The sequence below is a fragment of the Leucopleurus acutus genome (genome assembly GCF_964270905.1).
Source record: "Leucopleurus acutus genome assembly, chromosome: 14".
Taxonomy (NCBI): domain Eukaryota; kingdom Metazoa; phylum Chordata; class Mammalia; order Artiodactyla; family Delphinidae; genus Leucopleurus; species Leucopleurus acutus.
Genome location: NC_139156.1, coordinates 8,134,823 through 8,206,911, shown reverse-complemented (window position 1 = coordinate 8,206,911; position 72,089 = coordinate 8,134,823). Strand labels below are relative to the sequence as shown.

Sequence of the window (72,089 nt, the reverse complement as noted above, 5' to 3'; positions counted from 1 at the left end):
ATCCCATTGTCACTGCAAACCCCTGACGAGGGAATACCACAGTGCTCAGGGCTCCGGGCTCAGGGCAGGAAGCTTGGCCGCCAGCTCGCTCCTCGCAGACCGCTTCCCAGGTCCCTGAGGTCTGTTCTCTGCGGAGAGGGGGCCAGCTCAGCGCACGGGGTGCTGCTTCATCTTTTCTCCTGGCAAGGACGGTCAAACTGTTTGGGTGCTATTTTTAAATATTTAAATAAATGTCCTCTAATTCCCAGCCTAGGAAGCAGGCTCGGGGCAGAAGGGGAGGGGGTCTTCTGTGCCACCATCCCCCCAGGCCTCCCCGTCTTGCCTCACACTGGAGACACAGTGGTGAGGACAGGGGCCTGAAGATGCTGGGCACCGAGGGATGTGCATGTACCACCATCAGCTGCAACCAGGGAGGTGCCTGCCTTGTCTGAGAACCCCGCCCTTTGCCCTGCTGGTCTGTGTTTATGGAAAGCTTTCCATCAAGTCCTTGTCCCTCCGCATACACTCAGGCCACACAGATTTCCTTCCAGGTGTCGGACGGGAAGTGGCAGCAACGAGAAGAGGGACTCTCTCCCCGTGCTCTTCAGGGACCAGGCTTGTCCCCCAAACGCTGCAGGTGCCCCCAGCCATGGGGGCTGCTAGGAGGCCTTGCCCCTCGAGCCCCAGCCCACAGCCAGCCAGGTGAGCAGGACCCAGCAGAGGGACAGAACAGGAGTCCATGGCTCTCCACTGTCCTGCAATTCCAGCCACCAGGCCAACCGGGTGACCGGACCAAGCGGGTTTCCAGAATGCAGGACTTTCAGTGCTGAATTCAAGAAAGTCCTGGGAAACCGGGACACGTAGGTCAAACGAGGGCCGACCTAGCCTCCAGCCACCCCAAATGTAACTCTCCAGAGATTTTGTTTCTCTTGGTCTCTCTTTGTGTGACTCTTTCTGGATCCCGGCGAACTCTACTGGGGCAAGAATATGCTTTTGATGCTTATAAGCCCAGAGCTGCTTATAAATTCCTAATTTGGGGCCAGCGGTTGCTCCAGTTTAGCTCCTGGCATCAGGCCCGTTCAGCTCCTTGAAGTTCAAGGTTACTGCAGACAGAAGGACGAAGGAGGCCCTGTGCCTTCTGCCTGGGCTTTTGGCAAGCTCTCAGCGCTTCTCCTGAGTGCACCAGGCCTGGGCATCTTCCACGAGGATGGTTGCTGCCTTTGTTTCCAGCCCCTTGCCTGATGCTCTCGGTGAAGTTGACATGCTCGGTTCAGGAGCACACGTTCCCCGTTCAAGTTCAAGTTCAGCTGTTGAACATCCCCCTCTCTGCTCCTCCTAGGAGGTCTGGAAGGGAAGTTCCTGTTGATGAAAGAACATGTTGTTGCGTAAATTTCTGAATTTTTTGTTTATTCCCAGCCAAAGGCTCTTGAAGTTAAAAGCCAGGATTTTGCCACCTGCACACTTTCCTTTGTGACCTGCCCCCGGGCAATGTGGGCCTCCTGACCAGCAGCCCAGTTCAAGGGTTTGGGGGTTAGAAGGAGCCCATCTGTTCATGTATCACAGGTCATCCTGCTGGCATGACACAAGAGGGCTCTGATCTGTCTGCCCCCCGGCTAACTGGATGATTTCTGTGTCTTCTCCTCCCTGAAACAGATGAAATGCAGTGATGTACCCATTCCTCACCTTTCCTGTACCCGACCCTTTGCCATGACACTTTCAGGGCCCCCCATTGTGGGCCTGGCATCCTGCCCCAGAGATTTCAGTCTCTGCCCCGTGACTTGCTTTTACCAATGGGATTTTAGCAAACGTGACAAAAGCAGAAGCTTGAAGAAACACTTGCATCTCTCCCTCACCCCCTTTTGCTCCTCAGCCTTTTCCACAAGAACATGCCCAGGACAGCCTGCCAGAGGGTGGGCCATGTGGGGTAAAGCCAGGGTCACCAGTTGTCCCAGCTGTGTCCACCCTGGGTCTACCAACCTGCAGCCAACTGGCAGACATGTGGGTGAGCCCAGCCACAACCAGAAGAACCGTCTGGCAGAGCCCAGCCTAAGTCACTGACCCCCAGACTCATAACCTGCTAAATCAATGCAAACAGTGTGACACTGAGGTTTGGTGAGGTTTTTGTCATGCAGCATCATCGTGGCAAGTGATGACAGATTCACTCCAACTCCAGCTGCCAGAGGAAGCTTTCAGTTTCTCTGAAGTCTCAGGACCCAGCATGGTGCCGGGTATGGTTTGAGGCTGAAGGTGGAGATGGAAAGAGTCTGGGGTCGGGCAGACCAGAGTGTGGACCTCAGGTATGACTGTAGCAAGTTAGTTAACCCCTCTCTAGACTGGGGGCACTACTGATAGTACTGATCCTAAAATTCTAATAGCTACAATGTATCGTGCAGTTATGCCTCTGGAATAACGGTAAGAGCTTTACCGTTGGATTTTCACCACAACCCTGTCACCATATGTCTCTTTTTCAGAGGAAGAAACTGGGGCTCTATGTGGTGAACTGGTTGGGCCAGGGGCACACAGCACATGCTATACTAAGTTTTGTTTTATGTGTGTTTTGCTTTGAGCAGCATATAGAATTGTCTATATAATATGACTCAACTAATCAAAAGTGTAGAAAAATAAGATTGGAAAAAAATATGACAATAGCAGTTGCCACAGAGTGCAAGGGCTTTTTTCTAAGATTTAGTTTATTCATTCATTTATTAAACAAAAGTGTTTTTTTATTTTTTTAAATTAATTAATTTATTTATGGCTGTGTTGGGTCTTCGTTTCTGTGCGAGGGCTATCTCTAGTTGTGGCAAGCGGGGTCCACTCTTCATCGCCGTGCGCGGGCCTCTCACTATCGCTGCCTCTCTTGTTCTCTGTGGAGCACAGGCTCCAGACACGCAGGCTCAGTAATTGTGGCTCACGGCCCAGTTGCTCCGCGGCATGCGGGATCTTCCCAGACCAGGGCTCGAACCCGTGTCCCCTGCATTCGCAGGCAGATTCTCAACCACTGCGCCACCAGGGAAGCCCAAACAAATGTTTTTTTAAACACCTGTTTCTTCTAGGCATTCTTTCAGGCATTGGGTATGTGGCAATGAACAAATATATATGTGTGTGTGTGTGTGTGTGTGTGTGTGTGTGTGTGTATGCATACATGTGTTTATAATATATGTATAGTGTTATATGTATAGTGCTGGGTGTAAATGCCCTCTAGAAACTCCCATGAGCCAATACTTACAGTGATTTGTTGGATAGATGGCATAACTCCCTGACTCGATGGATGCAAAATGCTGAGCTTTGTGTTCTACGCCAGGGACCAGAGTTTCCAACGTGAGCAAGCTTCATTGGCTTAGGACAAGGTCTTGACGTATTTTTCTTTATTTTTGTAGTAACTTACAATGTTTAATAAATGTGTATTATCTTTTTAATAAGACATATCATTTTTAAACATTTCTCTTCACACGTACTTAACTGTGTATTCTATACCACGTGACCAATGACAGTACGTCCTTCATATTTTCTAATTGTAATCAGTATAAGGTCCTTTGGCTCAACCAACTGGAAGACTAGTTATTATGGATGACTTCCTCCTAAAAATGTATAGAAATGCTGGTAAAATATGTATCAGTTAGGATAGGAAAGTTTGGGGTAACATATAGACCCCAAAATATAAAATGGTTGAAACATAATACAAAGGGACTCCTGTTTCTTGGAGATCTTGCAGAGGACCAATACTGCGGACAACAAGAAGGCTGATGACACACCAAGAAACATTTGTTTGAAGGCATTGGAGAAGCAATCAAGCCTAAAAGGCCAAGGTCCTGCACTGGCACCTTGAACAAGCTTCATTTGCTGAGTATTAGGTCTTGAAATTTTTTTCTTTATTTTTGTATTAAACTTAAAATTTTTAATAAATGTGTACTTTTCTACTCAGGGCACTTGGGAATCCTGGACAGAGCAAGAGGCAAGGGGTCCGGGTTAGAGCTACCAGGGGGATCAAGGAAACTAACAAAGACGCTGGTAGGCTTATGGACCTGGAAAGACAAAAATGAGATTCTTGGGGGTGGCAGTGGGGCAAAGAACTAAGCCCAGCTCTCAGTCAATTTCCCCCTCAAAATATCTGAAGATTTCTGAAGCTGAACAAGATGAAAACTAGAAAGGTAAACACAGAGCCTGAAAAGTAAGTGAAGTTTTTAAATTTTCTCACTGTGCTGAGGACACAAGGACTAGAGTTCAGGACCTATCATGGGGCAAGAGCCCTGATGAACACACCTTAAAACCATGCTGTAGGAGCAGACATGAGCAGAGGTGTTCCAATCCTGCCACCCAGCCCTGAGTAGCAGTACTTGAATAGCATCCACTCAGTTCCTGATTGGATTAAGATGACTAAGCCCCACCCCTACACACACAGTTTATCCACCCATCAGAGAAAAGGACGAATGATGCCCAGAATTCAGTGAAAAATTACTAGGCATGCCAAGGAACAGGACCAAATGGCCAAACACCAGGGGGAAAGGGAAGGGGAGCAGACAACATAAAACAGGTACAACAAATAGAAAGCAAATAGTAAAAGTGTAGCTATAAATCCAAATATATTAATTGTTACATTAAATGTAAATGGACTAAATACTCCAAATAAGACTAAAACTTCACATCAGATTTTTAAAACTTGTTTATATTTTGGTTACAAGAGATCTACCTCAAAAACAAGCAAAAAATGGTGAAAGCAAAGGTTGGGGGAAAAAACTATGCCAGATAAGCACTAAACCAAAAGGAGAAAGAGACAAATCTATAATAATGTTAGAAGACATTAGCACATGCCTCTCAATAAAAATAGGAAAGCAATAAGGATATAAGTGTGAACAGCACAATTAGCTTGAACTATATTACATCCAACAATGACAGAATACGCTTTAAATGCACAAATATTTAAGAAAATGAACCATATGCTGGGTCACAAAGCCAACCTCACAAATTTTAAAGGATTTACATCATTCAGAGATGTCTTCTGACCACTGCAAAATTAATCTAGGAATTAATAACAAAAGTTGACTAGAAAATTCCCATCTCTGCCCTGCTAGCCATCTCGGCACCCCCAAAACATGTCAATTTCTTTCTAATTCATAGGCAAGTTTGAAAGAAGGAAGGAGGGCACTTCTTGAGCCAGAAATAAAGTAGGAACCACAAGCCAGAAGGATCATTCATGAGCCAACACCACAGAAGCCCAGGGAGGGGTCAAATATAAATACGTGTCCTAAGGGCTAGGGGCTGGGTTTTAACACTCAGGGAAGAGAGGAAATACATCCCTGACATAGAAGAGGCAGAGGTGAACTGGGTACTCTGAATAAAGTCAGGTCCCTGGAAGACTGGCCCTTCCTTATAAGAAAGATTCAGAAACTACAAGCGCAATCTCAGGAGCAAAGCTTGACTCTGCTCAGAAAAGATGAGGGTGCATAAAAGTTCCCATTAAAATTGGAAGCTCCAAAATATTGGCTCTCAACTGAAAGTAGATATGAGGACCAATGCTATTTTAGTTAATTAAATGTTAGACCACCACACTGTAGGAAACAAATAAGTATCAGATAATAACCATACCCTCACTGGGCTTTTCAGGGATTTTACACATTATGGACAAATGGAAAATGGGATAAATTGTGCCAGATTTTTTCCAGAATAAAACATTTTTTGGAGAATAAAACAAAGAGAAACAAAACACAATGGAAGCTCCAAACCCACCCCACCCAACCAGATGGACAGTTTTAATTTATACTTCCCATAAAGCAAGGACATCCCAAACCAAAAAGTTATTGCAAAATTTGTTTTTAGAGAAATGATCCCTTGGATCCAGACCAAAGCAAAGATAAAATCCTTTCCTGGAAATACCTCCCATTCCAGGGCATGTGGGCCTCCCCTAGAAAACAAATGGTAATACACCCCAAGAAAAACTCAAAATAATTTTTTAAAATCACAAAATACACAAGGAAACAATTCACAAGGGAAAGTCAGCAGATTAAAAAATAAACAGAATGATTAATCCCCCAAGCACTTATAATAACAGATCAAATGAAATAATAAATCATGTTTAAAATGATTAAAGACATAAAGAAGGAATTAAAAAACATATTTAAGGGACTTCCCTGGTGGTCTAGTGGTTAAGACTTTGCCTTCCAATGCAGGGGGTGCGGGCTCGATCCCTGATTGGGGAGCTAAGATCCCACATGCCTCATGGCCAAAACCCAGAAAAGCATAAAACAGAAGCAATATTGTAACAAATTCAATAAAGACTTTAAAGACAATATTGTAACAAATTCAATAAAGACGTTAAAAAAATAAAAAAGACATCAAAAAAATCTTTAAAAAAATCTAAAAAGCAAGGTTCTATGAAAAAATAACAGATGGACTTGAAAATGAACCAAATTGACATTCTACAATTGAAAATCACCCCCCAAAAAAGTCACTTAAAAACTAAAAAATTAATAGTTTAGAGAGCAGAATTGGTGACGTAGAGAAATAGAAAGATTTGGTGAACTGAGACATAACTGGAAGGAAGTTTCACAGAATGCAGTGCGGGTATAGAGGTTAAACATCCGAAAGAGACTGACAGGTGGGAGAATGGGTGAGAAGGGCCAGGGTAGAATCCAGTGGGGGCTCTGAGGGAGCTGGGGGACACGGAACATGCCCCGCCCGACATCGATTCTCCATCCAGCTCATAGCAGCCTGCCCATCCCGTGGCTGGAGGGGGGCACGTGACAAGTCCTGGCCACTGAAACATGAGCAGCCTAGACAGGGTCACCTCACAGCTGAGGCAGGGGCTGAGAAAGTCACATGTTCCAGAATGGGCAGCCCCCAGCTGGGGAGGAAGAAGCCCCCCCTGGAGCTTCTGGGATGGAGGAGCCCGAGGAAGAGAGCTGTGAAGAAGCAGAGTGAGGGCTACAACTGCGGCCGGTGCTAATAAAGTGGGCTGGTTCTCTTTGCTTGTTACCCAGTCCTGAACATCCTGGCCCGGCAAGCACAGCGATGTATCCGGGTTACGCTAAGCATGGCTTGTCATCGAGACCCTGGACCTTCCCAGAGCTGCACCGTGGCAGCAGCTCCAGACCTGCCTGTTGGAACCACAGCCCCAGCCCAGCACAGCCTCACCCCGTCCGGCACGCACCTCACTGCTGGTGGAAGAGCAAGCCGGGAGGAAGGAGGAGAAGGGACGGAGAGAGGAGAGAGCAGAAACAGCTGGAAGGCAAATGGGACAGGGGAGAGGTCAGGTCTGCCTGGTAGACTAGGTCAAGAAGAGGAGGACCGGGCTTCCCTGGTGGCGCAGTGGTTGAGAGTCCGCCTGCCAATGCAGGGGACATGGGTTCGAGTCCTGGTCTGGGAGGATCCCACATGCCGCAGAGCAACTGGGCCCATGAGCCACAACTACTGAGCCTGCGCGTCCGGAGCCTGTGCTCCGCAACAAGAGAGGCCGCGATAGTGAGAGGCCCGCGCACCGCAATGAAGAATGGCCCCTGCTCGCCGCAACTAGAGAAAGCTCTCACACAGAAACGAAGACCCGACACAGCCAAAAATAAATAAATTTAATTAATTTAAAAAAATAAAAAAGAAGAGGAGGACCCACTGCCACGTGGAGGTCCCAGACCTCAGCTCGTCTACACTAAGGCAGGACGGGGGTCAGCACAGGACACCCCGGGAGAGGGGGTCCCCTAGGACCCCTGAGCTCCTCCCCCACATCTGGGAAGGACAAGGGTAACAGAGGAGCCTGCCTGCGTAGGGCTGAGAGGCCACAGAGCACTGCTTATGGAGGTGGAGCCTGGAGCCGGGAGCCAGGAGGGCCATCTTGCAGGCAGGAGAGAGGAGAGCCCAGGAAGGAGGTGATGCTGGGAGGAGTGGAGAAGGCAGAACAGGGACTGGTGAGGGTGGAGCTCTGCAGGTCTGCAGGCAGAAGCTTCAAGCCCAGCCCCTTCCCGTCACCAATACTCCCGCGTCTGAGGTCCCCCTGGGGCGGGTGAGGGCTCCCCCAGGGCCCTCTTGAGCCATGCACAGTCCTAGGAGGGTGCCCGAGACCCAGGTTCAGGTCAGCTCAGGACAGGGTATTAGGAAGGGTGGCATAGAGGACGAGGGTTGAGAAGGGGATGCCTACGCGTGGGAAGGATCGAAATGGGGAGAGTCTGGGGAGGTGCCTGACCACTACCAGTCCTAAAGGGGCAGAAGGGTCCCAGCTCAGCCCACTAGGAGCTGTGCTCTGGCCGCGCCAGACAGAGCGGCGGGAGCACCTGACGGAGAGCCAGGCTGGCCCTCTCCCGGCCGTCCTTTCCCTGCAGGCGCTGTGGGTGTGATCCGACACGGCCTGCAGGCCACTCGGCGGAGGTCGGGGCGGGGGGAGAGACTGGAGACCAAGAAGCACATGTGAACACCTCCGGGGGCTCCTACGACCATCCTTCTCGCCACATAATGGCACCTCCAGAACAAGGCTCCTGGTTGGCTGATCTGAGACCACAGTCCTTCCACCCTTGGACGCCCTCTTATTAGGGTTACTGCTAGTCCCCAGGAGCTCCCTGGCCCAGGTGAGCGCTGAGCAAGAAGACAGCGCAGGGCCAAGCGGGCCGTGCAGATTGGTGATGTACATCTGCCAGGGTAGCCCTTGGAAAGGCTGGCTGAGACAGGCCCCCTGGGTGCAGTGCCTAGAGAGGACACACGGGGGCAGCACAGGGCTGTGTTTCGGTGCCTTCTGCTCCCAGGGCAGCCATCCTGGAATCCCAGAAGAGTGGGGGGGGGGGGGGGGCGCTTGCCACTCGCGGCCCAACCCCTTCTCCAGACACTTCCTCTGCAAAACACCTTGGGCTCGTAAGCAGCTTGGGGAAAGTGTCAAGTCTTCAAAAGGCGACAAAGAGAAGGGCAGATCTGAAAGGGCCCCTTGAAATCCTCCAGGCCCCCACCCTGCTCAGTAGCTGGGCAAACAGGCTCAGAGAAGTTAAGTCACTGGCTCAGTGTCATCCAGATCCCTAGCTCCCAGGTCAGTTCTCTCTCTAGGCACTCACTGCCTCCCTCTTGGGGACATCACTCCACGGCTGGGGTATCTGAGGGTGGGGGAAGGAACAGCCTGGATTTGCTGTCTGGGTGCGAGATGAAAACACACAAATGACTGCAGAGTCACGTAGAAAGTAATCAACACCACACAAGATGGGAGAGAGACTAGGAAGACTAGGAAGGGGAAGAGGCCTCAAGCAGGTCAGGAGGTGGGAGGCAGGAGGCAAGGTGGAATCCAGGAGGCCAGCATGGAGGAGGAGGTAACACTTGCCCTTGGCCCTGGGGTGGGATAAGAAGCTGGCTCAGTTGAACAGTGGGGAGGGTGGGCCCTCCTGGTGGTGCATTGGCTTGAGCAAAGGCACGGAGGCAGAAAACGTGGAGCAGAGGAGAAGCATGTGCTCTCTTAGGGGAAGTAGGAGATTAGAGGCCAGAGAAGTTCGCCTGTATCCTGAGGTCTTGTGCAGGCTGCCTGGGTTGCTGCCTTTAAAACTGGAGGCTGGCCTGGCCGTGGAATTTTCCTGAATTCCACTGTGTTGAAAGTGTAGAAAACGGCAGTTCTGCAGATTATCTCACGCGGAGGCGGAAGTAAACAAAAGATCTCCATGGTGACCGTGGCCCCTCATTTGGGATGTCCAGCTGCCCCTCGGAGATGTGGAGGGCAGCTGCCACTCCCCATTCCTCAACCACGGCTCCAACCCACAGCAGCAGCAGCAGCGGCTGGCCACGGGGGGCCACAGGGGGCCCCTGAACAACCTCAGAACTGGCAGGATGGGACCAGCCCAGGATTCCCGGGCTCTGAGAAAGCCTCAGACGGTGAGACGGAAGGGCCCCTGGAGCAGCTGGCCCCACCTGTTCAACCTCCCAAAAAGTCAGGGGCTCCTCCTGCGGGTCAGCACACACGCAGCTCAGCTTCCTCCCATCCAGGTGGACACAGGACACAGAAGGGATGCAGTAAGAGGGCGGCAGAGGCCAGGATCGAGTCCCTGTCCAAGGGCTCCTGCAAGGCTGGGCACCGATGGGGTGCCGGGAGGTGGGGTGGGGTGCTGTCTGGGTCAGTTCTGCTGCTTCCACAAGAAAATGACCTTGAAGAGGCCATCTGGCCCTGACCTCGTCCCCAGTGCGTGTGTCGGCCTCCCAGCCCAGACTGTCCCGAAGGTACCAGCAGCCCCCTGATTTCACCTGAGGCTCTGCCTCCTTAGAAACTCAGAGACTTCAGGGACTCAGAGGTGAGAAGTGTGGGTGAAGACTCGGGCCCTGGAGATCAATAGCCCTGAGATCAAGGACTAACTCTGCTCCTTAGGGGCTGCGGGCCTGGGGCTCGTTGTTTGGCCCCTCTGAGCCTCAGTTCCCCCACCTGTGCAATGACAGAACCAGAAGAAAGATAGGACCTCTCTCCTAGGGTGGTGGTGAGGATCTAAGGCAACACGTGGAGCTGCACTGAGGCCGGGGCCTGGCGCTCAGCCTGTGCTCAGTAAACAGCTGGCACCCGTGTCACTGCTGTCACCACTTACACCGTAGATACCTCTTATCCGGCCTCCCCGCTGACAGATGCCTGCCTCCTCGCCCCCTAGGCACCCTTGCTGATGTTCCGAGCATGCTCAGTGCTCTCGGCCATTCTGCAAAATGCCCTCCAGTCAATTCTGAGTTTATTACAAGTCAGTTATGTTTGTTCCCAAGTCTTTCTTATGCCAGTTGTGCTTGATATCAGAAATATGTGATTTAATAAATATAGAAACCAGCAGTTCTCAAACTGTTAAGAATGAAGACTCCTTTACACTCTCAAAAATTACTGAAGATTCCCAAAGAGCTTTTGTTTAGGTGGTTCACATCTATCAGTATTTACTACATTAGAAATTAAAGCTGAAAGAATTTCAAAGCCCAAGCACGGTCCACCAGGCATCAGAGTGGGCCTCAGCCTCTGGAAATGATCACTTGTACATCATGAGGAAATGAGGGGATAAAGGGCGAATGACGTCTTGGTATGGGCATGCAGAGTCTTAGTTTTGACTGGTGGATCTCCCCAAAGGGCCTCGAGGGTCACCCTCATCCTTGGACCACACTTTGAGAACCACTGATGGAAACAAATGAAATACAGGTACAAAACATGAGCCAATCTCTAGACACCAGGTCAGAAGCTTCGGAAAGTCCCAGCACACGAGGGGAATAACCACATATACGACGCAAGACTGTTTTCAGAGGCTTCGCAAGGGCCTTCCTGTTCTCAGCCCCCTTTAGAGAACCGAAACCGGAAACCAGCGCTGATGCGTCGTGATGCAGTTTCAGCCATAAAGACGACCCCAAACTCCAATCTGCAGACTTATGTTTGGGCAAAAGGCTTTGGCCCTTTTATCAAAAGACAGACAAATTAGTGTACTTTAAATATTTTAAGTAAAAATAAAAGGTTTAAGAAATGTATGCGTGGTTAAGTAGGATTTACAGATGCTCTGAGAAGTCTGACCCAACCCAGCCCGTCCTCCCCAGCGTGGACACCAGCTGCACGCCTCAGCCTGGCCTCTGACCATGTGGCCTTTGGCCTTCCTGCCTCCTGCTTCACGCAGACTGGGCTCCACGGATACGTGGTGAAAGAACCAGTGAAAGGATCACTGAATGAGCAGATGACCAGCCCCCACCCACCCTAATGCCTGGCCCAGCGCCTTGTGCAAAGGAGACGTTCAGAAAACCCTTGCTAAAAAAATTAAAGTTTGACTCTTTGCAGACTTTCTAGCTGAGTGTGTTCCCTGGTGCCTTTGAGGCCCACAGGAGGGGCTGAGCCCAGGGTCAGACCATCCACTTCTGATGTGACTCTGAAGTCCCCCGCTACAGCCAGCCCGAGGTCCTGTGAGGTCAGCCTGGTCCTGGGAGTGGAAGGCTTAGCCGGCCAGGGCAGGGAGGACGCCTCTGGCAGCAGGACTCTCAGCTGCGAGACCTTTTCGGCAAAACAAAGCCATGTTTATTTCCCTTTGTTTTCCCTAGAAGCCCCAGTCACCACCTAGACCCCTGGATGGGCAGGTCTGCAGAAACCTCTGCCCCAGAAGACCCAGGAACTGCTGCCCCATCCTTAAGGGCATCTGAGATGAGAGCTGACAGGTGAAATGCAGACAGGCTGCTGGGGATGGGAGCCTGATGGGGGAGTGGGGGGGTGTACGCTGTAGCACCATGGTTAAAATCATTGACTATGAAGTTAAAAAGTGAAAAATCTGAGTTGACATTCTGCTCTTTCTGGAGATCGGAGCTGTGTGACCTCAGGCAGGTGTGTAGCCTCTCTGATCGTCACTTTATACTTTCATGTACCATTGCCTCGTTAACTCCCAACACCCACTCATGAGGCCCATAGACCTGCAGATGTGGAAGGGACCCGCAGTGTCCCCAAGGTTATGGGGTGGACACAACCCAGGCCTTGAACCCAGCTCATCTGGCTCAAGGCCCAAGGCTCACCCCTTCCCCACACTGTCCTGGGGGAGCCAAGTTTGATGGGTGCAAGTCAGACTGTCCCTTTTAGGAGAAGACTGGTGAAGAAAGATGGCTCATGACTCCAGGAGAAGATGCTGGAAGCCTCCCCATCTCGATTCCCTAGACCCAGCCTTTCTCTGCTCTGTGAGAAGGGACTTGTTCAGGGAGCTGAAGTGCTGGGTCCCCACTACCACCTCAACGTGAGGCCTTGGGAAAGTCGTGAGACTCAGAGAGGCCCAGGCTTTGGACACACCTACTTCGAGATCTGACCGGGGCCTGATCTCAAAGGGGCTGCTCAGAGCACACAGAGCCGGGGGTGCACCAGAAAGCCCCAGGAGCCCCAGCGGCCTCCGTGCTCCCTGTGCCGCTGTACCCATGGGGTCCTCCACCGTGGGAAGGGAAGACCCCTTCCTACTCTCCTCTGTGCCCCAGACTCGGAGCTGGGCACCCACAGAGCAGGGCGGTCACACGGGATGGACCACCCTACTCCTTGCTTCGCCCCAAGCGTGCGGGTAATGAGCACAGGTGCAGTTTGGGCGGGTCCTGGGCCCCCGGCAGGAAGACTCGGACACTCCCAGGTGGCGGCCGAGGAGAAACTGTTCTTCCTCGGGGGCCTGCTGCAGTCACTGAGATGCCACCACTTCCGCCTCTGTGGCGTCCTCGTCACCTGCAGGCTTTCAGGACAGCAACCTGCAGGCCTAAGAGACCCAGGACTGCCCAGCCTCCGCCCTGCCACTCGGAACCTGAGCAGGGGCAGTTCTGCAAAGGATGGGAGCCCCGAGGGGGAGGGACGGGAGGGCTAGGGACAAGGGCCAGGCTGACGGCACGGGGCTTCGGGAGCAGGGACACGGTCGAGGTCGCGGAGTCAAGGCCAGCTCGGGGGCCATCAGGCACGAGCACTGAAAGTGAGGTTGGAGGTTGCCTTCCAAAGGCATCCCTGGAGCAGGGGGCCACGAGGCCACTGGCCCCCGAGACTCTCTCAGGGGCCAGCAAACATTCTAACCATATTTGTAGCTTTCACAAGCTGCTCCCTTGGGAGCATAACTCACTCAGAAACAGCTGAACTGGAGAAACTCCAAACTGCCCATGTGGCTTCTGTGGGTCTCCTGAGGGAGAAAGAACCCTATCCGGGCCTGGGGCCGCCACTTGGCTCACTCGGGAGAAGCATACAAAATGACAACTTGCCGTTCACCCCGTCCCCCGCACTCCAGTCACAGGGTCCTGCCTGGACAGGAAGATTCGCCATCTCAGAACAGACGTGTCGGGAAGCTCAGCCCTCTGCTAGGCACTCAGACCTGCGTGGGCCCCTCAGGGCACAGCCAAAAGGGACAGACCAGTGGGCACCCACTCCATCCTCTGACTGCCGACCAGCCTACTGGACCCACCTCCCTATTGCTGGCTGAATAACGGCTCCCAAAGGTGTCTGCGTTCTAATTACTGGAACCTATAAATGTTACGTTATCTGGCAAAAGGGGCTTTGCAGATGTGACCTTGATGACCCTGCGTTAGCATCCTGTGGACCCAGAGTCATGGCAAGGGTCCTTGCAAGAGGCCAGAGGGGGAGAAGCAGAGAAGGTGACAAGACGAGGGAAACAGTGTCAGAGAGAGTCTCAAGGTGGAGGAAGGGGCCACATGCCAAGGAATGCAGGTGGCCTCTAGCAGCTGGAAAAGGTAAGGAAATGGATTCTCCCCAGAGCCTCCAGGAAGCGCCAGTCCTGCCCACCGACATCTTGACTTGAGCCCCGTGAGACTGAGCTTGGATCTCTGAGCCCCAGACCTGTGAGGTAATGGCCTTGTGGTGTTTGGTTCAAGCCACGCGGTCTGGTGTAACCTGCTGCAGCTAACATAGCTCTGCAGGCAGCCCTGCCAGGAGCAGCTCTGGGAAAGTGAGGTCTTTAGCCTAGAGTCTCAACAGGATCTGCCCACAGGGAGAGGATTCTGGAGCAACAGAAAAATACCCGCCCACACACAAGGCCTCTCACGGCTGGACGAGGCCCAGCTTCCTCCAGCAGCACGTGGCCTTTGCTTCAATTCCCAAACGGAGTCATCTGGGGAGAGGTCATTCTGAGGGGAGGTTTACACGAAGACGGAGGTTATCCTCGTCAGGACGTTCCCTGAGAGCTAGTTCCCGAGTCAGGGCGGGAGGTGGTCCCACAGCAGAGAGGGTTTTGGACAGGCCCCGGGGGAGGGAGTCGTGCCATCAGCCCTCCACTCACCCGTCTGTCCCGACCCCCGTCTCCCACCGGCCGCTTCTCCTCCCAGGCACAGCATCTTCCCTGCTGAGTGAAGCCGTCCCTGGTTTTGCCATCAAGAGCTGGGGTCCTCCTCATTTCCAGGCCTGGACTCGCCAGCCCCTCTTCCCCCAGCACACAACCATGGGGGGCAGTGCTGGGGAGACACTCGCCCAGGGTGAGTCTCCCCAGAATTCGGGGACCAACCCAGGCTCCCCGCTGCCCCCAGGATGGCCCCGGCTTCCAGAGCCCCGAACTTGAGAGGACCTCATCTCTCAGGCTTGCCCTGGCTGCACTGGGGGCCTTGAGCGTCCAGTGACAGTGCCGTGCACCCAGTGACACCAGGGGTCTCAAGCTCGCAGCCCCCAGGGGCCAGGCAGGCCCCGGGAACGAGGGCAGCAGCCTGCTGGGAGCAGCAGGTCCTGCGGTCACCCAACCATCAAATCTAAATGTCTGAAGATGATGTTAGGCCCGTCTGTGGGTAGGGCTGAACCTCGCCGCCCTGACTCACGCCCCTGGCTGGCCTCACCAGGGCGTCCGTGGTAACGTCCGACCTCTCCCGCCCGCTCTACTCTCTCGCACCGTCACCACGTGCGGCGGGTCCCCTGCGTGCCGGGTGCACATCACACGCAGGTGAGACACAGAACTGCTCCCGTGGTTCATTCACGCACAGCGGACGCGGCGGAAAACCTCCCACAAGTGCTCTGACGGCTTATGAGGAAGGGCCTGCACCCCGGGTCCCAGTCACAGGGGTCCACATTTAATTATGTTCAATATTAATAAACGTACAGCACAACAGTGGTTCATTAGCATACCTTGCGCGACTAAGGGAGTACAATTTGATACAACCCGATGCACAGCTTTGGGGACACAAAGGAACTTCCAGACCGGGTCGTGAGAAATCCTCCATTTCGCTTTCGTTCGGGATGACAGGCTCGAGGACCACGGCTCGGAAGGGCAGCTGTGCTGTCACCAAGAGTGGGGCCTCGAGTGAGAGAGAACAGAGGAAAGCAAAGGAACAGACAGACAGCCCTTTGGAGAAAGGCCCCTGGAGAAACCGGGTCTGCACGGCGCTGATCGGCACCAAGGGATTGTCTATAAAAAGATTTGTATAGAAAACCAAATAATATTGGAAATAAGACTTTCAGTAGTACTTCTGTAAGAAGCAGAATGACGTTACATGTTGTTCACATGCACAGGGGTGCGTAAGAAAAGTCCTCGTAATTACAGTCGGGGCCGAAGAGCAAGAATCTGGGCTGAAAGTGACAAGCGAACTGCAAGAGAAATCAATCCATGAAGGGGTGTGTCCAGAGCGGAGAGAGCTGACCAGCAACAGAACGGAAGGGAGCCCGCTCAGAAACGCACACACACCCCCACGCACACCGCGCCTGCACTGCAAATAAATACACACGCACATGCAAGTGACGTCCCCTACGGCACCTTGTGCTCAGGCCAGGTTTGCCTGCTGGCTGCTGCTCCGAGGGTCACCGGGAGAGAAATGGGGGCCTGTCCCTGAAAGCGGGTGTTCAGGCCCATGGCTCCTTCACAGCAGAAACAGCCCGGCCGTGCCATTCAGAGCCCTCCATACGCCTTCAAGTGGGCCGAGCATCCCATCTCCAACGGCACTGGGGCTGGACAGCTCAGCAAATCCTCACTCCCACGACTGGCAGCTGGGCGTGTGGGCATTTGCATTCTCTGACTGGTGTGCATCCGGGACCTCGACTTGGGGAGCTCTGATTCGCAGAAGCTTCCCTTGACGACCATGTGCAAAGCTTGGTTGGGGTCCCGCCTGGGGCTGCGTGCAAGGACTGTGTTCAATCTTTCCCATCACCTCCAAGTAACAGCAAGACCTTCAGCCCATCCAACAGTAAACCAGGATGCCAAGTGGTCCAGGAAGTTCTGTCAAGGACACAGCTCCCGGCATTCTCGTTCCAAATCCCAGCACAGCATGTCTGGCCCAGGCATAGCTCACGTGCTGTGCTTCCGAATCAGAAAAAAGCATCCTGCCGTTCGTTGAGTGAGGAAGGACCTCTGTCCACACACGGCGGAGAATGTGCTAACAAGTTCACTTGGGAGGAAAGGCAGAGCAGCGGAGCCTGTCGCACCTGCAACTCAAACCTCAAACGGCTGCGGTTCTCTGAGGACCTCAGATGCACGGCGACGGCCAAGATGCCCAGATTTTCCATCAGTTCCTTTGAGGTGCTCAGTCTGGCATTAACAGCAAAACTTTCCCTTCCGATTTTAAACTGAAGTTATATTCCAATTAGAAACTGAAAAAAACCTTGAGAAAACATCTAAAGGGCCAGAAAAGAAAACTCCAGCCAGTGAAACGTAGAAAGTGGTTTGTTTTAAATGCGTTCGTTTTCTGTTAAACATAAATGAAGTCCACAAGGCCAGAAGGGGAGGAGGTCCCAGACACGAATGTGCTACCAAAAATCGACTTTTGTCTTTTTTCTCGTCAACAGTGAAGTTAACAGGGTTTAAACCTGAAGAGACGGAAGGGCTGACATTGGGGTAAAAGGGAAAAAAAAAAAGAGAGCCTCCATTCTCCGCCAAAATGAGGTTAGTGATCCAGACAGAGGGTTTCGAAGCTGAATGTATAGTGTACGTCTGGCCAGCCCCGGGGCGGGACCTCCACCCAGAATTGTCAAAGCCCAGACTCCACGCTTCCCTCCCGGCACCCAGCCCAGCATCCGCCGGCCTCATCCCGGACCCAGCCACTCTCGGAGCGGAAGGGGACCCTTTCCCAAGTGGAATTTCCAACAGCCTCCATCCGAGGCTCAGTGAAGGGTCCATCGCCGGGCTGTTTAACATCACAAAGGAAATTCTGAACTGGTTTCCATAAACGTGGGCCAGGGAGGGGTTTTCTCCAGGCTCTGAGTGAAAGGGTTCCCCACCAAGAGAGATTTTCAAAGCATGGAAATCATGGTGGCAGCGGGAACCCGGCGTCACGTCTTCTTCCACAGGAAGGCCTCGTCGGCGAGGACCTGCGCCAGCCGGGCGTTAAAAGGCCCGTAGAAGTCCCGCAGGAGCCTCTGTGTGACCGGCCACATGGGCCCCAGGTTCCGGTCCTCGGGACGCCGCGCGTTGGATGCGGGGCTCTTGGTCATCAAGGCCTCTTGTTTCTCACTTAAGGGCCCTGGAACACAAAGCAAAGAGCCTATGAGGCAGGAGGCAAAAGAAACTTTGAGAAAATCCCAGCCGTGCTTCCTGTTGAGACAGGAGTTTCCCGTAAGAATGTGTTTGGAGGTTCAAATTCTTTGGCTGGATCCATTTCTGAGTGGCTGAGGGTGGAAGGTGGAAATTCCAGTGTGAAAGAGCAGAGATTCTGTGGTCCGGTGTGTTACCCCACCCTTGGAAGCAAGGCTGGGGCTCTGGGGCGCAGTTTCATTTCCAACTGCCCGTCAACGGGACCCAGCCTGTCCTTGGGTAACTGGGCGACCTGCCACACACAGTCCCTGCACGCAGCCTCTCCTGCTCACCAGCCACTGGAAGTCTGCCCCCACTGCTTCTACTTCAGGCCGATGCAAAGGGCCTCCTGATGGGGCCATATTTCAGCCTGTGTGTCGTGCTGTGAAGTGGCCATGGGGGAAGGGGAGAGGCCACCTGTGCCCAGAGACCCCCACTGGCTGAACCTCCACCTGCAGCAGGCATATCCGTGGGGAGAGGCCGGGAACCAGCCAGCTCGTGCTGCCCCGAGGCTGCCACTTCCACCCTCAGCCCTCGGGACCGCAAGCCTCTCACTGGCTTAACCCCCGGGACCACTGCTCAGGCCTCTGTGCCCCGGGCCCTCGCGATCAGTCTCAAGTCCTGAGCCCATGCACAGAAAAACTACATCCCAGTGTCCTCGGGCTATGTGACAGGGAAGGAACAGAACTGGCCTTACTGTCCATCTTAGGGATTAAAGACAAGTTCATGAATGTGACAGAGTCTACAGGTGGCCAAATCAAAGAAAAACGGTTCTAGGCCTTACAAGGAAAAAGTAATCACACTCCATCACGTTACAAGCTCTCCAAGAAAAGGAAAAAGAAACTCAAATGACAAAAGGGTCCCGAGTCCCAGTGGTGGGCAAACAGATTTCAGGAAAAGTTCAATTAACAAAATTTCCAGGCAAGCTCATGAGACAGGGCCGCAGGGGCTTCTGGGGAGGAATGTGCAGGGTGCTCCAGCCTCTCCAGCGGTCCTGGGTGCCGCCTACGGGGGAGCACCCTGCACCCACGTACACTCCTCTACCAGCCGTCACCGTGGCCAGCGACTTGGCCTGCTGCCACAAAGTGCCCCTTGGGACTCAGGGGGATGGCCTCCTCTGGCTGGGGGCAGGCTCCCCTCCCTAGAGGCCCAGGAGCCCAAACCCAGCAACATGGCTGTGCCTCCGGGGGTTCCCAGCAAAGCTGAGACAAGCATGGACCTGTCCATCCGCCCCGACGGTCCCAGGAGCCCAGACACCCTGTCCATCCTTAAGGCGCAGCTCACACCCTCCCTTCCAGGATCGCTTCAGCAGCTGGGCCCCCAAGTCACGTGTACGGACCCACCGTGAGATCGCTAACCTCCCCCACGTCACTCTACCAGTTACTCGGTTATTCGAGCCTCGGCTTCCTCCTCTCCCTCCAGTGAGGGAGCTCCCAGACGAGAGGCCATCTCCTCCTCCCCAGAGACGGCTCCCCACACCACGCGCGAGGCCCCGTATGCACGTGGTGCTTGACAAACAGGTACTAACTGGCCTCCCGGCTCAGCCCCGCCCTGCTCGGCTCAGGGGTCTGCGTGGGACGCGGGGAGCGCCTCACAGAGCCGGTGTCCTCGGAGCTCGCGCCCTGCTCCGTGGGCCTCCAGTGCGACATTCATACCGAGGCTGAGAAACTGGAAGACCCTGTGCATGGTGTGCTTGACGTTAGAGGCGTGGTCTTCCAGGCGGAGAATGAGGAACTGTTCTTTATTAAAGACCGTGAGCCAGTCCAGAAGGTACACGGCGTACAGCCCGACCTGCAGCCTCACCTAGGACCGAAGAAGGCAGGCGTTAGTTCAGGGGTAATTCCTCCGACACCGAAGGCGCTTTTCCAAACGTATTACACACGTCATTATAAACCAATAGTGAAGCGTTGTCCCAGCGAACAACTGCCTTCAGAAGTTGGATTTTTTTTTTTTTTTTTTGCGGTACGCGGGCCTCTCACTGCTGTGGCCTCTCCCGTTGCGGAGCACAGGCTCCGGACGCTCAGGCTCAGCGGCCACGGCTCACGGGCCCAGCCGCTCCGCGGCATGTGGGATCTTCCCGGACCGGGGCACGAACCCGCGTCCCCCGCATCGGCAGGCGGACTCAACCACTGTGCCACCAGGGAAGTCCCAGAGGTTGGATTTTAAACGCCACGTGTTCTTGCTTCTCCATGCTGGGTTTGGTGCCCCCCGCACAAAGGCTTCCCACCCTCAGGGTCCCATGCCATCCTCAGGTCAACCCTGCAGGTAGCTCCACACCACTTCATAGTGAGGAGTGGGGAGAACGGAGAGGCCAAGGTCACACCCACCGATGGCGCGAACGTTCTTTGCACATATCCCAGCTGCCTCAGCTCCTATGCCCAGCGCAGCACCGCCGTGAGAAACAGCGGCAAATGCTCCAGCAACAAGCCCCGAGAGGGAACAGCCAGACGCCTGGCGCCACGCGGATGTCCCTGACCTTGAGTGTGTGAGCACACCCCAATATAAGCAGAGCTGTACGAAGCCATCCCTTTCCGCCTACGCGTCGGGGTCCGTCCTCCTCCTGTGCCTTGTCTCGTGCCAAGCTGCAAGCATGCGTGGTGAAGCACGAACCTGACCACAGAGAGGTCTGGCCCTTGTCCTCGGCTCCTGGAAGGTGATCTCTAGGCCACCTGGAATGTCCTGCCTGGTAAGGGTATCTTGCTTGCCTTGGGGGGTCTGGCCACTGGACAGTCTAACAGTGTGAGTTATGATGCGGGCTCTGGGCCACGCAGTACTGGCCTGACCTCCAGGAGGGACTGGACAGTAAAGGTCGGTCAGGCAGGTACTACGTGAGGGAGCCTCAAGAAGTGCTTGGGACACCAGAGGCTTGGGTGGGCTTCCCTGGACGGCAACACTCTGCGTGTATCATCGCATACTTACGAGGCTGAGTTCAGTCTGTGACCCTTCCCTGCTGTAAACCGCAGCCTCGAGTGTGACAGCCATCAGCGTGTCTTGTGATTCCTTCTAGTGAATTACTGAACCCGACAGTGGTTTGGGGGACTGCACCCAGCTTGCACATGGTGTCAGAAGGAAGAGCGTCTCGGGGACTGCCCCCTCTAACTTCAAAGTGGGCTCTAAACTCTTGGCAAGCTCCAAAAAGGAACAGGCCCTTCCCTTTCTGTGCTGAGGCCCCCCTTCTCCGGCACTCCCACCCCTGCCCCTACCTACCACGTCCTCTGGGACCCGGCTCCGTGTCCCGCCTCTGGCTCTGCCTCGCTGTGGTCTTCCCAATTGCTTCTCATTTGCCCCCGTCTCATCTCTGTTCAGGCTGCATCAGCGCCTGTCTGGCACTGTCACAGCCCCCTGACTGGCGCTCCCACCTCTAGTCTCTGAGCGTGAGCTTCCCACGCCAATGCCTGGCCTCGCCTGGCTCTCCACGTGGGGCAAGTCCCTGGTCTGACTGGACTCCTGGCCCACCCCCTCCCAGCGCCCAGTCTCAGTTCCTGCAGCCGACACTTTCACATCCTACTTCCTCTCCTTTCCAGCTCGACCTTGAGCTCCTCCAGGGCGGGGACCAGGCTCTTCCATCATCCCAGCCGCAAGTGGCCTGCGCCCAGCCACTCACACTGAACGCGGTGGCAACAATAAGACGGTGAAACGCTTGACAAAATAGGTACAGACACTAGTTTCATCTCTCCTAGTCTCACTCTGTTTCATTGTTTATCTAATTGTGTGGGAGGTGGTGGAGGAAGAAAAACAATTAGAGGGGAGAAGCTGTCTCCAAATTTCATTAGCTGCCTACAGCCCTCAGGTTGTCACTACCTTGGACACCAGCTCAGGAAAAGACGTCAAGCTGGGCCAGAGCTAAAGAGAAAGTGAGCACGTGCCAGCCCCGGAAATAAATACCCACGTCGCCTCCAACACAGACAGACTGCTGCGAGGACACCTCCTTGTTAAGCCCTCGAGAGCTTTTTGGTTCGTCGTCAGCCTCCCAGCCCGGCCCCTCCCGGGGAGGACCAGCCCGATGAGCTTTATATCTTCCGGGGAACCCGCCTTTGCTGCTCAGAACCTTCTAGAAGGAAAGGAGCTGGGAGTTTGCGGCAGGATGAGGGTGTTTTAAAGTAGCTGCCGAGGTCCCTGCACCTGTCCACGGGTGACAGTATCTCCCTGAAAGCGTGTCTGTGTCTTCGTGGGGAGAGCCCCCTGCACTGGCCCAGGCCTCCAGTAGCTGAGTCTTCTTTGCCAGGAGGGCTGGTCCGGCAGCGGAGGGGCCATTGGGGGCAGGCCGGGAACAAACCTGGGGGCTCTTCAAGGGAAGAGAGGTGGGGAAGCCTACCCTGGCCCCCTGAACACTCCATCCTCTGGCTCACTCCGACCCCCAGCCCCCTTACCAGTTAAGGGAAGCGCTGCTCACCTCGAGTGACAGTGTACAGCGTGAGCAGCGTAACTACTAACAAACCTAGGACAGGCCCACTCAACACTTCTTCCGCACCCTTCCCCAGTATCGGCCAGAGAATCAAAATGGAATGAACATAAAAAGGTTATTTAGGGGAAGTGCCCGATACATTTAAAATTTTAAAACACCAGAGTGGAGAGAAGCCTTTGAGGTTACCTGCTTCAGCCGCCTCTTGATGGAAAAATCAGCCAAGGCCTAGGGAGTGCGGGGTCCTGCCTGCCCAGGGTCAGCGGAGAAGACCCTCCAGAGCCTAGTCCTGAAGCCAGGTACTTGCGCTTGGGGCCTGTCCCCCCCGTGCTGGGAAACAGCTGAGGAGCCAGTGCAGGGTCTCCCCTGACAGGCACATGCCAAACCTCTCTGGTCCCCATTAGGGATTTGGTTGGAACTCTCTACTCAGCCTCTCCACTAGTTTCACAAACTCCCCATTCATTCATTCTGCAAATAATCTAGTGCATCCTGCACGCCAGGTACCCTGCTAAGCAATAGAGAGACGTTGCTATGTAACAGATGTGGCCCCTGGCCACGTGGCGCTTGTAATCTAGTGGAGACAGAGCTAAAATGGTGAAGAAACAATTATCTATAATCGCCAGTTGTGACACATGCTGTGGGGAAATGAATAGTGTGGAGAGAGAGAGAACAGAAGGTCAGATTGAAGCCAGACCTGAAAGGTGAGGAGTCCTGCAAAAACCAGGAGAAGCACGTGCCGGGGAGGGGAGTGTGGAAGGCTCTGGAACCAGGCTTCTCCAGGTCAAGCACAAAACACACCCACCTGGAGGGCTGTTCAACAGACTGGACTGATGGGCCCACCCCCAAAGTTCCTGATTCTGGGGTCTGAGGCTCAACCTGAGAGTTTGCATTTCTGGCAAGTTCCCGGGGGGACTGATTTTCTTGGTCCAGGGAGCACACCTTGCAAAGCCCTGCTCTGAGGCACGAGGACCTAGCAGGAGAGAGCGTGGCTGGAGAGCAGCAGTGGACAGGGAGGCAGGGGAGGTGGCCTGGAGGAGGTGGACAGGTGGGCGGGGTCCCACATACATCTGCCTTCCCACAATTTGCCACCCTAGGAAGTCAAAGTCCTTTTCCTTTGTCTTGTCACTTCTCTACATATTTATGGTTCTCTTGTTAAGACGCTATATAAGCCCGAGTTCTAACCACCCGCCCGAGTTCTAACCACCCATCCGAGTTACTCATCACCGGGGCTCCCGTGGATATGTGCACGTGTGCATACGCATGTGTTAATAAACTTCTGTTTGCTTTTCTCTTGTTTATCTTCCGTCAGTCTAATTTACAGGGCCCCGGTCAACGAACCTGAGATGGGTAGAGGAAAAGGATTATCTTCTCGCCCCCTACACGCGAATGAACTACCGCTCTCTAACCCTTACCACAGCCTAGTAAAGCAGTGCTATTACCCCATCTTATGATGAAGCAACTGAGTCTCAGAGAAGCTAAGACAACTGCCCAGAGTCAGCTGCCCGAGTGGGAACTGACGCCACACCACTCTGGCTCCAAAGGCCACTCCCTCTACCCCACACCCCCAGCCAGATTCTGTGTCAATCCTCTGTGTGCATCCTCCCTGCCAAACTATAAATTCCAGCGGGACAGCCTGGAATCCTACCTACGGCCTCTGTGCATCCTGCCAGATAAGATGGCCTAGATAATGAGGAAGAGGGGGTGAACCCTCTTGACTTTGAACCCCACCGCACCTGGGGGTTCCCAAGCCTCCACCTCAAGCAGATCTCACCACATGGCACGCTCAGCAGAGCAAGGCTGTGGACCACGCTCCGGGGCAGGTGACATATTAGCTTCGCTGAAGAAGGCTTACCCACTGCGGCAAACCTGCTGAAAAGGCACTTGGGACAACCCCGGGTGCTGTGCAGCAGAAAACCATCCCTTAGCTAAACCGTGCTGAATTCACCATTAACAGCTTCTTGTGCTTTAAAAAAAAAAAAAGAAACGGGCAAGAAACGTACAGCTATATTCCTGAAGGCAAACAAGAACAAAGAAAGAAGGGATCAATGGAAAATATGTTTCCATTAAGACCCTGTCGGAGACACTGAAAGTCACTGGTGGGTAATTTTTTAAACCAACAAAACAATGCAGCATTGGAGAGAACGCTCTTAAGACAATCAGAGAGTTGGTCTGCCAATCCTAATTGCAGGGTGTGCTTCCGCAGCCTCACTAAATAGTAATCTTCCTAAATGCGCCCTCATTCTTTCGCAGAGGGAGGAGAGAGCATTGTAGCTGGGAGATCGGCGCGGGAGAAAGCAGGGAGCCAGCTGAAAGGGTCCATCAGCTTCTACAGTTTTTACAGCCATGAATATTTGTTTTGTATTAGCCACCGCTCAAAGGCACAGGGAGAGGCATTTGCACATTAAAATGCTTCTCTGTTTATCTGCTAAAATCCCGACGCACAATGCCCTCGCATGATAACCGCCGCGCAGCCCCTCCGCGTACGCACAGGCATGGCGTTGTTAAGAGTGTTGTTGTAGACACAGGCGCGCAGTGAATAACCCAGCACGCAAGTTTCAAACAGCTGCAGCGCTTCTGTCACTTTCTCATGGAAGTCATCTGCAGATTTATTCGAACTTGCAAAGTAGAGATAGTCTGAGTACAACCTGTGAATAAAACAGATGGGTATCTTTTACCACCGGGAATGTGAAATCTCGACATCTGAGTGACAATGGAAATCTACAAGCAATTATATGACCTCATTTGGTTCATTCAAACACAACCATTCCTCTCGCCACACACCCCCCCCTGCCCCACCGCCCCGGCAGAGAGCCACTTCCTACCACCCTGGACACCCTCACCCTTCCCAGGGCCACCCGCTCTCCTGGCCCCAGACAAGCCACCCATAGTCTCTGTGGTTTCTTTTTTTTTTTTTTTGGTTCTTTCTAGGCGCCTCAGGCCATGACTGTTTTCACAGTAACAGTGAACTTCGAAACACCAGATTACAAAGACCGGACAACAGCAGAGAGAGGCCGTGAAAATTTTATGTCCCCTCCGGTTCCTCTCTCCTCTGCCGGTGGCAGTAATAACGGAACAGCTGTCGCTCTCCCCGAATTACAATTCCGCGTGAAATTCCCAGCCCTTACCACAGACTCTGAACGTTAAAACAAAAATTATGAAACGTATCTTTCTAGGTTGATAGGGACCTATTTTTTAACACAGTGTAAAAATACCCCCATGTACGCATGCAGAGGCCTGTAGGCCTACGTGTGTGTCCACACACATGGATCTGTTCACACAAACCCCACCGCACGTATGTAACAGTGTTTTCACACAGGAGCAGACAGCGTCTCTCTTTGACCAAACTGTTCTCAGGTTCCTCTGAACCTTCTTCCCAACATGGCCTTGAGTTTTAGACTTCCTTGTGGGTCTCTGTATCGCCAAATTTCAACAAGAATCCTGCTAGGTCCGTTTAGCCAACCCCGCCCCCCCTTACCGCTGCTGTTTCTTCTTAGTAACTTCCCATCCACCAACCCACATCCTCCTTGGCTATAATTTCCCACTCTTCCTTGTATTTGGCATTGGCCACAATCTCGTTCCCCTACTGCAAGACCCGACCACAGTGGTCACTACACCTATTGCTACAGCCCTGAATAAACTCTGCCTTTTACCATTCTTTAACACGAGTCAGAATAATTTTCTTTCTTTCTTTCTTTTCCGCAAATCTTCTGAAAATATACTTTACTGGACTTTCAACATTACAGATAGATACTTTTACCATGGGATAATTCTTTTCTTATATCAAATAAACAATAAGTAAAACAAAACAAGTTACAGCACTGTAACGAGCACAGCTTTGTTTTAACGTTTTTGGCCCCAGTTTCCCCTGTGGTCTAACTTCTGACGCCCAGGCCCGCTCTCTCTCCCGTACTCCAAGTCATAGCGGGGAGGCGGTGTCTAGCATTAAATTCGTCTGTAAAACAGGAGGACTAATTGTGCTTTCCTCGTGGCGTATAAACAAGATAATCCATAGAAATCCCAGGGGTGACCCTCGTTATCAGCTTCTTATATAACCTTCCAGAAGTTTTCCGTGCACAACATAGATCTGCATATTTTGTATTTTTTTAAAACATAGATGTATCAGGTCATATTGGATGGGATCAGTTAATGTATCTATTATTACAGCACTCCCCTATTTATTTAATTTGGGGGAATTTTGAACATCCGTAAAAGTAGATAAGATAGTACATACACAGCAGCCCAATATAAACCTTATTCCATTGTCACCCAGTAATTTTTTCTTTCTTTTTTTCCGGAAGGGGGGCCACGCCACGTGGACTGCGGGATGTCAGTTCCCTGACCAGAGATTGAACCCGGGCCACAGCAGTGAAAGCACCGAATCCTAACCACTAGACCACCAGGGAACTCCCCAGTCTTCTTTTTGTGGTACGCGGGCCTCTCACTGTTGTGGCCTCTCCCGTTGCGGAGCACAGGCTCCGGACGCGCAGGCTCAGCGGCCATGGCTCACGGGCCCAGCCGCTCCGCGGCATGTGGGATCTTCCCGGATCGGGGCACGAACCCGTGTCCCCTGCATCGGCAGGCGGACTCTCAACCACTGCGCCACCAGGGAAGCCCCCCACCCAGTCATTTTTTACATTAACAGAACTTCTGAGTTCTGTTGTGAGTTTCCTATGCCTTTTTCTCCTGTTTCTGCAGGCAGAGAGGGTAAGTCTTTATCTTTTTTTGCCTTTCAAAAGTCACCCCTTTGTTTCTGTCTTATGCCTTTTTCAATGTACACCCTCTAGGGCCCCCCACTGCTCTGCCCGACACCCTGTACTCACACTCAACCCCCAGCTGCCCAGAAACCAGGCTGATTCAGACTGGCTCCCTGCTCTGTGGTGTCACGTTTCTCTCTTTCTCAGCTCCATACTTTCTATTCTGCCAACTTCTCCAACCTATAGCTTCCCTCTTTCCAGGGAAGGAAATTCAGCAAATCGTATTAGGTACCCACAGGTCTGGGGATTGTAGATGTGCACCGCTGACTGCACCCAGGGCTTCCGTCGTGGCACTCAGCCAACCTCACCCCTGCAGAGACGGCAGTGCTTTTGGTGCACGGGTCAGCTGCAAACACTCCTTCTCCAGCACGCCTCACCTCTCGCTACAGCTGTAGGCGTTTCCAAAGATTTCCTAAAAAGAGCAGAGCTTCTCAGGGACCAGACTGTCTTCCCCTCTGGCGTTTGGCACAGTGCCTTCCACACGGCCCTTTAGAAATCATCCGCTGCCAGTGTCCACAGAGGACACCTCTGAGAAGTCTTGAGATGTTTGGGATCTGCTCACAGATTGCCTAGAATCCGAACACACACTGGAAAGTGTTCGTACATCTCAGCCTGGTCAGCCAAACCTCCAAAATGACTTGCTTCAAGACGAGTCGTTAGAGATGCTCAGGTGAGCAGATCCTCCCCCAGATCCACGTTCACCCAAATACAGGACCCAGATGACACTACATTTGTCCCCCCATTACAAGTGTCCCCCCACATTGGCTGTGCTGTTTTCCCCCTTCAAAAACAGGACCTCCATCAAGACAAACATGGCACCTGTCACTGCAGGGTCGGTCGTAGTATAATCTAAAAGCTGATGGATAAACGCCAAAACCAGATTTGCACGGACCTCAAAGTGCAGCTGAGCTGTACGCAACTGGGCACCTTGTGGCAATGGGTCTGATGGAGGTCCCTTCTGGCTCACACATTTCCTATGAGTGCCGTCGATATTACGACTTTGCCCAAGAAAGACGCCTCTGAAACTGTCATCAAAATCTGTGCCTAATTGGAAGTCCAAGTCCAGAGTTCTTACCAAGGACTCCCACACTGCTATCCAAATTCGTTGGCAGAATTGGAATTCTATCACGTAAACTGCCACTTAAAAACCCACCCCTCGGCTCAAGCTTTCCATGCTGAGTTTATTTTGTGGTAATAACATTTCTTGTAGGCGTGTGGCTCATAAATAAAACAAGAGCCTCTCAACCTGGCTGAATTTTAAACACACAGTAACTTCATGAAGAATATTAGCTTCATGAAGAATCTCTCCATACAATTCTTTAGAGATCAAGAAGTAGTTCTAGGGGACAAACTGGGACGTGTTCAATGGTCCAACCAGGCCAGCCCAGGCCCACCAGGGTGAGAATACTGATCGTCATCTGTTTGGGGTACAGTGAAATGAACTCAGGACCCCACCTTCTGTGAATCAGGTTCATGGCCAGGCCCACCTCCTCGGGAGGGTGAGGGGAGATTTCTCCTGCCCCTCAGTCCCCCAGGGACACTGGATCTACCCACAGGGTGGGTGGTGGGCTTCCTAGAGCCCACACACATGCTGGGATACATGTCTGTAACAAGTCCTTCATGCCCTGTTTGAGCAGGGACCTCTCCCCTCCCCCTCTCCCACTTGGATTCTATAGATTTCCCAAAAGATATGCCCAAGTCCTAACCTCCAGTACCTGCAAATGGGATCTTATTTGGAAATAGGGTCTCTGCACACCTAATTATGTTGAAGACCTCCGGATGAGATCATCCTGGATTTACGGTGGGCCCTAAATCCAAGCACTGGTGTCCCTATAAGAAGAGGCTTGGACAGGGACACATGGGGCGAAGGCATGTGAAGACGGCGGCAGAGACTGAAGTGTTATCTACAAGCCAAGGGATGCCAGGATTGCAGAAGCCACAGGAAGCTGGGGACCCATGGAATGGATTCTCCCTCAGAGCTTCCAGGAGGGACTAACCTTGCCAGTACCTTGATTTTGACCTCTTCCCTCCAGAACCATGAGACAATAAGTTTCTGTTGTTTTAAGCCACTACATTTGTGATAATTTGTTACAAGAGCCCCTAAGAAACTAGTCCAGATTCTCAACCCTGATTCCTGAGGAGTCATTTTTGCCAGCCCTCTCTCCCACCCTGAGACCCTAGAAGAGTGACCTGTGTGTACAGGAGGACGATGGCCATGTGGCCAGCTCTTCTGCAGAGAAATATGAAGGAGGAAAAGCAAAGCAGGACCCTTACTTTCCCGGAGGGCACTATTGGGTCCTCCCGAAGAATCAGGCTGGTGCTTCATGAGAATGTCTTCAATGAACAATACTATGATTTCCCCACAACTACTCTCTAGAGAAAAAGAGTCAGATAATGACCTTGGATTAGTGCAAGCCACTTGGATGGGCTAAAACCATTCAGAAAACGTTGAGAAGGACAGCAAATATATCATGAATAAGTATCCAAACGGACCTCGAAACGCTAGAGTAGGCATGAAACGGAGGAGCACCCTAGGGTCCTCGCCCCCCGTGTCCTCGCCCCCCGTGTCCTCCGCCTGCCTTTTGTCTGTAGCCGAAGAATAAGTTTAATCAGAGAAGTGAGAAAATGCAGAAACAAAGGAAAACAGTCCAACAGACTAAGTAATACCAGTTTAGTCATAAAGCAAAGCCAAGGACCTTTAGTTCCTCCTCAAGGGCTACAGATCATATTCTGAGCCACATCCTGCGAGCTGTCTTATAGATACTGGAACCCCCGCCAGGTGGAGGAATGATGACCAGACTGTACATGATGACCAGACTGTAGCCACGACATAAGCTGCCACAATTCCGAGAACTGGCCTCAGGAAAATGGGAACAAACCGACCCTAGAACTGAAGATTAACTGTACTTAAAACAATCAAGATGATGCTGGTCAGACCACCGATGACCAATGTCAAGATGACTGTCAGAGGTGGCTGTGCTGTTCCTGCACGCAGCCCCCTCCTTCTGCATATACAAGCTCTTGCCCCCTGATTGTTGGGGGAGGGGGAGTCGGCCTTTGGACAGGCGTCCGCCCTCCCCCACCCCGCTGGTTGCCGGCATCCAAAGTAAAGCAAACTTTCCCTTCCACCAACCTGGCCTCTTCATTGGCTTTCGAGCAGCGAGCAGCCAGACCCCCACTTTCGGTTACAGGCGCACTCATGTAACAGTGGATACGTAAAGAAATCAGCCTAGATGTCCACATTTGAGTCTTTAAAACCAACGGTACAATGATGAAGTAGGGGAAAGAGGCCAACCTGGAAAATGCACAAGGGGTTTAGTTGACATAAGTATATAACGCATCCTCACAGAACTGCAGGGACACTGACGCGACTCCGGGATGCATTAATAAAGGTACGGCATTGAGCATGTGGGAGGGTGTTGCTTCCTCCACCCTGGCAGGTCCCAGCCCCAAAGGACACTTGCCTTCAGTGCTGGCTGACAGACAGTAAGGGGGAAGGGGCCGTTCCATCTGGAGAAGCAGGACTCAGCAAGAGGGATGCCAGCTTCAACAGCTAAAAGGGTATTCGGAGCTGGGAGAAGACATGTCCCAGACTCCTGAAGGACTGACCCTAGGTAGAAGGGTCAGGAAGAAAGGCTGGTTTGATCCCGTCCAGCACGGCGGGATCGGCCCCAGCAGCAAAGGTCAAGGCTGGAGGGGCTGAGAGCTCCCTGGCTGGGTGAGGGCCAGCTGACCCGATCCCCGCCCCCAGCCCTGAGTTTTCGTGCTGCCAACCCCCCTCCTGCGGGACCACCTCATCTTCTGACTCTCAAACCCTCCCAAACAGATGGGTGTTATATGTGGCCAGAACTGTTTCCAACAGCAATTCCAAATATAAGTCCAAAGACATTCCAGGCCTCTGTGCTGCGGTTATTTTGAAGGCCACTGGGGTGGCCCTGGGACGGCAGGCCTGCTCACGGGGGTGAGGTGCCTCTTCTGTGCGGGGCAGAGGTCCCGGGACCCCAGCACTGCTGCGAAGGGGAGTGGATGTGGCAGAGGTTCCCTCCACCTGGTGCCTCTGGAAGGGATCGCGTCTCTTCCCAAGGGAACAGAGGAGTGGCCATCAGTGAGCTTGCAGGTCTCAACATGTAAAATCTTGGTGGTTACCCAAGGTCACAGCTGAACGCACCCAACAGTGACAGGGCACTGCTCTGAGCCCAGGTGAGCAGAGATGGGTGTATTGATCATCCGGAAAACAGGGGCAACCACTACTCCGTGGGCCCCTCCTCCAGCCAGGCTCACTCGAGTGCTGTACAGGTTCAGCTCCCAGAATCCTCTTGGTGTCCACCCGCCGCGTGCCTGCTCGTAGCTACTGAGGGCTGCCCTCCCCCCGCCCTGTGCTCGGCACTGCACGTGTATCCTCCTTCCCTGTTCATAACCAGCCTTTGAGATGTGCACAGTCGTTACCAGTCTTACAGAGCTTCCTAAGGTCATGCGGCCCAGGAAGCCTCAGGGCTGGCCCCAAACCCACCCAGGCCTGCCTGACCCCAAAGCCCACTGACCCAGCAGGACCTGGCCCAGCCTCACAGTCTAGGGATGTAGCCAATCAGCAGCTGACTTGAGTGGGGCACTAGCCAGCTGATGCTCTGGGGGTTTTGTTTGTTCTTAAGATTTTATTGTTTTAGGTGCAGAGTGATTTGGAAGCAAGAGTCAGTTCTGTTACAGAACTACTCAGTAAGTTACAGGAGACTGAAGAGCAGTCGCACGTGTAATAGAGCAGCAAACATTCAGGACGAACAGGAGTGGCACTGGCGTGACCAGGAAAAGCAGATGCGTTTACGGAGCACCGCACGGGCATCTAGAAATCACAGCAACAACAAACAGAGGTTCAGGTACCTGTCACAGTTTCCGTCCTCACTTCCCGACCTTTCATCACTTGCATAAGCTACCATTCATTGGTCACTGCAAAGAGCTCATTCAATTTTACCCGTCTGGCTCTGAGAGGACAAGGTACACGTTGATCGGCCTTCCCTCAAGGCGGGGCCCCTGCAGGTTCCGGCTCGAGCGTTACTTGTTCAGTGAGACCACCCCCTGCGGCGGGTTTCTCCTCCTTTTGTGATATTTTTGTTCATACCATGTTTAAATTGAGAGGTAAACCACACACTGTAAAATTCACCCTTTTAAAGTGAACGATGTAGTCGTTTTCAGTAAATGCACAAACTTGTGCAAACACCAGCATCATCTAATTCCAGAACATTTTCATCACCCCAAAGGGACTGATGGCTTTCACCTGTCAGTCCCCAGAGGGCCTGGGTCAGAAGTCGCTCGGATCCCCCAGCCCAAGAGGCCCCCAGAAGCTCGAGCCTCAGGGTCAGGTCCGCCCAGCCAAGTGCAGGCTGTCGGAGGCCTGGAGCTTCGCCATCTTTCCTGGCTTCCGCTCACCCCTCGGCCGTCTCAGGGAGGCGTGCTTGGAGGAAAGACCCGGGGCAGATGCTGAAGCTGTGGACGGCTGGGGGCGGCCACGGCTGCTGGATGGGCTCACCCCAGGCCGTGCTCGCCCCGGCCTCCCTGTGCTCCCGGAGCACCTGCCGGCCAGCCACATACGTGTGAAAGGTCACATTTCATCACCAGCAGCCCCGCAGCGTGGGCTCACTCACATCTTCTAATCCACCCCCTCCCCCGTGAGAGCACAGTGTTCCGCGGCTGTGGAGGGTCACATACACGTGGTTACCAAAGTGAGAGCCAGAGCAGCCCGACATTACTCTCCATTTGCTGGCGTCCATATCCAAATCACTGATTGATCACTTCCCGACCTCCGATACGGTGTCATCAATAATGATTCTATTTATTTTTCCTACAGGAAAAAGTACCCTTTAATGTAGCTGGGAAGGAGGCCCTTTCGTCCCCTGAATCACACACCGTGAACATCTCATCACGAGGAACACTGAAGCAGGACTGGCCAGAGCAACTTATTTGGAGGAAATGTCTCGAGTCACCCAGGCTGTGCCTGCGGGTGACACTGATGCAGTTCATTTTCTGCCAGAGAAGAACATACAGGCTTGGGCCTAAAAAGGTCCAAAGGGATGCAAAGCTTCTGGTTCATGGGGGCTGCCTGGGCCAGGTCTTCTGCTCCCCTTGAGCACGAGAGAGGTTCTGGGTCACCCCCACCACCACCACCGTTTCTCCCTGAGCATCCAATCACGGGGCCTTGGTGCACATCCACAGAGGGAGGCAATGCCAACATCCTCTCTACCTACGAGCCCGGTATGTCTCACAGAGCACCTTCACTTGATGCGCCCGTGATCCCGACACCAGGTGTCTCTACAGGTGAGGAAAGGCAGGCGCACAGAGGATGGGTGGGGTACCCCTGGGTAAGGCAGCAGCGAAGCCAGACCTAGATCCCCAGGTGGCGGACCTCATTGCAGAGCGATGGCCACCACTCCCCAGGCTGGCCGGGCTGTGACACGGGCCGCGTTCACTCATCAGCCCCGCACTCTGGGTAGCAGACGTCCCTGAACTCCACCTGGCGGCCCAGAGTCAGCGCTCCGTGCCCGCATCACCTTCCAATCTCTGCAGACTGAGGACAGCCCTCCTTGGCACACAGAGCCTCCCTCTGCAGACCAGCCATGTGGGAACACTCAGGTCTGCCAATGACTTCGTAAACACTTCCCCCAAAATAAACAGCGTTCCACACACAGGAATTTTCAGCACGATGGTTTTTCTCCCACCAACAACAAGATGCGGTCCCTCCCCAGGCAGTCACTCCTGAACGGCTTTCAGAGAACAGGGCGCGCGGCCCCAGCCCGGAGCCGGCCAGCTGCCCCTCCCTGCCCTGGGCAGCTCACAGCGCAGCTCTATCAAAGTGACCTCACACCACTTCTAGGGCCCATACAAAGGTGTGTCAGTGACACCCAGACAGGCAGCTTCTGAGAAGCAAAATGCCTGAATTCACCAGGAAATTAACAAGCAGCTTAGGACGCCCCCCAGCAGTCTTCCTCAAGACAGCTGCCTTAGGATTCCTAACCCTCCAAGGTCTTAAAGCGGGAAGAGAGAGGAGAGCAGGACCTGGGGGGGCGGGGGAGTGGAACTTGATCTGTGGCTGTCGTCACGGCCTTTATACTCCAACGCCCCTACACCCCGCAACTGCATCTCTTGCCCACGGGGGAGCTCTCCTCATCTCCCTCTGAGAGAGTTTACATTAAAAATCAATCTGTCGGTGCTTTTTAATCCTCGTGCAAATCTGTTATAGAGAAAACATCTCACGGCCTTGGAGCGCCAGAGCTCCTCTTCTGCCTGAGAACACGTCTCTGGCACTAAATCGGTGCTTCCAGAGACCTGGAGAAGTTGGGCTGTTTGGAGAAGGTTTTCGGCACTTGTTGAGTCACAATAGAGATTCTCGTCCGGAGTCAGAGGCCCACAGCACTTCCGAAGCCTCAGTCCGGCTCAGCTCCCTCCTACGACACCTGGTTATTGCCCTGGGTCGGCATCCTGATGCCGCTGATATGGAGATAAGTGAATGAGCAGAGTCCAGGCTTAGGTACCTACACAGACTGGCATCCTTACTGCTCACAGAACTTTGCAGAAGTGGGGAGCCATCCTAGTCCTGGCTGCAGTTCAGTCCCTTCACTGAAAAGCCCTGCCCCACCCAAGGTTCAGCCTCCCCAGGTCAGACACAGCCAACGGCTGGTGGGTGGGAGATGCCTCGCGCAAGGGCCATCTCAGCTGCGCAGCTCCCCGTGGGGCTGGCTGAGACCTCTGTTGTGACCCCTCCCTCTGGCAGTCCTGCCCTGTCGCCCCTCACAGGGGTTGTCCCGAAAGCACTCATAAACCTCCTGCACACAAAATGCTGTCTCAGAGTCTGCACCCCACTAACTGACCTACGACAGAGGTGGAAAGCTTGGATCCTCGGTCAGACTGACATGGGATTGAATCCCAGTCTGGCCACTTATTAACCAGGTGACGGTGGATAGGTGACTTAACCCCACTGAGCCCACACACCTCACCTGTGAGGCATCATGACAGCCCTCTCACCTGCTTGCAAAGTTCAAAGGAGGCGATGCCTGAAAAGGGCTTAGCACAGAGCCAGGGTGGAGTAAGTGCTCAGTTAATGCTAGGTTCCCACCCCTCCACTGGATGAAGACTCCAGGAGGGCAGACAGGAAGGACTTTGCTCTCCAATCCATGCAGTGCATCCAGCACATCAAGGTGCTCAATAAACGTCTCGTGAGTACATGAGTGCTTAGTTTGGTTATTGTCATTATTTGCCACTAATGTGGCCTAACAATAATAGCTAATAATTATATAATATTTACCATCTGCCCAGCACTGTTTAAACATGCTACACGCATTAAGTCATTTAATTCTCACAACTCTAGAGGTAGGACTATTTTCCCCCATTTCACCGATGAGGACATGAGGCACAGAGAGGTTGAGCAACTTGCCCAAGGTCACACAGCCAATGAGTGGCAGAGCTGGGGTTCAAATACAGACCATCTGGTCCCTGAGGCTGTCTCTCTACCACAATGATCCTGGGTCCCTGTTCACCACCCACACATGCCACCAGCCACTCTGGAGATGGAGTGAAATTCATGAAACGTTCAAGGTTCTAGTCCAAAGGTTCATCCCCACTCATTACTCTCTGTTTGAATGAACAACGGTACATAAATGGATGCATTTCATTTAGAGCTTCATTCTTTCCATTCCTAGTTTACCACCATAAGTAGAATAATTATTTAACCAGCCCAGTGAGTTGTTAAAAGAAATCCGTTTATAAAAGCACAGGAAGAAAAAAACTCCTTAGGTTCCAAGGTTCAAAACATTTGGGTCAAAATCAAGTTCTACTCTTAATGGAGCTGAGCTCTCTTCCCTTCTGACTTACCTTCATTAACCATGAAAACCAAAGGCTCCTGAGGTGGTCATTTCCATGCACTGTGGTAAGACTACACCCAGAATTAAGACCAAGACACACAGACGGTAAAGTCTGTGACCGATGGCGCAGGACCACTCTCCGAACGCCTTCTGAATGAACTACATTGGAGACAACCACCTCTGCGTTAAGAGTCAGCCTCTATCAACCATCTCACAAACGAAGAGACAGGAGGCCAGTGTGAGCACTGTTGAAAAGAAGTCTTTCCACTTAAGCACTGAACTACATGAAGGAAAATCCTGCTTGTAATTGGTGGCTTCTTTTTAATTAACTGGGCTGATTTAGCCTAGTTAATTCAAATTAATTAACTTGAATTTTAAAGTATCGTTATCTCTAACATAGAGAAACTTGCAACAGGAATTCCTGGCTGGCCCTTTTGGCCCTTAAGAAACATCCCATCCGCTTTCCACTATTCTCTCTTCCCCTCCAGAAAAATAAATGGACTTGCTGTTTACAACCTCCTCTGGAAACTTTAAAGTGATCGATTTGATTTTGCTTACAATTCCAACATTTTCAAACCCTCTGCCTTTGATCAGTTATAGAAATAAAGGCTAAATGTCAATCTAAAACTAGAAATAAAGGTTTCTCCCCACTCCTCTCCGAGCCTATCTGTAGAAAGAAAGAACAATTTGGTCCAATCCCACTGGCAGCAAGCAACTCAGGGAATCTCGCACTTGCAGAAGTGCAAGGTCACGGAATGGCTGAAGTGGCTAACGGCACAGGACCCAGTTAGACTAATAGAAACCTGGGTCCCAAGTGTTTGTTTCTTCAAGAGTGACCTAACCACCCAGAATTTATCATCCTTTCTGGTTGGGATGGGAAATAAGCCAGTCATTTCAGGCCATGAGTCACGGAGTTCAAAAAAGAAGAAATTCCTATTGTTACATACTTTTATAAATGTTTAAAAAGCAATAGAACAGCTGCTACTGTCGGTAACCCACACAGAAAATACACACAGGCACACGCACCCCCCAACGCGTGTGCGGGCCCTGCCACTACACATGGTGCCACACTGGTACTTGCTCTTCTTCCGGCTCTAAGGGTGTGGTTTCCTGGAGGAACAGAGAGCAGCACGGGCAAAGGAGGTGTGCAAGGTAACTTCCTTTTTTAAAAAAAATATTTATTTACTTATTTATTTATTTGGCTGCGCCGGGTCTCAGTTGCAGCACGCGGGATCTTTTAGTTGCGGCACGCGGGATCTTTTAGTTGCGGCACGCGGGATCTTTTAGTTGCAGCACGCGGGATCTAGTTCCCTGACCAGGGATCGAACCCAGGCCCCCTGCATTGGGATCGTGCAGTCTTAGCCACTGGACCACCAGGGAAGTCCCGGGAGGCAACTTCTAAGATGGTCCCCAAGAGCCTCACTTCTTGGTATTCACTCCCTGTAATCTCCTCCCCTTGACTACGGCCTGGACTTCGTGACTTGCTTCTCATCAAGAGAACGTGGCAAGGGTGACGGGCTGTCACTCTGGTGCTCAGATTACCAACGATGAAGGCTTCCAACTTGGTAGCAGCTCTCTCCTTTGCTGGCTCTGATGGAGCAAGCAACCTCTGATGTTGTTGAGGCCCAGTGGCAAGGTACTGAGGGAAGCCTCTAGCCGACGGCCAGTAAAGAACGGTGGCCCTCCTTCCAACAGCTCTTGAGGAACTGAATTCTGCTAACAACCACACAAGCTTGAAAGCAGATCCTTACCCAGTCAAGCCTTCGGATGAGGCCCTGCCCTGGTGACACACTGACTGCAACCTTGGGAGAGACCCTGAAGTAGAGGATCCAGGAAAGCTGTGTCAGGTGCCGACCCACAGAAGATAGTGTGAGATAGTAAGTGTGTTGTTTTAAGCAGCCAAGTTTCTGGGTGATTTGTTACGCAGCGGTAGATGACAAATACAGTAGGCAACCCCACGACTGGGTCAGCTTCCTGATGAGGCTGTCACCATGGCAACCTGCCCTTCTCCTTGGTACCATCACATGCATCATGAGAGTCAATGTGTCGCTTTCCTGACAAAGTACAGCTCCTGGAGGACAGGCACCTACACATGTCTGCTCAGCACCAAACATGGTGCCCAGCATGTGACTGGGAATCGATGAACATTTTAACTGATGAGCTCTTTCCGTTAAGTGAGCACCAGGAAGTTAAGAACCTTCAGTTTCTGGTATAAATAGAGTATCTGTTCCTTAAAAAAAAGGAAACAAGAGGACGCCATCTTGGGCCCAAGAGCCTTCTAAAAGGGGGATTTTGGGCTGGAGTCTGAGAGGAGAGTCAGGCAGGTCCAGCTCCCCACTCAGTGCCTGAACCCAGGCAGCATGACGACCCTACCTATTAAAAGCTCGCCTTTATGGTGCGTGTGTCCTCAGAGGTGGACTCAGGACTGTGGGGAGAAAGGGACACACTCAGGGAAGCTGGCCCCACTCTCCAAGAGAACACGCGGTCCTTCCCTTCGTGCTCTCCGTTCTTCCTACTCAGAACGCTCCTTCCCCTTGACCACCTTGCTACTCTGTTCACTTGGCAAACTCTTACTCAGCCCTCAAAACCCCGCCTGGCCTCAGCTCCTCCAGAATGGCCTTTCTGGACCCCCGACTAGGAGCTCCTTCCCTCTTCGGTGCCACACTTCGCCCTCCCTCCCCACCCAGGCTGAACCGCAGACGGTAACGACCATGGCCACGCCTGTGAGCGACCCATCCCCAAGGCTCCCACCTCTGTGCCCAGGGAGTGACAGAGGCTGAAGTTTCACCCTCTTGGCCCTCTGGAGTCAAGGCAGTGTGGCCTCCCACAGAAGGAGGAACAGGGAGATGTGACAGGAAGACACTGGACGAGCAGCGAGCACCCCCGAGAGAGAATGTTCCGGCCTCGTGAACTGCAGCAGGGGCGGCCCGGGGGCGGGGGGCGGGGGCATGGCAGAGCAGCTGTGAAAACACCTCAGTGGGCAGCGTGGGGTCACTTAATCACCAGGCCTTTCAAGGCTGACGGTTACGTAATCTTGTCCACACAAGAATATGGCTGGCTTGTGTCAAGTGTTCTCAAGCCGTGGGGGACCAGCCCACGCTCTGAGCAGAAGGGTCAGATTCCTGCCTCCCGAGGTATGGGAACTAGCAGGCAGGACGTGGCAAGCTGCTCCGAGGTCAGGGCTGCCTCCTTAGCAGAGCAGATGGATTCCCGAGGCTGAAGGAGGTGCAGCATCGAGACAGGCCCCATGGTGTGACACAGGAGGGCTGCAGGGGTGGAGACGGAGCAAGGGCCATCCAGCTCTCTGATCAGATGACTGTGGTGCCCGGGGGCCATTCGGAGACGCCACGATGGGGACAAGGAGGTAAATCAACAATTCCAAATGAAAGAAGCAAGATGTAAGACCGCACATTCACACAGCTGCACACCACATGCACGCACACACACACACACACTACACTTATCTACAAAGATACGTACTTTGGAAGAAACTAAGCAAAATAAAAATGATGACTATCTGGGTGGGAGATTATAGGTGTTTTTAAAATTGTCATCATTGGCAAGGCTACGGGGCCAGGAATGTATGCCATCCAAGGAAGGAACTGGGGGGTGTTAGTGTCCTAGGGCTGCTGTAACACTACCACAAACTTGTGGCTTATTACAGCAGGAATTTATTCTCTCACAGTTCTGAAAGCCAGAAGTCTGAAATCCAGGTGTCAGCAGGGCTGGTTCGCTCTGGGGCTTCTGAGGAGAATCTGTCCTGGGCCTGTGTCCCACTGCTGGGGCTGCCGGCCTCCCCGGGGCGGGCTCGGCTTCTGGCAGAATCACTCCAACCTCTGCCTGCATCCTCACATGTGTCCTCCTTGTGTCTGCAGGTCTCGGTGTCCAAATGTTCTCTTCTCATAAGGACACCAGCTCTTGGATTAGGGCCCACCCTCATCCAGTGTGACCTCATCTTAACCTGAGTCCGTCAGCAAAGACCCTATTTCCAAACAAGGTCACATTCACATACATCTTTGTGGGCAAGGGTGTCATTAATTAATGAAACCCATAACAAGAGGCATTTGGCTCAAAGGAAAATAAGACACAGGGCTGTGGCCGCCGTCTTCAATGTCTGGCAGGCTCTTCCGTTTAGAAGGATCAGACATGGGCTGTGTAGGGAAGAAATGGGTCCGAAGTGTCGATGCTCCCAAAAGACAGACTTGGGCTCAAAACAGGAAGGATGCTCTCTCAGAGCTGTCTGAGCAGGACTGGCCATTCTGGGTGGGGAACTCCTGGACCATACTGGAGCCTCTTATCTCTGGTGTAGGGGTACTGGCCAGGGCGGGGGCGGGGGGCAGGGGTGGACTAAATGATTTTAAAGTCCTGGCAGCCCTAAGACTCTGCCATCCGCACAGGCGTCGTCAGTGACCTCAGCATCACCCAGTGCCAGCCTGGCCACCCTCAGACAACCCTCGGTTCAATACCGTGCTAGCCTGGCCCCATCTGCACCGGGCACCTCCTGCCCTCTACAACAAAGCAGCTCTGTCTGTCGTTTTCTGCCTTTTGGTGGCTCAAGGAAAGGTGGAGCTTGCACGTTCAGAGCCAACAGGATAAAGGCATCACTCAAGTCGGGAGACAAGGAATTCTAGGAGTTAAACCCTGCGGAGAGCTTCGATATCCCCAATTCTAAGGGCATTTTTCATGGCCGGACATCACCCAAGGGGCATGTCCTGAGGTCAGACCAGCCGAGGCCGCAGGCCCACAGACCAGGGTCAAAAGGGCTAAGGAAAAAATCCTTGGTTTATTTAGATGCAGTGAAGATTGCCCCAAGAATAATGTTTACATAAGAAACAGCAGTAACATTGCAAGTTAAGCTTGTTTATTAAAAAAAAAAAAAAAGAAGCAGCAGCAAAATCTTGTTTCTGATGAGAAAGAAGACTGTTCTTCAGAACTGCCTTTTCTTTTCCCAGAATGAAAAATCTACACTGCTCACCTCTCCACAGGGTCCCTCAGCATGACGATCAGTTTCGCGTCTGGCTGAAAGGCGTGGATGAAGTCCTGGGTCAGAAAGGGGGGCTCGCCATCCGTGCTGTTGTCGTAGAAGAACGTCCAGGCGTTGTTATCCCACATGGTGGAGGCGCTGGCCTCCCCTGGAAACGGAAAACGAGTGAGCAGTGCTGAGTTACAGGCTCCCACAGAGCAGCCTGAATTAGGGGCCAAACCTGGCTGTGATACCTTCTTAAATAGGTGTTAGCGGGTGAGCTGGTCTGCCACGCTGGCAGACGGGACTCCGGGAAAAGGAGGCTGATGACCACCCTCTGCTGCCGTGTCACCCCCTCCCCTCTGTGACCTCCATCTGGAGATCGAGGTGATCCACGCAACACTGAGCACCCCTCTTCCTCCCAGCTCCTCTCTCCAGGATGTGCCAAAAAACCTCTACTAGCATCTGGCCTCCCAATTTCACGATGTTTAACTTGCTAACGGTGCATAGCTCTGTGGCATTTTAAGGGCCCGCTGAGACTGTACTAGATAGTTCCCTTCAGAAAGTGTCAGGGATGAAGGAGAAGTTCGGGGATCCAAACTTCTGGGTTAATCATTTTGCTCCTTGAAATTGCTGTGGCGGCCTTTTTCACTGATCATTTACTTTTCTCCCTCTCAATGACAGTTATTGCTTCCGGCATTGTTTTTATCCTCATTTCTCATTAGGAAACTGCACGCAATCTGCATCAATCTTCCCTTGAAATCACAAGGGTCAGTCCCAGTGCACACCCTAAGACCAAACGAGAGGAAGGCTTTGCGGGAAGGCTCATGCGACCTCGGTCCTGCGTGCCCATCCACCCCGTCACCCTGCACACAGGTGGCATTCACTCAGTGCTGACTGCGTGAACAGGAAGCTGGTTCTAGCCCCTGTTTGATCACAGTCTGTGTGAATGAAGCATGATAACGTTAAACACACATTCTAGGACAGGGGAAAGGACAAGACACAGACATTTCAACATTTCTATCTCGGATAACTGAACCAATTCCCTGACTTTTTTTTTCAGGACCATCTTCAGAGACTTAGAAAGAAAAACCAATCAATCAATTAATTATACACTCGATTTCCCAACACTTTACATGGGATTATACGATACATCTCCAAGTCACTTATTCAGTGAAAATCTGAGCCAAAAGACTAAGTCTCTTTGATCAGTGATGAGCACATCACGTCATGCAGAGTGTTAGCAGGGCCCAATTTATTCTGTTGGATGTGCAATCATGTCCAGGTGAGCATTACTATTCTGATCTTTATTTCTATTTTTTTTTAAGAGATAATACCATAGAATACAGAAAAAACAAGTCAATCAGAAGTCCTTTGAAAATTCTACTCACAATGAATAAGGGAATGTTAGGACAAGGGAAGTATCTAAAACTTAGTTGGCACAAATTTTGTCAGTCCCATAAATGAACTGGTTCTGTGCTTGTCCATCCACCCATCCATCTATCCATCCTTCCTTCCTTCATCCTTCATCCATCCAGGCAGAAAGCTCTGATTTGGTGTCTAATATGTGCCCGGCACTATGCTTGGCACTGGGGATAGATGCAGGAAACAAGACAGACCCTTCCCTCTCGAACCTCATAATCTAGGGGAAGATCAATAATTCAATAAACAATCAGAGCCCCACGTGAGCACTTGGACAGGGCAGAGCCGGGTGGCCATGAGAGCAGAGGCAGGGGCCTTTCTCTGCACTGGGGAAAGGTTCTCTGGCCTTTCCCCAGCCCAAAGAACCCAGCCACTTGAGTCCTTCATGACTCCAGCCATTAGCCCAGACCACTGAGAAAAGGCCCTCTCGGACCCATCAGCCAAGATGAAAAAAGACCAGTATGCTTCTACCAAGGATCTAACGAAAGAAGCTGAAGCAGAGTTAAATCACATTTCAGGGCTGAGAAGAGCCCAGAACTGATCTGGCCCAACAAGCCCATTTTACAGATGAGCAGACTGAGTTCACGAACACAAAGACCGACGTGTCACATGGCACAGAGCAGGCTGGTGGCACGATCAGAGCTGGATGCCAGCTTTCCATCTACCGTAAAATTCAATAAACTCTGCTTCAAGTGAACATCAGAGCTGTAGATATATTCCTTAGTTTTCATTTCTAAATCCAGAAGTAAATAAAATTAGGAAACCAAACTGAAGCCTTCCTTTTTCATTCATTATCTTAGGCTCTATTTCTGGACCCTAGGATGCATATTTTTAGCTCTTTCCTAAGAACATGAGATTTTCCCAGAGGCATATGGTATGGGAGTCACAGTCAAATATTAATTAAGATTTGTAATTTGAGGTGTTAGAACTCAAGGCTGCAAGAAAATAGCTAGTAGCCAGTTCACACTGGGTGAGAGGGTGTGATCTCATCTGGCTCCTACGACCTGATTTCTTTGAGTTAAAAATAAATAAATAAATTGGGGCTTAGGCATGTAAGCCTGTCCCCCTGGATATGGGCGTCAAGTAAACATCCATCTTTCAAATGGTTGATTCCAATTCCTTTTAGTCACTAATAGAGTCACCGAATTTAGAGAATCAAAACGTAACAGATTTAGGAGAATAACAAAATAGATCACTGCCTCAGGTAATCAATTGAAGCAAAATATGTGATTCAATTTCTCCCTTTCAGAGGTGTAAGTGGATAAATGTCTTCTCCTAAGCTGAATCCAATAGAGAGAGTGAATAGATATGTTTTTTATAAAACACTCTTGTGAATTTTTTTTAAATGACTATTAATCAAACCACCTCATTTTGAACGTCTAAAGGCATCAGCTTGACAAGGCCTAAGCTTTTTCAACAGCAATTAGTCACCCACGATGCAATAGGGCGGCGTCTGTTTCAGGAGAGGCCACCTCCGTCTTTGCAGGGTCCCAGCGGCCAGGGAGTACAAAAGCCACAAGAATTAAACTGATGACTAACTGGTTCATTTTACGTTCATGATCCCCCAACCAAACGTACTCAGGTGGGTGTATCATGAAAAGAAATCAAGCATGCAAGCTTAATTCAAGTAAACGCAAAGCAATGGCAACTTTTCCAAAAAGCCAGTTCCGGTGTGCCTGAGTCTCCACAGAACTAGAGTCTACGAAACATTTCTGCTTTATTGAAGTTGCACGAGCACTATGAACCTTTTACACGGGGGTGAGAGTGATGGCTAGCGGGGAAGTGCATGCACGGCAGCTGCCAGCAGCCATCATGCAAATGCTCGCAGGTGCAGTGAAGCCCGGCCTGGCCCGGGGCAGAAGCAGGGGGGCCCTCGCGGGAGTTACACGGACGCCATACCGATAATGATTCTATTCATCTTGCTCTGTTCCTTTGCAGAGCTGGCCTGCAGTCCTTGATGAATCTGGTGCGCAGCCAGGTCAAAGAGGTCCAGATAATCTTCCACGGGATAGCGGTCCCGCAGACCATCTCTCAGGCGGACGATTCCTACAAGAACCAGGAAGCAGGAGTTAGGACAAAGCTGCCACGGCTGGGCTGATGGCTTCTGGGGAGTGACCACAGGGGATGGAAAGGTCCACGGGCCCAGCTGCAGCAGCCAAGGCTCAGCCCGAGGAGCTGCAAGAGAGGGAGGGGCGTCTGTGAATGGGCCATGACCTTTTAACTCACGTGCACTTCGAGGGGTGTAATGCACCACCATTAAGCTGCACGGTAGCCGCTGAAAGGCTGGCATGCCTGTTCAAGAACTAGAATCGCGTCTACTCGGAGGGACAGAGAGTTTGGGGCTGGTTAACATGTGCACCAGGTGAGGCCCCCCAGGGGCGGGGCAGCAGCAGTGTCAGGATACACACACTGGATCAAAAGAAAAGGCAGCCCATCGGAGGGGCGGCATCCTTTGAAGCTCAGAGGAGTCTTCTACACCAGGGCCGACCAGCATCTTCCTGAGGTTCCATTCCATCAAGCAGTCTGTCCATCTGAACAAACAATAAGGGGAATCGATGGTCCCCGGACGGACACCTGGGTTATTCTGGCATCAGCCACATGCAGCCTAAATTTTGCCCTTGCCTCAGAAGTGGGTACATTTCACTTGAAAATGTACTGACAACACACTGCCCTAAACCACAGCCACCAAGGTTAATGGAAAGTGGAGAGAGAGCGTCCAGGGGCAAAACAGCAAGAGGTTCAAAGTGACACTGGAGCCCAGACTCCAGAGGCCCACATGCCCCTGTGCCTCTCTCTCTTCTGCCAGTGGGAACCTGGTTTTCAAGGGGGCAAATGGTGAGCTGCGTAGGGGAGGCCGCTCTTCAGACGAGTAGAGAAACCCTGGCTCCCACAGCTGCCGCCGCCAAGCACAAAAGACACATGTACACTTCTGTTCGCTCCGGGAGGAACAGCAAAGGGATTAAGTCAAACGTTTGTCGGGAAACACATTAAGAGTTGGTCTCAACTTAGGCTGTACTACGGAAAACGTTCAAAATTCCCTTCCAAGCAACGTAGGTCCTTTGCACGGAAACCACCCTCGACGGCTTCCCGAACTTTGGCATTTGTCATCCCTTACCTCCAGTGACCAAACGTCTCCTGGCATAAGGGAAAAGGTTAAGGAGAGGAAACAGTGACCCAAGGGCGGATGGGTGGCTCGAGCAGAAGGCAGCCTGCATGCCAACCCCGCGGGAAAGGGGTGGGGTGCTGTGAGCAGGGTCTCCCAGAATTGTCTCCCTGGGGCTTTAATTCTGACCCTGCGAAGCCGAAGGGTCAGGTCAGAGAAAAGAAGCCCGAAGCAGCTTAATGACAGGCTCAGGGCCCTGGGATGAACCGGCAGGAAGCGGAAGCCCCGCTCATGCAGCCGTCTTTCTCTCTCCTGCCACCTCCGGGGGTGGGTGTGTGGGTGCCGGGCTCCAGCAGGAACAGCACGGAGCTGGGAGCTGGATGCACAGCCCCCGACAGACGTCCACCCGGCCAGCACTCACCACTCCCGGGTGCTGCGTGTGCCCTTCCGAACAAGAAGAGCTGCTGATCCTGACCCCTCGCCCTCGCCCTCCCCACCGCCGGGGCTGCATACATGCTCACCGGGTGGTCGGGAGCTGGGTGCTCGGTCCTGCTGGATGTCTGCGTGGGGATCCCTAAACCAGAGAATTGTCAGATCTCTGCATCTTGGCATGTTTTCTCATCTCCCCGCCCTGCATCCCTCCTGGGGCCTCGCACAGCCCTGCTCGGGTCAGTCTCAGGGCTCCCACGCCAACCCTGACCATGACCCGGAACCTGACGGTGACCCCTGATCCCGGCCCCGACGTGCGTGTAAGGAGCGACTGGATGAAGGAGGCAGATGCACCGGGCTTGGTGAGAGACCCCCACGTGCACCGTCACCACGGGGACCGGGGACCGCGCTGGCACGCACCGAAGCGCTTCCGGGTCCACCAGTGCGGCTCCTTGATGGCGGAGAACTTCACTTCCGGGTGCAGCCGCAGGCGGTCGTAGAGGTCGGTGGTGCCGCACTTGGGCTGCCCGATGATGTAGAAGTGCGGCAGGCAGCGGAGGCGGAAGTGCTTGCCGTGCGCGTGGGACAGGTGGCCCCAGAAGGCCTTGCGCAGGGCGTCGAAGGTGGAGCGGAAGCGCTTGGAGTAGAGCACGTAGGAGTTGGTCAGATAGGGGTCGGTGGTGTTCCTCCCCGTGAACTCCTCGTACCAACAGGGGCTCTTACTGTTGGGGAGGAATTTGTGCGGGATGACAGAAAACATCTGCGGTCAAAAAGACAAAAAGGGGGAGACACGCACCGAGGGGAAAACATTAGCACAAGCACATTCTGTCCACAGTATGATCCTGTCCTGAGACTTATTCCAGCGTTCACACTGGAAGTATTATTGGATGACGACTAAATACTAAAACAAAGCAAAACTTGGTAAACAGCCAATGACCATGCTTTTCCTTAACCCCAGATAAAAATAAAATTTGGAGAGAATGAAAATAAAAGTTCAATCAAACTCCATTCTACCATGATTTATCTTGCACACACACACGCACACACACACACAGCAATCTAAATTAAAGAGTTGGAACATTTGACTATGTAGCTGGATATTTAAATGGCCGTTAGAGGCAAACACTGTGATTAGGACAGACTAGAAACAAGATGACGGTAATCTACAAAAGCAACTTTAACTGCCAGGGCCACATTTCAAGCAAAAAGTCCCGGAAAGGAATTATTAGGAGGGGCGTCCTTCAACATTGCTTGCTGCGCCATTCAGTACAGAATTCCCTTCTCTGGGCTAACTGCGTGGACACGGACCTCCCAGTGAGCTCTCATCCATAAGGCTGTCAAATTACCATTGCTACACTTGAGAAATTTTTGGTCATTTTCTTCCCAAAGGTGGTGACAGGAAAGGAAGCAGCAATTTTTAAAAAATCAGTCCACAGAAATGAGCACCAGGCTACTCACGTGCAATTCCTGCTTCTTGAGATCTTCCACGTCTGGGAGCTGTCTGGTTGTGAACTCAATCCTGGCTGTGATGCTGTTGATAATTAGTTTAATGCTTGGGTCGTCCTTCACGTACGAAATATTATTTACAGAGGGTTGGTGATGATGCTCTTTTGTGTCACTCGGATTTTCACCGTCCATCAGGCTGGGATTGCTGGGGAGGGCTCCGTAATGGAAAGGTGATGAGATCAGAAGCTCTTGGTGGACCCCAGAAAGGATGTAAGAAGCCATCACCAACGTCATTATTATCAATCCAAAAACGAGGCTGCATCGCTTCCCCTTCTTGAAGCGCAAAAACCCACTCCAGCTCTCATTCCCTTCAGCCCTCACTTCGAGAACGGCAAGCAAGTTCATCTGCTTACCGTCCACTCGAAACACAATTTTGTTTTCTCCTTTGCACATGGGGCACTCCTGGCGACTGTGATGGGGGCCTCCTCGGCAGCTGACCTGCTGTGTGTGTGCTTCGTCGGGCAACAGCTGGATGCAGCAGTTAATGCAGTGCCTCATCGTAATGCCCTTGGGCTGCTGGCCCGCCGAGCCATGGGCGAGCCCCCAGGGAGTCCGGATGCCTGCAAGTCGTGCTGGAAAACTTCAAGGACGTCTCGTGATCACATACGACGGTTGAAAGGCACAAGCAACAGAAACAAATATAAAAACGATCAGGCGCTAAAACACCAGAGAATGAGGAAGCGTGTTCTTTGGTTCGACTCCGAAAGACAACACGAATGATCTCCAATTGTCATGGTCTGTAAGAGCCACTGCAATCCTGGAAAAAGCCACAAGGTCGGGAGCAATTCTTCCTGTCCTTCAGGTTTTTCCCATGGCACCAAATGAAGTGGAGGAGTTCTCACTGGAGAACATGGGAACACCCAAGGGATTAGAAGATCTCATGGCCTCAATGAAGGATGGATTGGCGCACCACCCACACAGAGTCCATGAAGATTTCTTCTTTTACAGCCTGTGTTCCTTTGAAATGTTTCCTCTTCAAAATCTTTAAGATGTCAGATTGCCTAAACAACAGAGAAAAGAGGTTGTATTACATTATGTGATGATAGCAATAACCCTGGGACCATCTTCCAAGGAGAGACGTTCACGCTTCTTTTCCACTTCTCAATTTTAGCCAAGCCGACTGGGGTCACAAGCAAGTTACAGAAAATCATATAGGATAAAGGGAGAGGTTTCGGGTCTTTGGTGCTTGGCTTTGGAGTTCAGTCTCTGCCTCCAAATATGGCCCCAACACCAGCACCACCAGCACCATATTAAACACCTCCTACTTTACACAACCCACATATTCTGTTATGCCTTTACCTTGACACATCTAAGTGACTGGATCCCCCTGTCCCAGGACTTGCAGTCATTCTCAGATTCATGCACAGTCAGACTATGAATTTGAGGGATGAATTGAAATATCAGTGCTGTTAAGTCAACAAAAAATCCAAGAAGGAGGATGTTTAGGGTGGGAGCAGGCAGAGAAAATGGTTTTTACTCTCCCAGTAGCACCAATAGTCTCTTAACCTAGAGCTAACATTTATTACTAGCTTAGGACGCAAAAGTTAATGAAAATTTAGAAACACTGAAATGATTCTCTCCTTCAGTAGAATGTATCATATTAAAAAAATTTTTTGACTTTAAGTAATTAAGCAATTAAATCCAACGTGCAGTATTCCCCTGAGCAACACAACACTTTAGACCCTAAAACAAGTTTTCACTTTCATCATTCTGGGGAAAACATGACTCTTCAAAATCCACTAACAGAATCCTGCGGTTATAAAATGTATTGTTGCCCAAATGACACTTCTTTGTGGATGTTGTAAAAAGAGCAAAAAAGGAGACCTACTTAGTTTGCAGCAGTGGTATAACAATGCTAACCAGCTAGCTATGTGACCTTGAGCCAACCATATAACCTCTCTTAGCTCTGGTTTCCTCACCAGTCAAATTAGGATAAAAAGTACCTCCCTTTCGAGTGTGTAACAAGTAGTATATCAGCTAATGCATGTGAAGACTTTGCATAAAGCCTACACATATTGAGCATCCCATAAAAGGTAGATAATAATAGCATCATCAATGACTATTACTCTTATTTTTTAATTGTCAATGAATGCCAAGAACATCTGAAGTGAATCAAGGATGGGTAATCCCATCCCATTATTTTTCCTTAGCACCTCAGAATCACCCAGGGGTGGCAGACTCACCTCCAATTCCGCATACACACACCCCTCCTACAATCCTAGAGAAGGTGATATTAACTAACCCTGCGTTAAGCCCCCTCTCCCATTGGCTGAAAGGCGGAACAATCAGAACTCACCAGCAGAAATATTCCCTCCCCTTGGACCGAAAGGCCCATGTTTTGTCAAAACACAATGACCAAGAAATAGCCAAGCAGTTTCCTAAAACATCTTCCACAAAATGTCCTGCGTGTTGTCGATAGGTCTTCAGTGCTTAAATTATCTGGAGAAAAGGTGAGATGGACCAAACTACACAGACTTCTTTAGAGTAGGACTTTTCACAGGAGAAGAATATAATACACAACGTTTCCAAAACACAATCGGCCAAAGAACTCTCACTACTGTCTCAAGGAAGCAGTTTGAGGAATGCTAGCGAGCAAAGGCTGAGATACGGGTCAGAGCAGTTCTGAGAAGTGCAGAGGAGCAGGGGCTGTGGGAGGGTTCGGCTGGAACCAGGCCAGTGCCTCGGGCCGCCACCCGCTCATCCCAGAGAGCAGTGGGAGGACGTGCCGGGAACCTCAAGGCTCAAACCTCTGCCCCCAACTTGTTCAACCACCCCTGACCCATCACTGGGTACAAACAATTCTCCCCAACAGGAGAAACAACAGGGCAAGCTCCCCTACTTGGGAACCCACTCACTAGGCCAAGAAAACATTTTTCACACGCCAAAAACAAGGCCACGTGGGGTTAAAATAAGGCTCCAACCAGCATCGCAGCGGGGAGCCGGGCGCACCCTTCTGTCTCTCTGGCTACAGGAGGCCTAATTCAATTTTTTTCCAAACATGGTCTTTGAAGTTCCGAGACAAGAATGTACAAAATCTGGACCCAACAGGATGGGCAAAACATTCCTCAACAAGAACAAAGGTTTCCTTTGACAAGCAAAATAAACAAATAGACCTGAGTAGGCAGAGACGGGCGGACAGTCTCAACCGAGAGGCCTGGGACGTGGTGAGCCAGAGGATTTGTCCCCTGGGCAGGCTGCACCCTCCAGCCAGACCTCCCACTCCACGTCTCACTTTTTTTTTTTTTTTAACATCTTTATTGGAGTATAATTGCTTTACAATGGTGTGTTTCTGCTTTATAACAAAGTGAATCAGTTATACATACACATATGTTCCCATATCTCTTCCCTCTTGCGTCTCCCTCCCTCCCACCGTCCCTATCCCACCCCTCTAGGTGGTCACAAAGCACTGAGCTGATCCCCCTGTGCTGTGCGGTTGCTTCCCACTAGCTATCTACCTTACGTTTGGTAGTGTATATGTCCATGCCTCTCTCTCGCTTTGTCACAGCTCACCCTTCCCCCTCCCCATATCCTCAAGTCCATTCTCTAGTAGGTCTGTGTCTTTATTCCTTTCTTACCCCTAGGTTCTTCATGCCACGTCTCACTTTTTAAATGTAAAACGGGGAGCAGAGAACTGGGGAGACAATTCCAGATGCCTTAAGGGCCTCAAAGAAACACTCTCCTCTAATTCATTCATTCCTCCCTTCTGTGATTCACCAGATCCCTTCTGAAGGTAGATTGTGCACTGGGCACTGCTCGAGATGCAAGTCCAGGTGTGGAGGCCTGAAACCAGCCTGCGATGGGGGCTGTGATGTCATAAAAAATACGTATTCGGTCTTTGTCCCCTGTTCCTGGCGCAGAGCTTCTAAAACGCTTGGAACTTCCTGAGTGACAGGCGTGACAGGGACAACACCTTTTGTTATTCGTAACAAGCCCCTTTCAACCACACCTCAGTTTATGCTTGTGAGGTGACTATTGCTGGGGCCCCCAGAGAGCTTCAGGATGGGGCTGGTAGCCAGAAAGACCAAACCTTGATTAGAAGCTTGGAACTTTCAGCCCTGCCTCTCCAGCCTCCAGGAAAGGGAGAAGGGCTGCAGATTGAGTTAATCACCAATAGCCAAAGATTTAATCACTCGTGCCTACACAATGGAACCTCCATAAAACCCCCTAAACGACAGGATTCCGAGAGCTTTCTAGTTGGTGAGCTCATGGCAGAGCTCATGGCAGTGGAAGGCCCACGACCCTCCCCGCAGACTGCCCCGTGCGCCTCCTCCACCTGGCGGCTCTTGTATTATCTCCTGTGTAAGAGTCAGTAAGGCACTCTCCTGAGTTCTGTGCATCATTTTGGCAAATTATGGAACCTGAGGAGGGGGCTGTGGGAACCTCTGAATTTGCAGCCAATTAGGACAGAAGTGTAGGTAGCCTGGGGACCCAAGACTTGTGACTGTGGCCTGAAGCGGGGGCAGTCTCAGAGGACTGAGCCCTTGACCCGTGAAGTCTGTGCTAATTCCAGGGAGTTACTGTAAGAATTCAACTGAATTGTAGGACACCCAGCTGGTGTCTTAAGAGTTGGAGATTTTGCTGGTGTGGGAAAAAACCCCGGGGTTGCTGTCTTGGAGGAAAAAAATGTAAAACTATCTTACACTTACAAATTCCAGCAAAACATATGGCCACCGTATAGTATGTCAAATACTTGATTGAAAACAACAGCCAAGGCTTCCCTGGTGGCGCTGTGGTTGAGAATCCGTCTGCCAATGCAGGAGATGCGGGTTCGAGCCCTGGTCTGGGAAGATCCCACATGCCGCAGAGCAACTAAGCCCGTGCACCACAACTACTGAGCCTGTGCTCTTAGAGCCCGTCAGCCACAACTACGGAAGCCCGCACGCCTAGAGACCGTGCTCCGCAACAAGAGAAGCCACTGCAATGAGAAGCCCGCGCTCCGCAGCAAGGACCCGACACAGCCAAGAATAAAAAATAAATGAATAAATTTATTAAATAAATAAGTAAATATAAAAACAACAGCCCATATAACCAGGTGAATACATTGCTGTGAGCCTTTGTAAGTGCAGGACCTGGAGCTTGGAGGCTTCCAGGCCACCCTTGTCAGCCTCGACAGCAATGGTGCCAGTGACCATGACAGGGAGGGCTTTTCTCCACCAGGAGTTAGGGGCTGCAGGGCAATAGACAATAAAAAGTCACAAATGAATAACACCATCTCAGATGCTAATAAAGGGTAGGAAGAAAATATAAAGGGAGAAAACAAGGAAACCCTTGAACAGGAGCTCTCAATGCCACACCAGGGCCGGATAATTCTTTGTTGTCAGGGGCTGTTCTGTACACTGCAGGATGTGTAGCGGCATCCCTGGCCTCCATCCCCTGGGAGAGCTGATGCCTTAGAGGAAGGGGAGATAGAGTAGAGAGGATGGCCAGGGAAGACCTAACTCAGGAGGGGACCTCTGAATGATGAGAAGGAAGCCAGCTACGTGGAGATCAGGGAAGTAAAGACCCCATGAAGAAGAGAAGCTGGAGATCAAAGCCCAGGGGGACCACCAGGAGAGCAGACCGCTGGGCTATGGGGCAGGTGTGGGCGGGGGAAACGGATGGGAGAAAAGGCAGAGGCAAGACTCTGGAAGGCCTGGAAGGCTGGGTCAGGGCTAGGATTTGTCCAAACACAAAGCGTATTTGTATTTGCCCAAATACATAGATGCACACTATGTATGGTTTCAAAAAGATCTTTAAAATAAATATAACTATGAACTAACGTAACTCGGTGAAGAAAAATCAGATTCATGTGACTGGACTGAAAGGAAAATGGATTGCTGCTTTCTTCCTGGATTGGCCTTTTCCATATGCCACCAATTATCCCAAGAACAGTCATTCCGAAACCTAACACCCAGGTTATTCTTTCTTAAGAAATAAGCAATGGATATCACTGCACTTCACCTGTCTGGAATGTCCACGTTTTGGTGCCAGTGGACTCAGAAGAGAGGGGACCCTTGGCGCTCCCATTCAGGTATTAAACCAGAGTTCTCAGGTATACATTTCAGTGAGATTGCTCCCCAGCCTGGGCTCAGCACTGTGCCCTGTGCATGCAGGCTGTAATTGTGGGAACCTAGTACCACCGTAAGAGATCACATAACTGGTCCCAAAATAGAAAGCGTTCAATTACCCAGCCCTGGCTAGGATGGCCCCTATTAACCTAGGCACCCCGAGCATCGTTAGCAAGCCGTTTATAACAAAGCTGTAATCGAGAGACCCAGATATACCACTTCAGATTAAGTAATTGAATGCCCCCTCAGTGTAAGATCGATAAAGGGCATCCAATTTCACCCTAGGAAAAACTTATAAATTTTTGTAGCTCGAAGCTGATATGGCAGAAGAAAGATGTACAAAACTTCCAAAGAAATCTGGATGAATTTAAATAAATAGCTTCATTTAGGTGGAACATTTACATCTGCCCTCTGGGAGTAGAGAGGAAAAAAATAGCTAATTACATTATTTTAGTTTAATGTTTTAAAGGAAAAAAATTGATGGGTCTTAATTAACCTTTACTAAAACACAAAGCCTTTTTCTCATCAGTATGTCTAACTGCTGACACTTCTCTTTGGGCTATGCATATGGAAATAAGTTTTTTTCAAGGAATATTAATCAACAAGTGACAAAAGGAACATCTTTCACATTTAGAGTTTGTCACTGGGACTGAGACGAAAGCTAACAAGACTGGAGGGTTCTGGACAAACAACAGATGATCAGCTTCAATGTCATACCTGGATTCTATGCCTTTGACCACATCACAGTCAGTGAACAGAATAAGGCTACGTTCCTCAATTAACACTCATTGGCCGACAGCACAGTGGGAAGAATACAGCCAGCAGTCACGTGGGCCAGGATGCTAAAGTTGTGTCCACCTAGTGACTGCAGACAAGTCCCTTAAGTGATCTGGGCCTCTGTATTCTCAAAAGTCCTTGACGATAGTAACAGATCACATACAGTGCTGGAGCCTGGGTGCTCACGCAGGGTTACCCGGCTTTGACCTTGAGCAAGTCTATTAACCTCTCTCCTCCCGTTTCCTTGGATGGAAACTGGGAATAACCTTAGGGTCTATATCATAGCACTGCTGTGAGCATTACATGAAACAATTCACGTCAAGTGCATAGAAGTGTCTGGCTCACAGTGCTAAATAAATGTTAGCTATTATCATATATACGTAGTCCTGGCCCACAATAAGTATTGGATAAGTAGCAGTTTATTACTATTCATGGCAGATTGCATTTTGGTTCCAGTTTCTTATCTCTCCCTATATTTACCACCTTCACCACATAAATGACATTGCAGTTCCTCCGATCAAAGGAGTGGAATACATTTCTCCAGCCTTTGGCTTGGGTTTGGAAACTGCTTTGGCCAACAGAATGAGGCAGCAGTGATAGCAGGCCAGTCCCAAGCCCAGGCCTTAAGAGGGGTCGAGTGTGTCCGCCTACCCTCTGCACCTTTACCCTCGCTGTGGGAAGAACACGGCAGCTTGGCCAGGAGGATGAGAGACACATGGACCAGAGCCGCCTGGCTGAGCCCAACCTGGAACAGCCAATACCCTACTGACCCCCAGCCAATCTCTACAGACATATGAGAAATAATAAACGGTTTCTGTTTTAAGTCACCGAGTCTTGTTTTGTTATGTGAGAAATGTTAACCGAAGTAAGATCCCAGGAAGAGGGCTGGGGTGGGCGGTGTGAACACAGCCTGAAGGGGGCTAGTGCACCACGGCTGGCCGGGAGGGAGCCCGGGGAAAAGTCTGGACCTGCCTAAGAGGCAAGAGACCATTGTTTCGGGGTGCGTGAGGAGAGGGGATTCAGAGCACCGCCTAAACGAGCTCCAGAGACAGGCGCGAGCCGCGGCTATCAGCGCAGATCCCAGAGACGGGCAGGAGACGCTAAGGCTGCTGCTGCCACCACCAAGAAGCCTGTGTGCGAGCACAGGTCACTCTCCACACCCCCCTCCCATAAGCCTGTGCAGCCCGCCACTGCCAGGGTCCCGGGACCCAGGGACAACTTCCCCGGGAGAACCCACGGCGCGCCTCAGGCTGGTGCAGGCCCTCCCCGCACTCCGTACCCCTCCCTCCCCCTGGCCTGAGTGAGCCAGAGCCCCCTAATCAGCTGCTCCTTTAACCCTGTCTGGTCTGGGCGGGGAACAGACGCCCTCAGGCGACCTACACGCAGAGACGAAGTCAAATCTAAAGCTGAACCCCAGGAGCTGTGCGAACAAAGAAGAGAAAGGGAAATCTCTCCCAGCAGCCTCAGGAGCAGCGATTAAATCTCCACAATCAACTTGATGCACCTGCATCTGTGGAACACCTGAAGAGACAACGAATCATCCCAAACTTGAGGCGGCGGACTTTGGGAGCAACTGTGGACTTGGGGTTTGCCGTCTGCACCTAATTTGTTTCTGGTTTTAAGTCTATCTTAGTTTAGTATTTAGAGTTTATTATCATTGGTAGATTTGTTTATGGATGTGGTTGCTCTCTTCCTATATCTATATATAGATATAGATTTCTTCTTCCTTTTCTCTTTTTGTGAGTGTGTATGTGTTTGCTTCTTTGTGTGGTTTTGTCTGTATAGCTTTGCTATAACCATTTGTCCGAGCGTTCTGTCTGTCCTTTTTTTTTTTGGAATATAGTTTTTAGCACTTGTTATCATTGGTGGATTTGTTTTTTGGTTTGGTTGCTGTCTTCTTTCTTTCTTTTTCTTTTTTTATTTCTTTTCAATTTTTTCTTTTTAATAATTTTTTAAATTTTTAATTTTAATAACTTTATTTTCTCTTCCTTCCTTCCTTCCCTTCTTTCTTTTTTTTCTCCCTTTTCTTCTGAGCCATGTGGCTGACAGGGTCTTGGTGCCCCAGCCAGGTGTCAGGCCTCTGCCTCGGACGTGGGAGAGCCGAGTTCAGGATATTGGTCGACCAGAGACCTCCCGGCTCCACATAATATCAAACGGCGAAACCTCTCCCAGAGATCTACATCTCAACACTAAGACCCAGCTCCACTCAATGACCAGCAAGCTACAGTGCTGGACACCCCATGTCAAATAACTAGCAAGACAGGAACACAACCCCACCCATTAGCAGAGAGGCTGCCTAAATTCATAATGAGGTCACAGACACCCCAAAACACACCACCGAATGCGGTCCTGCCCACCAAAAAGACAAGATACAGCCTCATCCACCAGAACACAGGCAACAGTCCCCTCCACCAGGAAGCCTACATAACCTACTGAACCAACCTTACTCACTGGGGGCAGACACCGAAAACAATGGGAACTACGAACCTGCAGCCTGCAAAAAGGAGACTCCAAACTTAGTAAGTTAAGCAAAATGAGAAGACAGAGAAATACACAGCAGATGAAGGAGCAAGGTAAAAACCCACCAGACCAAACAAATGAAGAGGAAATAGGCAGTCTACCTGAAAAAGAATTCAGAGTAATGATAGTAAAGATGATCCAAAATCTTGGAAATAGAATAGAGAAAATACAAGAAACGTTTAACAAGGACCTAGAAGAACTAAAGAGCAAACAAACAATGATGAACAACACAATAAATGAAATTAAAAATCCTCTAGGAGGACTCAATAGCAGAATAACTGAGGCAGAAGAACAGATAAGTGACCTGGAAGATAAAATAATGGAAATAACTACCACAGAGCAGAATAAAGAAAAAAGAATGAAAAGAATTGAGGACAGTCTCAGAGACCACTGGGACAACGTTAAACACACCAACATTAGAATTATACGGGTCCCAGAAGAAGAAGGGGGAAAAAAAAGGGACTGAGAAAATATTTGAAGAGCTTATAGTTGAAAACTTCCCTAGTCCCTAATATGGGAAAGGAAATAGTCAATAAAGTCCAGGAAGTGCAGAGTCCCATACAGGATAAATCCAAGGAGAAACATGCCAAGACACATATTAATCAAACTATCAAAAATTAAATACAAAGAAAAAATATTAAAAGCAGCAAGGGAACAACAACAAATAACATAAAAGGGAATCCCCATAAGGTTAACAGCTGATCTTTCAACAGAAACTCTGCAAGCCAGAAGGGAGTGTCAGGACACATTTAAAGTGATGAAAGGGAAAAACCTATAACCAAGATTACTCTACCCAGCAAGGATCTCATGCAGATTCAATGGAGAAATTAAAACCTTTACAGACAAGCAAAAGCTAAGAGAATTCAGCACCACCAAACCAGGTTTACAACAAATGCTAAAGGAACTTCTCTAGGCAGGAAACACAAAAGAAGGAAAAGACCTACAATAACAAACACAAAACAATTCATAAAATGGTAATAGCAAATACATATCAATAACTACCTTAAATGTAAATGGATCAAATGCTCCAACAAAAAGATATACGCTGGCTGAATGGATACAAAAATAAGACCCATATATATGCTGTCTACAAGAGACCCACTTCAGACCTAGGGACACATACAGACTGAAAGCAAGGGGTTGGAAAAAGATATTCCATGCAAATGGAAATCAAAAGAAAGCTGGAGTAGCATTTCTCATATCAGACAAAATAGACTTTAAAATAAAGACTATTACAAGAGACAAAAGAAGGACACTACATAATGATCAAGGGATCAATCCAAGAAGAAGATATAACAGTTGTAAATATTTATGCACCCAACATAGGAGCACCTCAATACATAAGGCAAATGCTAACAACCATAAAAGGGAAATCGACAGTAACATAATCATAGCAAGGGACTTTAACACTCCACTTTCACCAATGCACAGATCATCCAAAATGAAAATAAATAAGGAAACACAAGCTTTAAATGATACATTAAACAAGATGGACTTAATTGATATTTATAGGACATGCCATCCAAAAAAAACAGAATATACTTTCTTCTCAACTGCTCATGCAACATTCTCCAGGATAGACCTTGGATAGATAGATAGATCTTGGGTCACAAATCAAGCCTTGGTAAATTTAAGAAAATTGAAATCATATCAAGTATCTTTTCCAACCACAACGCTATGAGACTACATATCAATTACAGGAAAAATGTAGAAAATACAAACACATGGAGGCTAAACAATATGCTACTAAATAACTGAGAGACCACTGAAGAAATCAAAGAGGAAATCAAAAAATACCTAAAAACAAATGACAATGAAAACATGACAACCCAAAACCTATGGGATGCAGCAAAAGCAGTTCTAAGAGGGAAGTTTATAGCAATACAATCCTACCTCAAGAAACAAGAAAGATCACAAATAAACAACCTAAACTTACACCTAAAGCAATTAGAGAAAGAAGAACAAAAAACCCAAAGTTAGAAGAAGGAAAGAAATCATAAAGATCAGATCAGAAATAAATGAAAAAGAAATGAAGGAAACAATAGCAATGATCAATAAAACTAAAAGCTGGTTCTTTGAGAACATAAACAAAATTGATAAACCATTAGCCAGACTCATCAAGAAAAAAAGGGAGAAGACTCAAATCAACAGAACTAGAAAGGAAACAGGAGAAGTAACAGCTGACACTGAAGAAATACAAAGGATCATGAGAGATTACTACAAGCAACTATATGCCAATAAAATGGACAACCTGGAAGAAATGGACACATTCTTAGAAAAGCACAACCTTTCAAGACTGGACCAGGAAGAAATAGAAAATATAAACAGACCAATCACAAGCACTGAAATTGAAACTGTGATTAAAAATCTTCCAACAAACAAAAGCCCAGGACCAGATGGCTTCACAGGTGAATTCTATCAAACATTTAGAGAAGAGCTAACACCTATCCTTCTCAAACTCTTCCAAAATATAGCAGAGGGAAGAATACTCCCAAACTCATTCTATGAGGCCACCATCACCCTGATACCAAAACCAGACAAAGATGTCACAAAGAAAGAAAACTATAGGCCAAGATCACTGATGAACATAGATGCAAAAATCCTCAACAAAATACTAGTAAACAGAATCCAACATCACATTAAAAGGATCATACACCATGATCAAGTGGGGTTTATCCCAGGAATGCAAGGATTCTTCAATATATGCAAATCAATCGATGTGATACACCATATTAACACACTGAAGGAGAAAAACCATATAATCATCTCAATAGATGCAGAGAAAGCTTTCGACAAAATTCAACACCCCTTTATGATTAAAAAAAAAACTCTCCAGAAAGTAGACAGAGAGGGAACTTACCTCAACATAATAAAGGCCATATATGACAAACGCACAGCCAACATCGTTCTCAATGGTGAAAAACTGGAACCATTTCCTCTAAGATCAGGAAGAAGACAAGGTTGTCCACTCTCACCACTCTTATTCAACATAGTTTGGGAAGTTTTAGGCACAGATATCAGAGAAGAAAAAGAAATAAAAGGAATCCAAATTGGAAAAGAAGAAGTAAAGCTGTCACTGTTTGCAGATGACATGATACCATACATAGAGAATCCTAAAGATGCTACCAGAAAACTACTAGAGCTAATCAATGAATTTGGTAAAGTAGCAGGATACAAAATTAATGCACAGAAATCTCTTGCATTCCTACACACAACAACAAAAAATCTGAAAGCGAAATTAAGGAAACACTCTCATTTACCACTGCAACAAAAGGAATAAAATACCTAGGAATAAACCTACCTAAGGAGACAAAAGACCTATATGCAGAAAACTATAAGACACTGATGAAAGAAATTAAAGTTGATACAAATAGATGGAGAAATATACCATGTTCCTGGATTTGAAGAATCAATATTGTGAAAATGACTATACTACCCAAAGCAATCTACAGATTTAGTGCAATCCCTGTCAAACTACCAATGGCATTTTTCACAGAACTAGAACAAAAAATTTCACAGTTTGTATGGAAACACAAAAGACCTCGAATAGCCAAAGCAATCTTGAGAAAGAAAAATGGAGCCGGAGGAATCAGGCTCCTGGACTTCAGACTATACTACAAAGCTACAGTAATCAAGACAGTATGGTACTGGGACAAAAACAGAAATATAGATCAATGGAACAGGATAGAAAGCCCAGAGATAAGCCCACGCACGTATGGTCACCTCATCTTTGATAAAGGAGGCAAGAATATACAATGGAGAAAAGACAGCCTCTTCAATAAGTTGTGCTGGGAAAACCAGACAGTTACATGTAAAAGAATGAAATTAGAACACTCCCTAACACGATACACAAAAATAAACTCAAACTGGATTAAAGACCTAAATGTAAGGCCAGACACTATAAAACTCTTAGAGGAGAACATAGGCAGAACACTTTATGACATAAATCACAGCAAGATCCTTTTTGACCCTCCTCCTAGAGAAATGGAAATAAAAATGAAAATAAACAAATGGGACCTAATGAAACTTAAAAGCTTTTGCAAAGCAAAGGAAAACATAAACAAGACAAAAAGACAACCCTCAGAATCGGAGAAAACATTTGCAAATGAAGCAACTGACAAAGGATTAATCTGTAAAATATATAAGCAGCTCATGCAGCTCAATATCAAAAAAACAAACAACCCAATCCAAAAAGGGGCAGAAGACTTAAACAGACATTTCTCCAAAGAAGATATACAGGTTGCCAACAAACACATGAAAGAATGCTCAACATCACTAATCATTAGAGAAATGCAAATCAAAACTACAAAGAGGTATCACCTCACACCAGTCAGAATGGCCGTCATCAAAAAATCTACAAACAACAAATGCTGGAGAGGGTGTGGAGAAAAGGGAACCCTCTTGCACTGTGGGTGGGAATGTAAATTGATACAGCCACTATGGAGAACAGGATGGAGGTTCCTTAAAAAACTAAAAATAGAACTGAACTACCATACGACCCAACAATCCCACTACTGGGCATATACCCTGAGAAAACCATAATTCAAAAAGAGTCATGTACCACAACGTTCATTGCAGCTCTATTTACAATAGCCAGGACACGGAAGCAACCTAAGTGTCCATCGACAGATGAATGGGTAAAGAAGATGTGGCACGTATATACAATGGAATATTACTCAGCCATAAAAAGAAATGAAATTGAGTTATTTGTAGTGAGGTGGATGGACCTAGAGACTGTCATACAGAGTGAAGTTAAGTCAGAAAGAGAAAAACAAATACCATGTGCTAACACATATATATGGAATCTAAAGAAAAAAAGGTTCTGATGAACCTAGGGGCAGGACAGGAATAAAGACACAGACGTAGAGAATGGACTTGAGGACATGGGTGGGGGGAGGGTAAGCTGGGAGACAAAGTGAGAGAGTGGCATGGACATATATACACTACCAAACGTAAAATAGATAGCTAGTAGGAAGCAGCCGCATAGCACAGGGAGATCAGCTCTGTGCTTTTTGACCACCTAGAGGGGAGGGATAGGGAGGGAGGGAGGGAGACGCAGGAGGGAGGGGCTACGGGGATATATGCATATGTATAGCTGATTCACTTTGTTATACAGCAGAAACTAACACACCATTGTGAAGCAATTATACTCTAATTAAGATGTTAAAAAAAACCTTATTAAAAAAAAGAAAAGAAAAAAACGTAGGGAGATTTGGTTAATCTTTAAGATGTTACTGGATAATATAGGACTGATAGTGGGTGGTTATTTTCTGTTCCTATTAAGGGAAGAACAAGTGTAAATAAGCTTTGTTATCAACCAAAATGATTAAATTTAAAAGAATCGCTTAACTCAAAACGAAAAGGTTAACTGATACACTCCTCTCCAGGTTACAAACAATGGATGTTACTAAATTAAGCTGGTATAATCATACACTTAGGAGCCCCAAAGTGTCTTTATCTGAGTAAAGTGAGCAATTCAGACCGAGTGGATCATCTGCACCAATGCTGTGGCCCTGAAGGGTGGTTTGGCTATAACACCAGAAGCAGGTATGCCAAAGTAAAGCTGGAAACCCAGATGGCAGCTGTTCCCAAATCAAGACAAAACTACCCAAATGCCACACATCAGGCTATTTTCTGGCAAAATGTGCATTTACAAGAACCACAGCTGTTACGTTTTAGTTATCAGATGACTGACCACACTTTCCCCAGTCCCTGATGAAGAACCTTCCTCCCTGCCTATGTTTAGAGTCACTATCATTTCCTCTTTGCTCCTCTCCTTGAGCAAGCCCTTCCTGCATCCTGTGCTCATGGTTTCCTTGCCAGATTTCGTCTTTCCTGATGACTAAGACACCTTCTGCCTGCTTTGTCTAAAACAGGGATTCTCAAACTGTGACCTGCAGGATCTTCCTGGCTCACTCAAAATGTGTGTCATACAAAACACAGGCAGTTTTTTAAAGTTATTTTAAAAACATACCTGACATTAAGTTCATCATCAACATTTTATTTGTGAGTCATGACCACTTCACATGTTTTACAGTCTAGAAGACACATTCTAAACTATTATTTCATTACATAAAATATATCTTTAAGAAACAGGCATTTTCTCTGAGACCAAATCTCCACAAATCCGCAGCCAGCTCCTCCTCTGCGTCTGGCCTAGGGAACCAAGTGATTTGCAACTCGGTAGAAAGTTGGGATGTAGCAAACACGTTCTCTGGGCAGTCATAACAAAGCCTTACAGGAGTCAGACTGCCCAAGGTCTCAGGCAGACTTGCATTTCAATCCGACTCAAGTCTGTGCCAGCTTTATGATCTCAGGTAACTAACTTCACCATTCCGTGACTTTACTTCCTCATCTGTAAAATGGGAATAAAACTATCTCCTCCCAGCATGGATGTGAAGAGGAAATGAGATAATATACAGAAAAATGCTTAACCCGGCACCTAGCACACACCAAGCCACAATAAATGATGTGTATTCTTTGTATTATTATAGGAGAGGCCCTCAGACCTTCATTCCAGGCTACCTGCTTTCAGTGTATATATAGTTCTAGCATAGATGTCTCATTTTCCTGTCTGCAACTAATCTGAAGTAATGAGTGAAAAGAGGCAGGTGGCAGCTACAGGCAGGCACACAGATGCAGGAATAACAGTGAAGTTTTATAGTAGAAACAAGATGTTAAAAAGCAGAGCTGACTGGGATCATTCAGGTGCCTCAATAACCAGGGTGGGGAGCCCTGGAGAGCCTGGAACAGCTGTGGGTGTACCCTGGGAAAAGCTTACCCCCCTCTCAGTGATCATCTGTCTCCAACAAGGCAGCGCGCCACGGGGTGTGGCCCCTGAACTGAGATTCCCAAGCGTGGTCCCCATCCAGACCTGACGTTCACCTGGCTGGCAACCCTGGACAAGTCACTGCATCTCTGAACCTGTACCTTGTACGTAAAATATGGAGTCGGGACTACCTCTTTCAGCCCTAACACTCCTGAGTGGATGATTTGCAATTAACTACTCCCTAATAAAAACCCAGTATCATCATCTATGATGTCTTCCGGCTGCTAAGAAGCCAACAATTTTGCAGCCAGCACTGAAAAGCGGGCGCAGTACTTGCCTTATGCTAGGCAAAAAAGCTGGACAATTAACCCCCAAACACACAGTGCACTTTCCTTATTAGTAGCCCACACCGGTGAGCACACGTTTATCAAGCACCCACGGGGTGCCGGGCACTGTGTTTGTTGAAGCTACAAATATGAAAAATGCACAACCCAGGTCCTCTGTTAACATCCCATCTAACTCCAGAACAAGGGCTCCAAAGGCTCCAGAAGAAAGCCCACACTCAGAATCATAGATCCCTTTCAAGGGCAGCCCCAAAGCCCACCAGCCCCTGAGCATCTGCAGAGCTGGGAAACCAGCGCTGGTTCAAAATGTACCCTAACAATGGAGCCGCCTCATTGACCCACGGGATATCCGACAGCTGAAGGCGGGAGGGCAAATGGGATCCTTTTAATATCCCCTGGGATGGCTCACTCTCCCATAGGGTAACCTGCTCCAGCACCCTCGTGCAACCACCAGATGTATGGATGACACCCAGACAGTGCCCCAGTCTCTCTAAAATGCACAGAACGACCAGCGGCAGGGTGAACAAGAGGCTGCCACTACGTTCACTTTGCACGGTCACCCAGCAATCTCAGTGGGCACGAGATTCTAAAGGTCTTTGTGACACAACCGACAACTTTCTTTTTCTGAAAGCAAACGGGAGGAGAAACTATTTCTAACCACTCATTTTATTATTTCCAGTAGTAACTGTAATGTACATTGGTGCTGGATTTAGGTACTTGATCTTCCACTCAAGCCTGTACACCTACGGCGGTGGTTTTCCATTAGAGTAGAACCTACTTGAGACAAGCTTACCAGGTTGCTGTGAAACCCACCCACCTACATGGCTCTCGGCAAGAAAGCAAGGACAGTCCTATAACGTAAAGCATGTCAAGGAAGCAATGTGCAGTCTGTTTGAAGACATTTGAAATTAGAAATGAAATATCACTCTCTGTGCAGACGAGGATGTATACTTCGAAACACGGGCCCAGTTTAGGGTTTTAAGTGACTCCAGGGATGGTGAAAAGAGAAGGTGACAAATGTTGATCCAGCCCGCCACGCACAGAAGCACCACGCAAGGTCCTTTCTTGATGGCAACCCTCTGAGGTCAGCACTGCGACCCCCAAGTTAAATGCAGGAAACTGAGGCACCACAGGGTTAAAAACGTCCCTGGAACCCCATGGCCAGCCAGCGGCAGAACCAAACTCCAACCACAGGTCTGTTTGGCTGCAAAGCCTACGATCCTTCCCCATACCACACCATTATGTAAGATGGCAGCTCCGGGAGAAACCTGCTCAGAACTCGAGGCTCAAAGAGCAGCAAGGTCAGCTTTCACCCAGCCCACCGGCCACCCTGTCTCCCAGGCAAGGAGGTGTGGCTGGAGCTGGGGACTGTCCGATTGGACTGTCAGCTCTACAAGGACAGGGTCAGTGATGCTCAGCCTGAAATCAAATCAGTGTAGGTACTAGATTTCCTTGTACATCAACCATGCCTGGCACGGGGGCGGGTGCTCCCTGAATAGTTCTTAAACTAATGAGCGAAGGAGCAAACTCTTGGCAGAAATCCAGGACAGGGCTCTTGCCACTTAGTGACAACAATAAAAGTGACATGAGCTACATTTATTGAAGGCCTTCTGGTGTCCAGACACCAGGCTGGGATTTATATGCAGAATCCTGTCTATACTTCATGATAATCTAAAGGAAAGCCCAATTAGTACTCCCATTTTACAGATGAATTGAATTCTATACACATCCTCCCCGCCACCCCCATGACTCAGAGTATAGGACAGAGAGCGGGCCTGGGGATCAAAAGGCCTGGGTGGACCACCTGCCACACCTACTAACCAGCCATGTGACCATAAGCAAACCCCAGCACCGCTTAGACCCTCATCCTCGTTTTCTCAAAGTACGACACATCATCACAGAGTCCAGTGATCTCAGGAACACAGGTATCTGATAAATTCTCTTATTATTCTTTTTGCACACTTTCAAGGATTCAAACATCTGCAACAAAAAACCTTAACTACTGGGGTGGGGGGAAGTCACACATTTTCAGACTAGTGTGTCCTTTTGGCTCTTGTGTAACTAGACCACAAAGATGAGAGGTAGATTCTAGCTGCCTTCCAACAATTCTTCCTTAACAAATAGGAAAATGAATGAAAAGGAGAAGTGGTTCTAAGTATAATGCAGAGACTAAGTATTAGGGCCAAAAGGAGCAAGGGGCTCTGCCCCCCCTCACTTGGGTGCCCAGAACCCTCTCACCTGCTTTGATGTGACGTCAGGAAGAGTGAGGAGGCTGCCAAACATCGGAAGATGACCAATCCAAATGTCCTTCAGGACGGGCGGAGGAGACAGGTCTTGCCCAGACACGGAGCTCACTGTTCAAAACCAACTGCGAATAATGATTTCGCAGCTGTACGAGGGACCTACAATGAATACATTAGAGGCGGCACAATGAATGGGGAGCAGCTGCACACTCCCCACCAGATGGCCTTGCTGATCTGAATAGTTTTAAACATTGTTTTATTTCCAAAGATAAGCAAAATAAGAATCTGGTTAACCCTTGAACAAGAAGAACCGCCTGAAAACACTTCTTTGGAATTTATGTCTTTTGGATGGAAAAAGTGAGCCATCTGACTGAACTGCAGTGTCCCCTGGAGGGTTTTAGAACAAGGTGAGGGTAACATGGGATTTCTCCAGGACATCCACTGTCTACCCACAGACAGGTCTAGCTCTCACGAGGTGTGGCAAGAGGCAAGGACAGCAACTCCAGCACCGACACCAGCTTGGGTGTGTAGACCCCAGGGCTGTGGGGAGGTGTGTGCCAGCCCCCCAGGGCTGTGCAGAGGTACTCCAGGAAGCTACAAGACAGTTTGAAGCTTCCACCTTTAAAATATTTAAGCATTTGAAACATAGTTTTTAAATTGTTATGCTCAGATACAGAACTAAGTGACACAAAATCTACAATGTTGCAGCTTACTTAGGTGTATGCAAGCTGCTTGCCGGCAGCCTAGGGCACTCCAGTGAGAATTCATTATCTTCTGCCTTCAGGGTCTCCTGGAGGTGAGTTTGAGAAGCACTGATATAGGGCCGGGGTGGGGTGGGGGTGGGGGGAGAACTAACAAGAACTGAACACTTGTTCCATGGCAGGCACTATGCTGCCTCTCATCTACCCCGACTTTGAGGCGATGCTAAAAGTAGATGCAATTGCTCCATTTTGCAGGTAAGAAAACTGAGGCTCTGGGCAGCAAAGTGGCTTGTCCTAAATCACACAGCAAGTAAGTGGCAGATCTGGATTTAAACACAAGCTGAGGGACTTCCCTGATGGCACAGTGGTTAAGAATCCGCCAGCCAATGCAGGGGACATGGGTTCGAGCCCTGGTCCAGGAAGATCTCACATGCCGTGGAGCAACTAAGCCTGTGCGCCACAACTACTGAGCCTGCGCACCTAGAGCCCGTGCTCTGCAACGAGAAGCTACCACAATGAGAAGCCCGTGCACTGCAAGAGTAGCCCCCCTTGCCACAACTAGAGAAAGCCCACGTGCAGCAACCAAGACCCAACACAGCCAAAAATAAATAAATAAATAAATAAATAAATAAATAAATAAATTTAGAAAAATAACACAAGCTGAAGCCCAAACTGCCCCTCCCCGCAGGGAGGGTGGGACCCACATGCACATTACAGTTTCCAAACACCTTGCTTCCAACTTTACTTACATAGTGTATTACTTTTATAACCACGAAGATGAGAAAGATGAAACAATGATAATAAATACTGACAAACAGGAATGGCAAATAGAAAATGGGCTGGTCAGTGCTTTGTGACCACCTAGAGGGGTGGGATAGGGACGGTGGGAGGGAGACGCAAGAGGAAGGGGATATGGGGATATATGTATATGTATAGCTGATTCAGTTTGTTATACAGCAGAAACTAACACAACAATGTAAAGCAATTATAGTCCAATAAAGATGTTAAAAAAAAAAAAGAAAGCTAAAGAAAAGAAAATGGGCTGGGCCAAGCTCCCCAGGACACGAGTTCCCATCTCTGAACCTCAGTTTCCTCATCTGTTGAAAATGGGTGCACTCTTGCCTCTCTCTGCAGATCTGGTGGCACAAGGGGTGACAATGAGGCTGCAGGGCTATACGAGGCAAAGTGTCATGGCACGGAAAGGGTCTATGCAAACTGCCAAATGGGAAGTTACATCCAAGCCCCACTTTATCCCCTCACTTCTCAAGTTATCTCTGCATTAATATCCCCCCCACCGGATATACTATAATGCTTGACTGTTGTAAAAAAAAATCCAGTTCCCAGGCTTCCCTGGTGGTGCAGTGGTTGAGAGTCCGCCTGCCGATGCAGGGGACATGGGTTCGTGCCCCGGTCCGGGAGGATCCCGCATGCCACGGAGTGGCTGGGTCCGTGAGCCATGGCCGCTGAGCCTGCGCGTCCGGAGTCTGTGCTCCGCAACGGGAGAGGCCACAGCAGTGAGAGGTCCGCGTACCGCAAAAAAAAAAAAAAAGTATATAAAAAAAAAAAATCCAGTTCCCATTGAACTAAGAATGACATGCCTGGGAGTGAGTCCAGGAGGGACATCTCCCTTGCCCTCTCTGCCACAGCCATGAAAATCCTGGAGCCGACCACAGAATTCCCCAGAGTGGGCATCCATGTCTATAAACATGCACATTCCAAAAGAGTACCAAGGGACAACACGCAAAAAGGACAGTGGAACCCTAGATGACAATTTCTCATGACTGTTTGCTAAGGCCAAATGAGCCTCTAAATCTTTTGACACAGGATCCTGCTTCACACGGCTACACAGGGAATGGGCACGTTGCCCCCATGGAAAGAGAAGCGTGGTGGTAGGGACCAAAGATGAAAGTCCATACTCCAGAAGTATGTGAACACACACATACACACACACACACACATACCCCTGCCCATCTGGCTGCTGTGTGCCCTTGTGCAGACCACATTACACTTCTGTGCCTCAGTTTGCTCATCTGTCTAATGGAGACAATGTGGTGCTACCTACCGCCAGGGAGCTGTGCGGATCAAACGGGATGGCCCGTGCAAAATGCCTCTACAGTGCTGCCAACACCAACCCCCAACCCTAAACTCCATAAACAGCAACCAACCATCACCACCTCCCCCATTTCTCTTCCTTCTGTCCCTCCCATCTCTGCAGACAGGATCTCAGCCCCGCAGTACGGACTCTCACCCGGGGTACAAAGACCCAGCCAAGGCTGGATGCAAAATAGGAAGAAGGAAAGTTGCAAAAGCTGTGTGTCAGCAACGTCTGATCGAGACTGACTGAAATAGGCCCTGTTCTGCAGTGACACGGCGACAAACACGCTGGTCCCACCAGGACACCCGAAGCCAAGAACTAGATTTGGGATGCAAGGAAAGACCCAGAGAAAAAAATAATTTAAAAAATGGTTGTTTTAGCCAATATTTTATAACTATAAATGGAACATAACCTTTTAAAAAAAAGTAAATGGCAACCAAAATATATGCAGTCGTACCAGTTAAAATAATTGCAAAATAAAACTCCTTGGTATTCAATAAATAAATCATTTAAAATGGTAGTTTCAAACTCTCCTTCTAATAACTTCCTTGACACTTTTAGAAAAGAGACCCAGTTTCTGATAACCCCACTCAAATCTGAAATCCAGATTCCCAACCTCTGTAAAGTAAATAGATCAAGTAAGTATTTATTTACAGACATATCATCCAAGACGCTACACACAGATCAGTCTGTCGAAAAGGAGTTCTTTTCTCTTCTCCATTAAGTAGAGGCGTTCAAAGTGTTTGGTGGGGTATGATTTCTTTCAAAAACCATCTCTCCAAGTTTTGATACTTGAAGCTGGAGAGGTGGACATTCAATAAACATTATAACAAAGGCATGCTCTCCAAGAATAACCATGTTTCCCTGGAGTCCGCTAAGATGCTGCTTCAACAGAGCCCTCCACAGCTGCCCTGCTGATGGAGAGGACTAGCCTCCTTCTGCAACGAGGTAAAGCAGAGTGGGGACAGGAGAGCACGCAATACTCGGTATAAAAGCAGACAGCTGGGCTGCACGAGCTGCCCTGCGAACTCAGTGCTACGTAAACAAGTAACCTCTTGGAATTAACCCCGGAAGAGTGGAATCTTTTCCAGAAAGATCTGGAAAGCGTTCAGGCCTCATTCCGAAGGTTGGGACTTGTTTGCAGAGAGCAGACTTCTTCCTGGGCTAAAAAAGTCTCAAATTTTTAAAAACGGCCAAAAAAAAATCCCCGTAGCTGATTTTCTGTCAAGAACTGCTCTGGTTGGTTCAGATAAATATTTGGCCAAAGCACATAGATGTTCAGACCTAGAGTCAGCTCAGAGTCGATAAGAACTTCTCCCGACACAATCCAAGCGCCCACGTGATGACATGCCCATCCTTCCCGGGCCCAGCAGAGGCCATGGAGCCTCCAAACGAGCACTGGACGTGGTGTCCACGGGGACACATGGCGAGCAGAGCAGAAACACGCCTGACTCAATGGCTCTTACACCACAAGGTCCTGAAACAGCTGCCCAACTAGGTGACCTCGGGCCGGCCGCCTCACCTGCAGGCCACCTAAACTCCGAGCCCCAGTCAGCTGCCTCGCTGTGAATGGGGACATTCACCACCCAAGGAAAGAAGTGGGACTGGGCCCCACACGGGTGCTCCCTCTGCTCCTCCGGCTATTGTTATCCCACCGCCTCTGTTTCTGTCTGTCTCCATCTGCATCCCCCAGCCTCCCTGGATGGCCACCATCACCACCAACACTGGTCTGCTTGACCTATGAACTCCCGCTCCCCGTTCCGATGTCAGTCAAGCTCCCCCCTCCCCAGTCCCCAGACCAAGTCAGCCCCTGCCCTCAACCGCCAAACCCCTTCTACTTCTCATCTTCATGTGTGCTTACTGGGCTGATACCTGCCTTGACCACTGGGCTATAAGCTCCATGAAGGCAAGAGTGTCTCTTCTGTTGACTTTAATAAATATTTCCTAAAAAAGGAAATTAGAAAGGCAGGCAGGAAACAGGTAACACTTACACAAATATAGCACAGTCATAAACAGAGAATTCCCAATGCTGGGAAGGGGGGGGGGTCATGTTCAAAATAGGACTTTAAATTCTGCAGGTTTTTGAAGTCTGCCTCTCTAGAATTAGTCCCTATGGCACTGAAAACCCATTTCCTGGTATCTCTCGAGCCTGCAGCTAGCACTGGTTTCCATGGTGGGACAGTCTGGTGCGCTGGCCCCGGGCTCTGACACCCACAGAGCTGCCTCCACCCGCCCCCGGTTCTGCTAGAGCAGAAGCAAGGGCCTCCAAGGGCCCGGGACTGGATCTCACTCCCCCAAACCACAAGTGTACCTCCCTGCCTTTCTAAATTAGCTTTCATCCACAAGAAAACATCAAAATGCTATGTCTTAGCAAATTACATGATTCTTATCTGTGGCAGGATGTTTTGTGTTTTTTCCTTTTTTTTTTTTTTTCATTTTGTTTTGTTTTTACTCATTTTCAGTTCTTACAACCCCTTCGGGCAAATTTCTGAACGCGCTCAGTCTACCCAGCTTCTCAGCACATGCCACAAAACCCCAGGACTGAGCTCAGAACAAAAGGAAAAAAAAAAATTCCCTCCTCCTTTTGGATCATTTTCATTCCTTTCCTGTAAAGGAAATCTGGAAATGTTTCAAAAACATCAAGTACTCAGAATCGACTAAACATCCAAATTACCTTTCTCCCTTCTTTTTTCCTTCTCTTTTTCTTTCTTTTTTTTTTTTTTTTTTTTTTTTTGTCTCCTCAGGTACTTTCCCCCCATCTATAAGAGATAAAAATACCAATTACTATGTAATTAAATGAGTTCTTCATTAACTTGAAGGATTTACTGGTTTTTATGGGTGGGAGAAACCAGATTTTTAGGTTAAAATAATTATTCATGGCATTACAGAGTTCCAGGGCTGGAAAAGTTTAAGTGTCAACCAGTTCTGTTCCAGCAGGTTAGGATGGATGTTTCTGGAGCCTCTTTAGTGAACCCTCAATAGGTCTGTCACTGCTTCTGCCTCTGTTTCCAGCCCTCACCCACTCCTCCTCCTATGAAATTGGCTGCAAGAAACAAGTTTACGTTCTCACAAAGCAATCTGGGCTGACTTTTTTTTTCTGAATGTTCTTACCCTGGGATTATTTTCACTTTCTGATGACAAAACAGTTTATAACATTGCTGGACCGTCTTTGGTTAACTCAGTTCTTCTGAGGTTTTCACACCCTTTTTTGCAGTTGTAAAACCTTGAGCAGAAATGAATGATTATGAACAGACTCCAAAGATGCTTTTCCCTATGCATGGCCAGTAGCATTCACTTTACAATGGAAAGG

General features: G+C 49.7%; 1 protein-coding gene across 1 annotated transcript; it reads right to left on the bottom strand.

Moving 5' to 3' along the window:
- Positions 1 to 17,617: 17,617 nt before the first annotated feature.
- On the bottom strand, positions 17,618 to 48,272 carry CHST15 (carbohydrate sulfotransferase 15; the record flags this gene model as incomplete). The annotated part of the gene is made up of 7 exons (XM_082853988.1): positions 47,236 to 48,272; positions 46,198 to 46,537; positions 44,145 to 44,291; positions 40,836 to 40,992; positions 24,749 to 24,905; positions 19,514 to 19,661; positions 17,618 to 17,808 (listed from the first exon to the last, which is right to left on the bottom strand). Exons 1-7 carry the CDS (start codon positions 47,779 to 47,781, stop codon positions 17,618 to 17,620), a joined length of 1,686 nt encoding a protein of 561 aa, XP_082710114.1. The 5' UTR covers positions 47,782 to 48,272.
- Between the last annotated feature and the right edge of the window lie 23,817 nt (positions 48,273 to 72,089).